General features: G+C 42.6%; 1 protein-coding gene across 1 annotated transcript; it reads right to left on the bottom strand.

Annotated features, from left to right (window-relative positions):
* Positions 1–15,039: 15,039 nt before the first annotated feature.
* Positions 15,040–53,498, bottom strand: GLRX3 (glutaredoxin 3). The gene is made up of 11 exons (XM_075935241.2): positions 53,367–53,498; positions 38,524–38,632; positions 32,993–33,067; positions 32,135–32,336; positions 25,106–25,278; positions 24,952–25,013; positions 19,569–19,626; positions 18,751–18,803; positions 16,838–16,877; positions 16,644–16,736; positions 15,040–15,320 (listed from the first exon to the last, which is right to left on the bottom strand). The coding sequence occupies exons 1-11, from the start codon at positions 53,429–53,431 to the stop codon at positions 15,270–15,272; spliced, it is 981 nt and encodes a 326-aa protein (XP_075791356.2). The 5' UTR covers positions 53,432–53,498; the 3' UTR covers positions 15,040–15,269.
* Positions 53,499–72,089: the final 18,591 nt, after the last annotated feature.

Below are 72,089 nucleotides of genomic sequence, written 5' to 3' on the forward strand. Positions count from 1 at the left end.
TCCACTCAGGACTAAATCGAGAATTGCCTCTCCCCTTGTGGGTTCCTGCACCAGCTGCTCCAAGAAGCAGTCATTTAAGCCATAAGAAATTTTATCTCTGCTTCTCTTCCTGAGGTGACATGTATCCAGTCAATATGAGGGTAATTAAAATCCCCCATTATTATAGAGTTCTTTATTTTGGTAGCCTCTCTAATCTCCCTTAGCATTTAAATGTCAGTATCACTGTCCTGGTCAGGTGGCGGTAATATATCCCTACTGCTAATTTCTTATTATTGGAGCATGGAATTACTATCCATAGTGATTCTATTGAACATGTTGATTCACTTAATATTTTTATTTCGTTTGATTCTACATTATCTTTCACATACAGTGTCACTCCGCCACCCACCCGGCCTGCTCTATCCTTTCTATATATTTTATATCCCGGTATGATTGTGTCCCACAGATTTTCCTCATTCCACCAGGTTTCAGTGATGCCTATTATGTCAATCTCTCATTTAATATGAGGTACTCTAGTTCAGCCATCTTATTAGACTCCTAGCATTTGTGTACAAGCACTTTAAAAATTTGCCACTGCTTATTTGTCTGCCCTTCCCTGATGCATTGGATTCCTTTGTATGCGGTTGTTTGTCTGCTCTGGCCCATGGTTTGCCCTCTCCCCTCCTCTCTTTCTGACTACAGCTTAGAGAATCTCTATCAATGGATTCTCCTCTAAGAGAAGTCTCCCTCCGATTTACGTGCATCTCCGCACCAATCGGCTTTCCCCCATCTCTTAGTTTAAAAACTGCTCTATGGCCTTTTTAATGTTTAGTGCCAGCAGTCTGGTTCCACCCTGGTTTAGGCTCCCCCCCTCCCAAAAGTGTCCCCAGCTCTATAGGCTCCCCCTCTCCCAAAAGTATCGGCTCCCCCTCCCAAAAGTGTCCCCAGTTCCTAATAAATGTAAATCCCTCTTCCCTACACCATCGCCTCATCCACGCATTGAGACTCTGAAGCTCTGCCTGCCTACCTGGCCCTGCGCGTGGAACTGGAAGCATTTCCGAGAATGCCACCATAGAGGTCCTGGATTTCAGTCTCTTTCCTAGCAGCCTAAATTTGGCCTCCAGGACATCTCTCCTACCCTTCCCTATGTCATTGGTACCTACATGTACCACAACCACCAGCTCCTCCCCAGCACTACACATAAGTCTGTCTAGATGCCTCGAGAGATCTGCAACCTTCGCACCAGGCAGGCAAGTGACCATACGGTTCTCCCGGTCATCACAAACCCAACTATCTATGTTTCTAACGATCAAATCACCCACTACTAACACCTGCCTCTTCCTAACTGGCATTCCCTCCCCCTCAGAGGTATCCTCAGTGCGAGAGGATACCGCAGCATCCTCTGGGAGGAGGGTCCCAACTACGGGATGGTTTCCCTCTGCTCCCATTGAATGCTCTGTTCCCTTGAGACTTTCATCCTCCTTAAGAGCACTTGGGCTCTCAGACTTGAGGTGGGACAGTACTACAGTGTCCTGGAAAGTCTCATCAACACAGCTCTCTACCTCCCTTAGCTCCTCCAGTTCAGCCACCCTGGCCTCCAAAGCCCGAATTCGGTCTCTGAGGGTCAGGAGCTTCTTGCAACGGGTGCACACATATGCCACCCACCCACAGGGCAGGTAATCATACATGTTACACTCGACACAATAAACAGGATAGCCCCCACTTTGCTGCTGGGCTTCTGACTCTATTTTTCTAATGAATAAGTTCAGGTATAAACTGGGATTCTTTTTAAACCTCTGGAATATAGATTATTCTAAGAGTTATGTTTTAAAGAAGGTCAGAAGTCAGTAGTGCCCTCTAACCTCCCCCTCTAAACTCCCTCTCCAAACTCTCCTGTTAGCTGTTCCTGTTCACGCTCTCCCTGGTCGCTGAGTCACAGGCTTATAGCACTCTGGTAGCCCCTCCCCCTGACTGAGGCTCAGCCAATTAACAGAGATTTCAAACCTTTTAGAAGCTCCTTCAAACAAACAAACCAAACAAACAAACAAACAAACCAAACACACAAACACAAGCTCAGCACACTGCAAATAACTCCCCCACACACAAACACACACTCCAGACAGCCACTTACCACAAGGGTCCCGTTTTTACTCCTCTTTTACCTGGAGAACTCCCTCTCCAAACTCTCCTGTTAGCTGTTCCTGTTCGCACTCTGGACACTTGTGATACTTGATTGCTCACGGTTGTAAGGAAAAATTTGAAAAACATCTTGGCCACCATGGATGTAGAAGCTTTTTACATCAACATTCCACACGAAGATAGATTATGGGCTATCAGGAACACCATCCCTGATGACACTGCACACCTGGTTACAGAGCTCTGCGACTTCGTTCTCACCCACAACTATATCCCATTCGGAGACAATTTGTATCTTCAAGTCAGCAGCACAGCCATGGGCACCCTCATGGCACCACAATATTTCAACATCTTTATGGCTGACCTTGAACCACGTTTCCTCAGCTCTCGCACACTAGCACCCTTATTCTACTTACACTACATTGATAGCATCTTCATCATATGGACCCACCAGAAAGAGACCCTTGAAGAATTTCACAGGGATTTCAACAACTTCCATCACATCATCAACCTCAGCCTGGATCTGCCCACTTGAGAGATCCACCTACCAACCACTACACGTACCTTCATGCCTCTAGTTTCCATCCAAGACACATTTCTCAATCTGTTGTTTCAGCCAAGCCCTAAAATACAACCCGATTTGTTCCAATCCCACAGACAGAGACAAATACCTACTGGTATTTAACCTGCCCATGTACTGATTAATGGATCTCAAAGTCACCCTGTTGTTTCAGGCCAATTCCACAAGTCAAATACACAGTGAAGGCTTGGAACTTCATTTCATTTACAGGTTTGGGACCCATCATAAAGGTATGAATAAAGACATTACCTGGCAAGCACACTACTTTCCACTTCCTAATAACAAAAAACCAAACGATGGATACTTTTGCACCTTCTCTATCAGCTTCATGTAACATGAATACTCTAATTGACTTTTTTCCCCTTTTTCCCTTCCTTCTCTCCCCCTCCCAGTCCTCTTCCCCTAATATTTATTTTGGTACTAGACCTCTAATACTCCATTCATCTGAAGAAGTGAGTTGTACCCATGAAAGCTCATGATACCATCTACATGTTTTGTTAGTCTTTTTAAAATGCTGCTAGACTATTTGTTTCCTTGAACCAGTACAGCGACCTTGATTGGAGTCTGGAGACTGTCTGAAAAGTGTGAGCAGCTCCATATATCTGAAGTTAACACTGTCAACATCACCCAAGACAGGACTTTGTAAAAGGAATGGGGGAGGGACCAGCCAACCTACACAAAGAAGCTGTTATCTTCCACCTGCTGGGGTTAGTACTGAGGATACCCTCTGCTGACACTCCTGCCTTTGTGAGAGGACAGAGAGAGGATTCCTTCTGCATTTGTGAGGGGGCAGCTCACTCCTGCCACTTTTGGGGTAATCAGGGCTCCCCATTCTGCTGTTCTTGCCTCCACCTTTTCATGGTATGCTTAGAGTACCAGGTTGCCTCTGTCTGATCTTGCATTTACCTAGCTACCAGACACAATAGGAATTTAAGTTCCTACAGAAAGAAAATATAAAGTCTCAAAGTGCTTTCCCGCTAAATGATTGCTGATGGCTTTATACCTCTGACTAAGTAAGGTAAAAGCTTCCTGGCCCCCCTCCCCAAACACTGGGCTACCTGCAAATACAAGAAAGAGATAAGTTTTTGTTTTAGGTAATTGGATGGTGGTAAAATGCAGCAGAAGGAAAAAAATTGGTATGTCCTCAGTTAACACCTCTGCCTCCATTAGGTACAATAAGCAATCTGTTTTCTCATTAGCTGTTACCTTGGCAAAGCAATAGTACTGACAGTAACTCAAGTGATCAAACTGAAAAGTCATCTATCTATCTTCATACAAATCAGACCTGTATTTGTAATACAAACTTTTGGAAATATAAATGTTCCTATTCTGACATCTAGTGTTGCAGAACATTTTTACATGTAAGTTTTTAGTTTTGTGCCTGGCTCAGTTTCTGTGGTATGCAGTACCCTCTTGTGGAAACCCTGCAGCACTGTGCACTGAAAAATACCCAGGCTTTCCAAATGGAGAAAATAAAAAATAGTCTTTCCTTATCTCATAGGCCCAGGTCTTACAAACCACCAAGAAGGCTGCTTATCATTTGATATGTATGCATAATTTCTATTAGGTATGAGGGGCACAATGGGAGAATAGACACCAATGTTCTTGTCTTCCTGGAAATTCAACTAATTTTGTTTCTAGGCAGTGAAAATAAAACAATGATAAACCTAAAGCATGTTCTTAACCTTTCTATATATATATATATATATACACACACACACCATTTAGTTAGCAGGAGACACTCATCACATGATGTAACCAGTAGTTACTTCTAAACATTTAATAGTCTCTCTTTACATGAACATTACTGCTACATTTACACTCTTGTCATAAATCTGCAACTGTCCCTAGCAAGTAGACACTTGCAAAATACTTTTTTGAACCATGCAATGAAACAGTTTAAAAAAAGAAAACCAAATCTGAAGAATTGCTAAAAGTACTAAATTTAATTAATCCTAACAGATTATAATGAAAAGCCACCATTGGCTGTAGTTTAGAATGATGCCACACTCTTCTAAAGAGGAAGACTGCTCTCAACCAATGAGACTCCAGCCTGGCAAAGCAAGGAGAAGGCTTTAGACCTAGTACTCTCTCTTCAGTGGACCGAGGTCAGATATCCTGCTGATTCTGCTAGACCAGTTAGATCATTCTGCAGCTGAAGCTTGGTGTATACTACCAACTTACATTGGTAAAACTAAAAATATCCACACCCCTGAGCAATGCAATCCAGCTCCCTGTGTAGACAGTGCTGTCAACAGGAAGGCTTCTCACTTCAACACAGCTACTGCCTCTCAGGGAGGTAGATTATATGTGTTTGCTGTCTGTGAAATAGAAGCTCTCACATCAGCATAGCTAACTTTTTCATTAAGTACTAGAGTAGCACGTGTCATTGCAGCTGCATCCCGTAGGTCAGGGGTAGGCAACCTACACCACATGTGCCATAAGCGGCACGGGAGTCGATTTTCAAGTCTTCCTTTTTCCCCGCAGCAGGTTAGGCTGCAGCGGGAGGAGGCAGCACTGGGGCTGAGGCTCCTCAGCGGTGCCTCCGGGTCCTGCCTGAAACTACGTGGCTGCAGCAGTGTCGCCTCTGGCCTCCGACCACCCCAGAGACTGAAGGTGCGACTGCCGCAGCCATGTAGTCCTGAGCTGGCTCCAGAGGTTAGAGGCGCAGCCATGCAGTCCCAGGTTGACCCCAGAGGCACCGCTGTGGCTGGGTCTGGCCTGGGACCGCATGGCCACAGGAGTGGTGCCTCTGGCCTCTGGCCCAGGACCATGTGGCTGTGGCAGCAGCACCTCCAGGGACTTCATGGCCATGGCAGTTGCTACAAGGGGGCACAAAGCCAGGTAAGCATCCCACCTCATATGCAGACCCTCACACCCCAATCCCCCTCACTCACTCCCCTGCCCCCCACCAAGACCCCGCACCTCCATCTTGATCTGACACCCTCCCTCCTGGCCAGACTCCCTACCTCCACCTTGCTCCTGCATCTACTGTTGCTCCTGCACCCTCCCCCCTAACCACATACTGCACCATTCTTTGCTCCTGCTCCCTCTACCTGGCCAGACACCCTACTCCCAGCCTGCTTCTGCACTCTCCCTCCCCCTCCTAGATCCTTCACCACCATCCCTATCCCACTTGCTGGCAGACCTGTCTCGCACACTGAACCCCTCATTTTTATCCCTACCCCAGAGCCTAACGAGGTCCATAAAATCCAGTAATGCCAGCATCCCAGAAAAATAAATCTGGCCCATGGGAAACCCTGAACCTCAGTCTCCCTGTCCCTTCGCCTCATCCTGTGAGGCTGGAGCACTCGATGAGTGAGGTGTCTCAGTTACATCAATGAGAGTAGAAATATTTAATAATGGAGTCTTTAATCAAGCAGAAGATGACATAACAGGATTCAATGGGTAGAAGCTGAAACTAGACAAATTCAGACTGGCAATAAGGTATACATTTTTAAGAGAGTAATTAATCTCAGAGCTAAAGGTCATGGAAGATTCTCTATCCCTAATCATTTTAAAATTACAGTTAGATTTTTTTCCTAAAATATGTGTTGTAAAAATCTTAGGAAAGTTTCAGAGATCAGACTAAATAATCACAATGGTCATCTTCTTGCCTTGGAATCTATGAATCACAGTGACGGACTCAGAGTTCCAAGATTTAAGCACCTTCATCCACTCCCAATCCATTGTACAGGTTGGAACCTGCATAAAACCTAGCTGGTTTAAAGTCTGGAATAAGAAGAGAGGGGTGCTGTTCAAAGACTTGGAGAAGCATTTGCAGGAAGTGCAGAAGTCATAATTTCCAGAAGCATGGAAATCTGTCTAAGTTTTAAGATAGAAGACTCATGCAGTTCAGACTGCAGCTCTTGGTCTTTTGAACAAAATGGGCCAACAGACTTGTTCTCTGCACCCTAGCAGTGGTTGCTAGTGAATTCCCAAATTCAATTTGCTTGCTGGGTACCATCCAAAAGCCCTAATGATCCAGGAACCAGACACCTCTTTCATTCTGATCTAACTTGCCTGATTGATTTGTCCAGAACACATAGTCTAACTGTTCCAAATAAGCATTGCATTTTTTGGCAGTAATTCTTTACCTCTGGAATTTCTAATAATGCAGAAATTATCCTGTTTGAAGTGCACCTCTTAATCAAGAATTTTCTCCAAGTAGCAACTCTGTTACACTGCAGCATTCAGGCTAGTAATAATGGTTTCCTCACTTCTATTATATAATCCTTATGGTGCTGCAGAGGTGGCAGGGAGAGAGAGCATTTGCTTTCCAAGGATTATGTTGTTATTGTTATCCCCTTACTCACATAAATAGCATCAGTGAAGTCAATAGGACTACTTGCATGCATATATATAAACACCATGCAAGTCTAGTGTAAATAGGGCAGCATCACCAACTGGCCTGATACAGAGGAACAACGCAGGTGAGGGAATAACTTTTATTGGGCCAAATTCTGTTGGAGAGCTTTTGAGGTGACACAGAGCTCTTCTTCAGGTCTGGGGAATGTATTCAGAACACTCAGAAGCTTGTTTCTCTTAAAAGACAAGTTGGTTCAATAAGCACCAACTCCGTGGGAGCACCTGACAAAAAAAAAAGTGTTTAGCACTAATTGGCAGCCACACTCTCTTCCCTTCACCACCCCTCCTACCCACATGCAGCCCCCGCCGATCAAATCCATGTAATTTCTCTCAGTATCTCTGGCATACTGTGAAACAGCTGAACACTGGGAGGGAGCCAGAGGAGCAGGGATGGGGTGTGCTCTAAGGGAGGGGGAATCAAAAGAGGAAGAGCCCTGGTAGAGTAGGGGACAAGACTGGTGGTGGATTTACACCCCCAACTTAGGAGCTGGTACCTGTGAACTCTAATTCACCCACCTGATCTCTCTAGTATCCCAGGACTGACATGGCTATACCACCACTGCATACATGATTCAGAGGAAGCATTTTCCCCTTTCATCTAAGCCAGTGGTCCCCAACCTTTTGGGGCTGCCAGGCACTTGGGAGTGAGGCCTCTCACGTGCCACGCGCCTGGGGGCGGGGCCACACATGCGCTGCACCCCAGGGGGGGCTGCCCATGTGCCCCACACAGAGGGCCGGCACCGCGCATGTGCCACGCACTGGCATGCGCTGCTCGCCTGGGGCAGGGGCCGATAAAAAGCTCCGTGTAGACAGGACCATTTGTCAGAAAACACCCCTTTTTCGCAGGATCCCTTATTCCTCAATGTTGGAGGAGAAAGAAGAAAGAGCTTAGGATGAGCAGCAGTGGCTCCAGAATTTCCACGAAATTCTGCAAAAAAAATACCTTCCTGGAGCTGTGTGAGTGGCTCGCTCCTGCCAATAGGCGATGGGACACCCATATGCAATTTGCCATCCCCCTCCAGAAGCAGGTTGCTTCACTATCTGGAAGCTCATTATGCTGAACAGCTACCAATCCATCAGGAACCAGGTTGGCATGGGGAAATCAACCATCAGAGCAGTGGTCATGCAGGTATGACTCTCATACTATTGTCCCAGGGGGACAGTGCACTGCTGAAATGGGGTACCCTAGGGAAGGGGGGGCTGGAAGCCCCTCCCTGGAAGTTTTTCCAGTTTCATCTTCACAGAGTCTTGCTTGGTGACGGGGCAAGTTGGGGGTTGCTCCTGGATGGGGGAGGGGCAGGGAAAGAGGAAGGGGTTGGGCTCAGGGACCTTCCAAGGGCCCTGGCAACCTTTTGGTTCTCTGGCAAAGGCCATCAACACTGTCCTGCTGCACAGGGTCATCAACCTGGGTGATGCAGACCCCCTTGTTGCTAGCTTTGCCACCCTGGGTTTCTCCAACTGTGGCACAGGCTACTGACAGCATCCAAATCCACATCCATGCCCCCAACCACCAGGCATCTGAATACATAAACCACATGGGGTACTTTCCAATGGTTCTGCAGGCCCTCATCGACCACTGCAGCCAGTTCACAGACATCAATGTTGGGTAGTCGGGGAAAGTGAACGATGTCCGCATCTCTGAGAACTTCATCCTGTTCCAAAAGCTGCACGCTGGCACTTTTTTCCCCGACCACACTACCAAGGTCAGGGATGTGGCCATGCTGATGTGCATTGTAGGGGATACAGCCTACCCTCGGCTTCCCTGACTGATGAAGCCCTATACCAGACACCTCGACCAAAGCGAGGAACACTTTAATGGTAGGCTCAACAGGGTCCGCATGGTTGCCTCAAAGGGAGATTCCATTGCCTCCTCACCTGGCTGGACCTCAGCAACCCAAACATCCCCAAGTGGTAGCTATGTGCTGTGCTCTCCACAATCTTAGCGAACGTAAGAGTGAGACGTTCCTGCCGAGGGGGCAATGGCAGAGTGGCTCACCAGGGCCTTCAAGCAGGATGCCCTGAGGGAGAATTTTAGCTAGGGCCAGCTGCCAGACTCTCCCCCGGGCTCCCCCCAAGGAGCCTCTGCAGTGGCCCAGTGTGCCTTTCCTCTCCCAGCTCTTCCCTCTCTCTCCCCCCCCCCCCACCCCACAGCCACAAACTACACTGTGTTTTGAAAGAAAAAACTGGTTTTAACTGAGGTAAATGTTACTGGGGACTGGAGAAAGAACTTGGGATGGGGAAACGGAGGTGGAAGGGCGAGGAGGAGGGGGAGGAGAGGCTCAAGGATCAGGCTGGAACTGGCACCTGCCTCCAGTGCTCCAACTCCCTCTTGTGCAGGGCCCTCAGCAGCCGCAAGGGGCTCAGACAGAGCATGGGGGTTGCTCATGGCAGCAGGGACAGCTGTGATGGCTGCTGTTATATAGCATACATTTGTCAGGGCCTGCCATGTACCACAAGCCCTTTCCCCTGTGGCTGCAGCTTTAAGGGCTGGAGAGGAAGGGGAACTATAGTTCTGACCAGTGTGGGCAGAGTGGCCAGCAGGGAACCTGTGAAAAGCCCTGGAGGCCACTTATTTCAAAATAACTCTAGTTATCCCAGCTACACATGCCCTATTTCAAAATAGCTATTTCAAAATAGGCATTATTCCTGGTGAAATGAGGGTTACAGAATTTGGAATAAGACACCCATTATTTCAAAATTATTTTGAAATAACTAGTTGCTGTGTAAACGCTCAGTTATTTCAAAATAATGGTGCTGCATAGACATGCCCTAATGTGGCAGCAATAGTGGAAGCTAAAAGAAGAGGGTTGAGACATTTTTACTGCTCCTCTCATGTGAAAAATAGTTACTGTTAAAATAGCATTACACTACTTTGTACTAGTGAGAGCAAGAAGTGAAGGATGTAATTCAAACTATTATGGTAGTGGGAGGAAATTCCAAGTTAATGGAATAATTACCCACGTCTGATTTGACGTCGTACTCAAATACTCACTGCTTGTAACAAAACAAAAACAAAAAGACACCAGGGCATCTTTGTGGTCATAAATGTTCAAGCCCTCACTTTAGCTCATCAAGACTGTACTTCCAGCAAGTTGACACTGCACAAACACGGAGGTTTTTTTTGCAGCTATGTCTACACAGCAATTAAACACATGCAGCTGGCCAGGGTCAGCTGATTGGATTTTGAGGCTATAAAATTGGTGAATAGATATCCAGTTCCAACTAGAGCCTGAGCTCTGGGCAGTGAGGGAGGATGGTCCCAGATCCTTTTTCTCACTGATTCCAAAAATGTCTACACAGCAATTTTTAGCCCCACAGCCAGAGTCCTGTAAGCTCAAGTCAGCACTCGTCTCTTAATTTAACCTGGTGTAGACGTATCCTACATGTCTTGCCACAATGCTGATGAGGCCGGATTTTGATCAGCACTGGAGGTCTGCCATGATTACGTTAAGTTGGCATTGTCAGTCTTTCATAGCAAATGAGCATTTGCAGAAAGTTAAAACTACTTTATTCATCATCTGCACTGAAAGGCAAATTGAAGCATTTATGAAAACATCATAAAGGAAATATATGTGGTAGACTGCTAACTTCTACAAATATTTACATACGTAGGGATGTTTGGAGACTATCAAATAAGAACCTATGACTCTGACTTGGGAAACAAATGGCATTTTTTCAGTATTTCCTACCCGTTTCTTGTGATTTCACCTCCATCGCCAATGTCTGCTGTGTTCAAATATTTTTAACCAGTAGTATTATTTGTCCTCTTCATTCTGTATAACCCCTAAATGTGTAACAAAAGCACTGTACTCCCACAAAGGAATATTTTAAATTAGAGTCTTTCATGTCATATTTAGAAATAAATGTCAGTTATTGCTGCAAGGCAGAATCAGTGTGCGCAATGCACCCCTCTTCTGAAAGGAGTCCAGAAGATTTTTTTGCTATTTGAATGAAGTTATTTTCATGCACTTTTCAAACAGTTATGTAGTCCCCCCCCCCTCCCCCCGCGCTTTTTTTTTTTTTTTTTTTTTTAAACGCATGGAATTTTAGGCTAACTACACTTGCACAGCATGGCTTCTTACCACACAAAAATGGCACTGTTAGATTTGAAAAATGAGTGTCCAAATTTGATCACCACAGTCTACATCCATGCTGTTACTACTGATGCCAAAGAGGCTTCTACATCGGGGTGGGCAAAAAGGTCTCCGCGGGCCACATCCAGCCCACTAAGCAGGTTTCTCTGGCCAAGTGAGGTCCTGCTGCTCCCCTACCCCCAGGCCAATCAGGGCTTCAAGATATGGGAGCAGGCATGCTTAGAATCAACCCTGGCGGTTGGCTCCAAGCACTGCGCACTTGGAGGGCAGAGAGCAAGAGACTTCATATTCCCCCCGCCCCTGGGCCAATCAGGGACTTGGGGGTGGGGGAGGGAAGCATGCAAAAATCTCCTTCTGCCCTGCCCTGCTGCTCAACTGGCAGGTGACTAAGTGCAGTGCTCCTTTGCAGGGTGGGGACAGACTTTGCATGCTTCTCCCACTTCCAGGCCTTGACTGACCTGGGGGCAGGAGGGGAGCATGCGAAGTCTCCTCCCACTGCCAGGGACATGGGCACCTAGAGGAAATGGCCAGCTGTTTAGAACAGCCAGTCGTTCTCTCCGTGTGGGAGGCAGGGGTAAATACTTCACGCACTCTCCCACCCACAGACCACTCAGGGTCTGTGAGAGGGGGAAGTACAGAAGTGTACTGAGGCCCCGTCCCTTCTGGGGAAGCCCGGGGCCACTTTAAAAATTACTGAAGTGGCCCCAGTCAAAAATTATTCCCCACCCTGTTCTACATCCTCCCATGCCACTGACACTGTAGAACACACCAAACTCCATGACGGCTCAAGCATGGTGATTCTTCAGATAAGGTGAGTACTGTTAATTTTGCTCTTCCAAAACACTATATTGAAGTACAGTTCAAAGAAGGCAACAAGCACTACCAGAATTCAGTTCAAATCCTTAAACTCCATGAATATACTAACATGCCATGAGCAGTGTTTCGTATAAGCTGAGTGCTTGGGCAGCATCCAGCAGAGATTCAAATGCTGCCCAGCTGATTAGCAGAGCTCCCACTGTCAGCAGCATGTGTTTCTATGGGTGGTGCATATTTACAAATACCTCAGTGCACATACAATTTATTCCATACATGGATGGAAAAATCAGAGGGAACAAAGACCATAAGGGGCACAAGAATGAGTCGGCTTGTTAACTATATTTAAAATTATATATCTCCATTGAAAAAAATCCTTCTACCTTCCCTGTATGTTAGATTCCCTCAAAATTGTATCAACATCTTAGAGGCAAAAATACTTATAATTTATATCAATATGCTTTCATTTTAGATATTCAAAATACTGTGTCAATCTATGGGAACACCTGAGGACCTTCATTTCTCCCTCCCATGCCTCATCCTCTGAATTATAAAATCCCCACTGTGGGAACCACCACAAAGACAGTCAACACTTTTCAATGCTTCCATTATAAATAAGATCAGACCATAGCCATATAGTCCTAGAGGGCCTGATTTCATTGCCTTCAAGAGGATTTGGATTGAACCATATACGGATTGTGTGGTTAGAAGAAAAACATACATAAGAGTTACTCCTAGTACTATTTTTTATATGGTTACTCTTCAAAATCTATTTTATCTGCAAAGCTTGCTTTTTGGAATTAACCAACATTCAATGAAAATCATTTTATATCCAAGCAATAAATATAAGAAACAGTAATGATTCGTTAAAATTTGCATTAGTGTTTGGGAGACCCACTGAACTGTATTCATTAGCAATTAACAACGAGGAGTCCTGTGGCACCTTATAGACTAACTGAAGTGTAGGAGCATAAGCTTTCGTGGGCAAAGACCCACTTCGTCAGATGCATGCATCTGACGAAGTGGGTCTTTGCCCACGAAAGCTTATGCTCCTACACTTCAGTTAGTCTATAAGGTGCCACAGGACTCCTCGTCGCTTTTGCAGATTCAGACTAACACGGCTACCCCTCAGATAATTAGCAATTAAGTGATCAATAAGGAAGGAGAATGAATCCAAGTGTGTTTTATCTATGTATTATGTCAACTACCACTGAGTTTTAGTTCCATAATAATTCACTGTATACTAGTAAAAATAACATTTTACAAAATGCTGAAATCTTAATATGAAATTCATTGCATCTGTTAAGTCTTTGCAGACAAGTGGGGAAAGATCTCCAATACTTCATGCAGATAAGGTACGCATTTTAGTTATATTCTGCTGTATTGAATTTTGAAAGAAACACTAATTTTTTAAGTACTGCAGAATACATTGAATTTTCTATTTAATCTTGGTTTATTTAAAGCTTCTAAAACCTAATTTGACCACAGGGGTAGTACATTTTTGGTATAATTTTCTTTAATGAGGAAGGCAATGATTGCTAGCAAGAAATACCTAAGAGATTAATTAAAGCATGTTTTCAGGACAGGGACATAGATTTCCTGTTATGATTAAAACTGATTTTTTTCAATCATAAAAATACGCTTATTTTAAAATTGCCAAAATAATTCCCATACTCTTTATGTCTGTATAAAATTAAATAGCAAATCATTTTTAGGGATTTAATAATGTAAACAAATACTACTTAGATGCTTCAATAAAAAAGTAAACCCATAAATGCTACCAAGTGGTTTAGACTCAAAATGTGCCCCATAGTTTAGGTTGTCAAACTGAATCCAGTCAAGCTTTATAGTGATTGAAACTTGCTACCAGATACCATTTGATTGCCATTCAGTGGCCTAAGTGAAATAAATTGGTGGGATCACTTCAATTCCTAGAAGCCAACACAATATTCACACTGAAACAATGGACAACCTTGTTAAGTTTCATCAAAGTTGATTTGGATATTGAATACTGAACTGATCTGAATACTGAACACTTTTCCTCTTGAGGAAGGGGCCCTTCCAGGTCAGCATGGAGGAACACTGATGAGACAGATATAAGGATTCTTACACTGCTTTTGCTGTATTTTTTTCAGTGGACAGAGGATTTCATTTTCCATTTGTGAGCATTACATGCAGAACTGCAGGTTTAGGGGTAAAACTATGCTGGACATATTCAGGTGAGTTTCCTGGACTTTTTCCCCTGTCCATTCGATTATGAATAAATACAGAAAGTCTTTAAAGAAGGTCTCCAAAGGAGAATTAAAAACAAGAAAATAATAATAATAAAAAAAGAGTCCTCTAAGGACAGAAAGGACTTAAGGGAGAAGAACAATATGAACTGTTGAGAAATATAGGAAGGAAATAGCTATTTTATTTCTAACAGCAGCAACAGTGAGGGTACACCAGAATTGCCTTAACATCAACTTTAGTGGCTTAAATCTCCATCATAATTTAAATGTTTAAAGCAGCAAAAAAACACCAACACAACACACCACCAAACAAAACAAAACCAAGATTAAACAGGCTGAAAAACACCTGAGGTTAGCAAACAATTATTAGAATTCCTTAGATGATGGAGATAAATGTACAGTTGAAGCCAGTGTTCCCTGTAAGGTGTCTGCTTGTGTGGCCGCTCGAGAGAAAAATGCCACCTAGCTGATTAGCAAAGCATCCACAGCTAGTTTTTTTTTTTTATTTCTACTGGGGATGCACACTGGCATATGCCTTGGTGCACATAAATGTTTATTCTGCACATGGATGGAAAAGACTAGAGTGAACATTGGTTGAAGCTCATTAATAACGTCTTAATAGTAGTACTCTGGATAAAAGTTTCAGTAGTTTTTTCTTGCTCACTAGACATTTAAAAAAGTAATTAGATGCATGAAAATAGATACACTGCCTGTCTCAGAGTACATTCTAGTGAGTGTTATATGCCCACAAACTAATTACTGTAAAGGACTAAAATATGTCAGGTAGGCATCTCTGTAAAAGGAATATATATTTACAAAGAGTTCAATGAAAACAAAATGTTTAACATTCCATTTTAATTGAAGATGTTGATGCAGTATTGTATTTTTGGTGAAAAATTACTTTAACATATAGATCTAACATGACTTTATGAAGTATACAGAGCAAGTTAGAAGCTTTTAATTACTTCCACTCCATTAATCCAAGGCTGATTGTTCCAATGTAATCAATAAATGAATTATTTCTTTAAGTATTTCAGTTCCCGTCACTAGCATTTGAGGCTATTTGCATTAGTTTTCTCCCTTCAGAATAGGTAACAATTCTCCATTTTCCTTTAATTCCTGTAAAGAAATAATAAAATAGTAACTCGGGACGTGTATATTTTGCAATTACCTCTGACATCAATTCAACAGGGATGATTATCAGACAAAAATAAACAAACTGTCCACTATTCAGGAGGAGATGGACTAGATAACCCACTAGAGGTCCCTCTCTACCACAAGTAATTAATTTTTTAATTCTGAATTTAAACAAAGTTTTACAGAACACAAGACACCCAACATGCTATATACAGTTTAAAAAAAGAACCATGATCTTTAGAATTTGTTAAAGTGAGAGACAGTGAGATTGATATAAATTATAATTTAGAACTACATGTAGGCCCTATCTGGTTGGTTAAATTTAGTTCAATTATAAATCATTCAGTCTGATTCCGTTAATGTGAAATGTTCTGTTTTTCTTAAATGTATACAGAGACTATCTATAAGCAAAACATTCTTACACATTCATAATCATTTTAGAACATATCTTTAAATTACTATATCATCCATGTGTCAGCAAGCTGCATTACTAACGTGTGCTCTCAGTAACATAGTCCAATACAGCTATTTATTTTTCAAACTAATGGTAAGTATAACATATTACAACTTCTTTACAGTTCAAAATTATATTTATTGATCAATGAACCAGTTAAGTCAAAATTGTGACATACCTAGTAAATAAATTACGTAGATGTTTTTTGAAATCATCTAATTGTATTTAAGTAACTTCAGCTTATTTTTAGAGCTAAATGAAATGTATTGATTATATTTTCCCAAGAGTTACAATGTGTGTGGAATTGGCTATAAAACATTGAGACAAGAATAAACTCAGGAGTATTAGGGGTTTAGAAGACTATGCCTGCTCTGTTACAAAAATCAAAAACCACAGTAACAAATGCAGATCTATTTTTGTTGCTTCAGGGTCTGTTCAAAAAGACTACAATAAACCTTACATTTTTTTCACAAACAAGCCAGTTTGCTAGGAAAAATGTCTCACCACCTTATTTGAGAAGAGCAATGTCAAAAGTAAAACTAAAAAGCAAATGAAACCTGTAAAAATGCACCCACGGGGTAAAAATGGTCTTTACAGTAAAGGCAGCTGACTGCTGTCAAGAAAATCCATTTCATTGCTATATCAGAGCATATGAACATGCTGGAGATTTAAAAGCTCCTTTCAACCATATGTTGTAATGACAGTCACAGTAAAACCAACCAAGTCATTCCATGTCAAAATTTAAGGCCATTACATAAGAGCTCGTGTGTAGGACAGTTAGAAAATATTTTAAAAGCTCACATTAGAAAAGTCAATTTCCATTTTAAACAGGAATCCCTCCCCTGCCTTACCTTGACAATATCCAACCCTCCAACAAGTTCACCTTTAACATACAACTGAGGGTAAGTTGGCCAGTTTGAATACGTTTTTAATCCTTGCCGCACCTAAGGAAAATAATCTTAACTTTAACGTTCTTCACAGCAGCTTTAGTAGTGTAGTAGACATAACAGTGATGTGGGGTGGAGAGGACAAGTCTCCGACTTACCTCTTCATCCTCTAATATGTCAAATGTCTCATAATCAACACTATAAAGAAAGATCAAAATGAGTTTGTTGCAGCATAACCACCATAAAACATAACAAAGGTATTTGTTTTTACACTAGCTAACCACCATCCATAATATAGGATGTTTGCATAAGATCTTTAATTATAGTCTGTAAGCAAGAGGCTGAAGAAAGTCACCTACTTAAATGGAAAACAAATAATGTCTGGTAATTAGACATTAAATACAGCTGTTAATTATTTTTCAAAAACTAATGGCAAGTTTAACACAGTACAACTTCTTTAATGCTCAAGATTATATTTACTGATCAATGAACAAGTTAACCCAAAATTGTGACATACCTGGCAAATAAATTATAGAGATAACTTTCATGAGAGTGCAAGCACTCAGAATTTGAAGCAGCCATGTGTATTGTGGACAAAAGGGAATTCTAAAAGGAGTTTCTAGTCAGAGTGAAAGGATTTTTGTTGTCAACAGAGTACAACAAGAAGGGATGAAAACAGCATTCACAGTGCTTGTTGGTAGTTAGCCTACCTACTACCAAAATGAGTAGTTACTTTTCATTATTTAATCAACAAGTACTGTAACATAGCATATTGCATTTCATTTAGAAGTCAAAAAAATTAAGTTGGGATAGAAGTTCCATTTTTATTACAATCAAGTGCTAGTTGCTTTTCCATCTCCCTCAACAGCGATTATTGAGCTAAATAGCCAGCAATTATAGATTGAATTAACTAGCAATTATTGCATTATGTGATGCTTCACACACACAAGAAGAGTTACATGTCCAGCAATAATAAGGAGGTATAATTCACTAATATGACTATAATGTGAACTTGTTCAACAAAACTTTGAGTTGTGCTTAAATTGCCTCTCACTATTTAGCAATCACTACAGGTTCTCCCCCAGATCTGGGACTCTGGCCTGGTGACATCCATGGTACAGCAGAGCCATGGATGTTACTGGACCAAAGAGCCCTGGAGGCAAGAGCAATGCAGAGGCTGTGGAGCTCTGGCTGAAACAAGTGGCATTGGGGGAGCCCTCCCCGCCCTGGCCAAAGAACCCACAGCGTTAGTGGAGCAAAGTGGCTGGGGAGACCAATCCCCAGCTGGGGAACCCCTGATGTTAGTGGAGCCAGGCAGCAGCTGGGGAATCCCTGCCTGGGGAATCCTCAGCATCAGCTGGGCCACGTGACCAGGAGTCATAGCCTCAGCCAGGGAATCCCCAGTTGCAATGGGGTGGCCAGGTAGCCTCGGCCAAGAACCCCCCCAGTGGCAGCTGGGCTGGGATGACTGGGCAGACTCTTCTAGGGAGCCCCCCAGCCGAAGCGGGGCTGGCAGAGGCGGGCAGCACCAATTCCCAGCAGCAGCAGGGAGGCCCCAGCAGCAGGGCAGGGCGGCCGGGTGGCCCCTGCTAGGGAAGCCGGGGAACACTGTGGCAGCAGCCAAGTGGTCCTCGCTGAGAATCCTGAGAGACCCTCTGGCAGCAGAGGAGAGCCTGTGCCAGAGCCCAGGAGTGGCGCAGCAAGCAGGGGAGCACGGACCTCCTCTGGTCCAGCAAAATCCCTGGTTCAGGACAACTCAGGTCCCAAGGGTGCCAGACCAGGGAGGTCCAAACTGTACTGTCAGATGTTACTCTTATACTAAATGTACTGTGAACTTAGTCACCATGCCAGGCATCTCCCTTTTGCCATTTCTCTTTCCACTAACATCTTTATTTTGAGGACAATAATGAGATGCCTCCTTATAAATACATTTTTAGGTCAGAGTAAAAGCTGTTCTCCTATTAGAATGATGCAATTTATTATTGCTATCTGGTGCTTTTCCACCTTGACAGTTTACTATAAACACTGGACTTTATTCATTAAAACTGTTGGGTTTTAAATACCTACATACCCAGTGCTGTTTAGGATTTCTATAATTTGCTTGCTGAATCCACATTTTGCCATCTAAAAGGATAGAAAGACTTAGATTACAACACTATATTTGTAGTTTTGTGAAATTTTAAATTCTTAAAGCCAAGAAAATTAAACCTTCCAGATATCACAATCCATTCAATTAATTATTTTATTTTTAAGAAATAACCCTTATTGATGTACAGTCTCTGTGCTGCCCTCCTTCCGCAATCATCTTTTAATGTCTACTGGGGGGAGAGAGGGGGTTAGATTTAACTTTGCAGTGCAGTTTGTGTCTCACTTGCAAGCACTTGTAATGTCAATGAAAATACTGAGAATCAGTTCCCTCATTTCCTCTGTTTAATGAGAGCTGGTGCTAGGACAGTTTTCCTTAGTGAAGCCATTTTCCACATTCATCCATTCTGGTCTTGAAAATTGGCTACAGCTAGAATGCAGGTTATGTCTATAGAGTATTCAAAGAAAGCCAAAGCTAAGTAGTAGCCCAAGAGGTATACTCCTTTTGGATCTACACATTTAAAAAAAAAAAAAAAAAAAAACTCACACAGATGTTTAAAAAAAAAGAAAAGAGAAGCTTACTATTCTTTGTGAATTTTCCATTTTACTCAGGACTGTCCATTATGCAAGATAGGCAGCAGCTTTCTGGACTAACTTGGTAATTGGTACCAACCATTAACGCCCTTATTTCTAATACCACCACCACCACCATCACCATTTTAGTAGCCAAAAAGAAAAAAGTCCACTCACCGCATGCAAGAGCATCAAAAGAAATTACAATGACACCATTTTGGAGATCTTTACCTGCTTGTTTCCTTTCATAAACAGCATCACAGAAGCTTTGTTTGTCAGAATCTTAAGTCTAAAATGGGAGAAAGAAATAAATATAAATAAATTCAATTCTCAGCACTGCTTTAAATTATTCTGTTACACGTATGAATTATCTTCCTATCTTTCTTGTAAGATAGTTACTGAAGAAGTAGATCCAAAGTATAGGTTAATAATTAAACTGAGATTTTTTTTATTTCGTTATCTCCATAAGCCATTGTAAACCATATATTACTTTTAAAGCAATTATTTAAATTTATTTTCCCCAGATTAAATTGCAAATACCTAGATGCATAAAACTTAAGGGAAAAATTCCACATTTAATTGGAAATATTTTTAATACAATACCAAGACAGATGAATTGAATCACAGATATCAGAGAAACAAAGCAAATTTTTGCGAGTCAGATGTCTGGGCTCCCTTCCTGGCTGCTGCCCTAGGAGAACTCGGAGGCCTGACCCCCCTCCAGCTCACCTGCTCGGCCCTGCTGCCCCTAGCCCACTCGCAGGGCTTTGCTCCTGGGACTCCTTGCCCCATGCGGGACGGCAGCTGTTCCTGGGGCTCTCTACCCCCAGGTCACTGTCCCTGCAAGCTGCCACAGACCAGACCAGCTCCGCTCCCAGCCACTCTCAACCTCTGTGGCTGGGGCTCTCTGGTTTAGCAACATCTGTGGTCCTGCCACACTATGGATGTTGCTAGGTCAGAGAACCCCGGACGAGAGGACCTGTAGGCCCAATGGAGAAAAGAGACTGTTTTTGCTTTGAAGACTAAGCACAGCAGAAAACAAAACATGAACTGGATAGTAAAAACTAGAATTAATTTCTGAGCTTGCAAGTTGGCATGGAGGAGGAAAACCAGCAATGAACCGCTTGTAGAAATAATTCAATTTAAAACAGTGACTCAGAAGATATAACTCATCACCCAACAGAACCAGTCAGTGTTGCATTAGCTCCTTGGAGCTAATGGTTCATATCTCAACAAAGCAGTTGAGCCCTCCACTCTCAAAATATAAAAAGGTATTTGAGTTTTGGGTTTGTTTGTTTATTTTAAATGAAAATTAAAGGTCTGTTTTCCCTATGCAGATACTTACGAGCCCATAAACAAAGATTTGTCTTGGCATCACTGAAAGATTTCACTGTTTATTACACTTTACATATTTTTATATTTTCTGTAGTCTCCTGAAGTTTATGTTACTGCATATATTCCTATCAATATGTCCAAGTAATTCCACTTGAGACATACACATACAGTAGTACAAAATACAGCCCTGATCCTGTAATCAGATCTGGAGGATAACAGATTGACGTTTATTAGAGAATTTTTAGAGACAAACAATACATAAATTATAGGAGACAGTATTTTGTAACAAGTATGACTGAGAGAGTGGATACATCCGGTAGCCGGTTTGAGTAATGGCGGTAGGGGGGGGATCTAGGCCTTGGGGGCCTGGGTTTACGGCCCATGATGGGGCGTTTGGGCCCCCCGGGGGGGCCCACTAGCGGGGTGCCTTCCTCCTTTGGAGTAATGACCTAGGCCTTTGGTTGAGGAGCTCGTAGAATAGGTTGTTCCCGGGGGAGGAGGCGGCATGTAGCGGGGGGGTTTGGAGTGTGGCTAGTTATAAGCCCGTAGTGAATGGAAAAGCGGGGTGTGGGGCCCCGGATGTAGACGGCCAGTGGGGTGGTTATCTGGTTAGCGGATGGGGGGTTTGGTGACGGCGCTCATTCTGTGGTTGGACCGGTAGTTTAAGTGGGCTGAATTTAGATTTGGCAAGGTGAGCATCGCACCATTAATTGGGTTGTGGGGGCGTTTGCGGAGTCAGTGTGCATGGGAGTGAATGTGGGGACCGTTGGTCGGGGACCAATTAAGTGGGTCGCCCGTTATGGGAGGGCAAGCGTGCCTAGTTTGCGTCTTGGAGTTGAGTGGAGGTTCTAGAGGTCTATGATTTGGGGAGAGGGAGGGGAGATACAATTCATCCATACATACATACTTATACCTACACATTCACACTCGCAGGCACTCATCCATATGCACGGGACAAAAGTTGGACTGAGGAAGGGCCTAGGGGGATAGGATAGGGAGGTTAGTAGGGGCGGGGAGTCTAGTGATTGGGGGGGTACTGACACACTCATACTAATCAATTCTATGCCCCGGGTGCTATCCACGATCTGTTTCTGGTTTCTATATGGAGAATGTGTAGACTTATGTATAGTAGCCCTTCGGCTCCCTGATTTCCGTGTCCCTTGGCTTCCCTTATTGCCGTATCCTGGTCCCTGGTGGTGCTCCCGCCTGGAGGGGGGGTAGTGTACCCCCCTGAGCGAGTAAAGGGTGGATAAGTTGAGTGTGGAAGTTAATGACTGACCAGGCGGGGCAGGATGAGGGCCCAGGATCGGCGCCGAGAGACGAAGCACAAGGGTTAAGAGGTTGGTTGCTAGGGGAGTACTTCCAGAGACAGGAGTGGGTCCCACGGCGTCCTCTTCAACTGCATCCTTGTCCTCTTGGTCAGATCGTGTTACACACCCGGGGGGATATATAAATTCCATCGACTATTCCATTAGCTGATTAATCAATTTAATATCCCTAATACAGATCAGTACTGTGTTAAATAAAATTACTTTTAAAAAGGGAAAGTTTAAAAAAGATTTGATAAGATTTGTTTCTGCTCATTTAAATTAATAGTATTTTTCTGCTGCAAAGTTTCAAAGCTGTATTAAGTCAATGTTCAGTTGTAAACTTTTGAAAGAACCATGAAGTTTTGTTTAGCATTAACTTTTCAGAGTTACAAACTCCATCCCCGAAATGTGTATCTCTCTGAGGTTCTACTGAAGTTTGCATGTTATTTCTCAAGTTTATCAATGCTTCTTTGGGAGCTGGGATCAGACACTTACAGAGCTTTATAGATATCCAGCATCACCAGCCTCAAACTATGAGTAGATGTCTGTGTGTCAATATATACCCCCCAGAGAATCAGTGTAACTTGTTAATTCAGCTGCCTCTTTATCATCTTAAAGGTGTGACCCATACAAGACAAGAAAAATTCCCACTACTATGTAGTTCCTGCTGTAAAACAGGAAGATGCTTCACATATTAGAGCTTATGAAATGTTTAGTTAACCAGGTTTGGCTCAATGGAACAGACAAATTTAAACAGAACATATGCTCAAATAGGAAGATTCCATAGGCCAGACTGGCTTCTAGATATTAGGCCTGCCTTGGGAGATTAAAAACATACATTTCATCACTAAAAGCACATAATGGCAACAAAAGAGAAAGCAGTTGGAACGGAACATTGGTAACGAGCCTAAATAATTATTCTGTATCTAAATCCTGCTGGAAAGGGATAACAAGTGGAGTTCCTCAAGGGTCTGTTTTGGGACCCGTACTGTTCAATATCTTCATCAATGATGTAGATATTGGGATAGAGAGTACGCTTATTAAGTTTGCGGATGATACCAAACTGGGTGGGGTTGCGACTTCTTTGGAGGATAGGGACATAATTCAAAATGACCTTAGCAAGTTAGAGAAATGGTCAGAGGTAAACAGGATGAGGTTTAATAAAGAGAAATGCAAAGTGCTCCACTTAGGAAGGAACAATCAGTTCCATACATACAAGATGGGAAGCGACTGTCTAGGAAGGAGCATGGCAGAAAGGGATCTAGGGGTCATAGTGGACCACAAGTTGAATATGAGTCAACAGTGTGATGCTGTTGCCAAAAAAGCAAATATGATTCTAGGTTGTATCAACAGGTGTGTTGTAAGCAAAACTCGTGAAGTCATTCTGCCGCTCTACTCTGCACTAGTTAGGCCTCAGCTGGAGTACTGTGTCCAGTTCTGGGCGCCACATTTCAAGAAAGATGTGGAGAAATTGGAAAGGGTACAGAGAAGAGCGACAAGAATGATTAAAGGTCTAGAGAACATGACCTATGAAGCCAGGCTTCATGAACTGGGCTTGTTTAGTTTGGAAAAAAGAAGATTAAGGGGGGACATGATAGCGGTTTTCAAATATCTAAAAGGGTGTCACAAGGAGGAAGGAGAAAATTTGTTCCTCTTGGTTTCTGAGGACAGGACAAGGAGTAATGGGCTTAAAGTGCAGCAAGGGAGGTTTAGATTGGACATTAGGAAAAAATTCCTAACTGTCAGGGTGGTCAAATATTGGAATAAATTGCCAAGGGAGGTGGTGGAATCTCCCTCTCTGGAGATATTTAAGAACAGGTTAGACAGACATCTGTCAGGGATGGTGTAGGTGGAGCTTGGTCCTGCCTTGAGGGCGGGGGGCTGGACTCGATGACCTCTTGAGGTCCCTTCCAGTCCTATTATTCTATGATTCTATGATTCTATGTATTGACACCATAGTAAAATCTATACCCAATTTGTTTTTTCAAGTTACTCATAGAACTACTGCATTTTCTAATTTAAGGATTTATCTAAGTTTCCTTTTTAACAACTAATTATTATTCAAGAAAGGAGATGGGAAGAAATCTGTGCGCACTGCTTTAAATGTAATAAAATTTGTTGTCTGAGTAAACCTATCAAAACAGCATACGCCAACATTTACTTATATATACACACACTATCACCGATGTCATCTACAACTGAAGAAGTAACTAAAATATTCAGGACTATGTAGCACTTTAAAGACTAACAAGATGGTTTATTAGATGATGAGCTTTCGTGGGCCAGACCCACTTCCTCAGGTCAAATAATGGAAGAAAATAGTCACAACCATATATACCAAAGGATACAATTTAAAAAAAATGCACACACATGAAAAGGACAAATCACATTACAGAACAGAAGGAGGATGTGGGGGGGGGGGGGGGGGGAGGAAGTTGAATGCCAGTGAGTTAATGATATTAGAGGTGGGGAAGGGGAAATGTCTGTGAGTTAATAGTATTAGAGGTGATAATTGGGGAAGCTATCTTTGTAATGTGTAAGATAGCTGGGGTCTTTGTTAAGTCCCATGTGGAGAGTGTCGAATTTTAGCAAAATATTCAATTACTTCAAATAAAAGACTGCTGCATTATAATAATTTACTTTAAGTGTTCATGTATTTCTGTTAATCAGATATGGATGCTGCCTCTAAACTACAGGTTGGAACGCTCTAGTCTAGCATTTTCTGGTTTGGCAACATTCATGGTATGGCATGATTTTAGTTAGCCAGAGATCCATTTACTATGGGTGTGGCCCATGTAAGAGCCCCTAACAGTGGAAGTGATCATAATGCTGCTACACAACACTGATCTCCGTGGTTCAGCAAATTCTCTGGTTCGGCAATGGTCAGGTCCCAAGGGTGCCAAACTAGAGACATTCAACCTGTATAATGCATTGCTAAAAAAAAATAATAATAATCTAAGACATCAGACCTGTCTTCCAATTTCTGTGTCTTGGGACAAATTGTGTCCAGTTCTCCAGAAGACTCCAGTTCCTGAAAAGACAGATGTTCAAAATTAGAAAGAAACAGTTATATACACATGCTTTTAAAAACATGGAAAATAACAAGATTTCTTAATTTCTAACCTTAACTATATCCAGTCCACCTATAAGCTCTCCAGCTACATATAATTGTGGATAAGTAGGCCAATTAGAATAGGTTTTCAGTCCTTGACGTACTTCTTCATCAGAAAAAATATCAAAACTGCTAAACAGAATGTTATGTTTGTTAAGAATCTCCACCATTTGTCTGCTGAAACCTGGATAAAAAGAGGATATCAATTAGGAGGTGATTAGTTTAAATTATATATATTTTTCAATAAAATGCTCTTATGGCTATATGAAAATGTATCTGGTTAAAAAATGTAGTGCAGATCTTCCAAACAATAACCGTTCCTTATAAGGGTCTAGTATTTCTTTCTATTACTGCAATTACTAAACCTCACTATGTATTTAGACAGGTTTGTATTTTTAAGTATGCCTGCATAAACAGCTGCATTCAGTAACGGTAGCACACTATATTTTGGTAGAACATCTCAAAGAAATCTATTTCCCTAGTCTGATTTGTCTAGCCCTACTCCATCCTTCTGCAACCAAACTAAAAGAAACTCTTTGGCCTGCTCCACATCTTCTGCTCCGTCTTTTCTTTCCCCTCCTCCATACCTTGTGTTTCTGCAGCTCTTCTTGTTTTCTGCCTCTAGCTACTGCCAGTCTCCCCCAACATACTCATTGAAAATGACTAACTAAAAAGCATGGGGATTATTATTCAAGCTTATTGGATGGCAGTAAGTTTTAAAACGGTGGGTTTTTGGGCTCTGTTTCAGCTGCCACTGTTTTGCCTACCACATCACAACTTGAGTCTAAGTATTTATATTTTATTATACTTTTGACACTTTATTAGGTATGATGAAGTCATGTACTTGCTCACTGATACTTTCTCATTAACACATTAAGTACTCAACTTAAGGGTGTAAAAACCTGTATTTTATAAATGTATCATGTAGTCTGTTTTATAAAAGTTTCTTTTCATAATTTAATCATGAAAACAATAATGAATGTTTTCACACACATTAACTTTAAAATATTGTTTGCCAAACATTCTTTATGCATAATAAACCATTCTTAACACTAAAAAGGGAAACAACCTAAATATCATTTTTTTTAAAATTGTCATAACACCATCATTCTAAATTATCAAATCTATAAAGTAGATTTTAAACATTTTCACTATTTAGACTTTCATTTCTTTAATAAATGGAACAAAGGGAATTAATAAAAATAATCACAAACTGCCATGTAAGTATTGTTTGATTTGAACTTGTAAGATCACCTATTCATTTTAAATATGGATTTGCACTACAGTTTTCTGCAGTCTGCATAATCTGCAATTTGTTGAGATGAGATACTGATATGTATATGTATGACATCTAAGTGTTAAGTTCATGTACAGCCTGAAGTAAAAACATGAATTCTGAAATTTCTCATTCATCTGGGAGTTCATTAGTAAACAGCTAAAGGGTGATTGCTGATGGTTATTCTGTTGCCAATATATTAACTTATTTCTACTGAACAAGGCTCAGAAAAAGCTTTATATTAGCTGTAGGCAATTACATGCAGACTAGGAAGATTGATTGGTTGTGTTTCATTTTTAAGAGTTAAAGTAGCAGAATGGAAATGTTATGCTTAGGGATAAAGTACCAATACAGCTTTACTTTCCTAACAAAAGATTAAGCTTGAATTTCTGAAAAAACACCATACATGCATTACATTTTATTCATACTTTAATTCTTTGTACGTATACATCCAGAGAGTCATAAATGCCAGTCTGAAGTTTATATTGTTAATGAAATTAGATAAAATTGTAATACAGTAAACTTCCGATAATCCGGCACCTTTAGGACCCAGGGGGTGCCGGATTATCAGATATGCCGGACTATCAGAAGGGGGGGCTATGAGGGGTCTGGAGTGGGGTGGGAGGAGATGCCACCCCAGGCCCCTCATAGCTCCCGCTTTACGATAGTCCGGCTCTGCCCCAGGCGTCCCTGATTCAGCCGCTGCTGGTCAGTTTCAGCAGCAGCTGAATCGGGGATGCCTGCAATAGAGCAGCTGGGGTGCTGCCGGGTTGGTCCCGCAGCGCTGAGGGGCGGCGCTACGGCACCAACCCAGCAGCATTCCCCAGCTGCTCTTGGGGATTCCTGGGACAGAGCAGCTGGGGTACTGCCTGGTTGGTCCTGTAGCGCTGCCCCTCGGGGCTGCGGGACCAACCCGGCAGCACCCCAGCTGCTCTTGGGGACGCCTGGGGCAGAGCAGCTGGAGTGCTGCCGGGTTGGTCCTGCAGCGCCAAAGGACGGCGCTGCGGGACCAACCCGGCAGGACCCCAGCTGCTCTGCCCCAGGGGTCCCCGATTCAGCTGCTGCTGAAACAGATCAGCGGCTGATTCCAGGAAGCCCCGGGCAGAGTCTGGAAGGGAGTTGGGATGAAGCAGGCGGTTGTCACCTAGGGCAGGGGTCTGGAGTGCAGGGGTTTGGGATGTGACCTGGGGTAGAAGACTATTGTGATCTGGGGCAGGAGACTGGGGTGCCAGACCTGGGAGGGGATATAGGTATAAGAGGGGAACAGAGGGTTTGGATATGTTGGGGGGGGAGGGGCAGAGAGTTGGGGCAGGAAAGGGCTGCGATGCCAGAAGCAGGCTGTGACCAAGAGACATACTTGCCAGCTGCCAAACAAGCTTGCCTGTGCGCAGATTTAAAATGTTTTCCAGCCAGCCAGCCTGCCTGGCACGTGTTTCAGGAATAAGTGAGCCCAGGAGGCGGTGGGTGGGGGTGGTTCTTCTTTGCTGTCTGTTGTTATAACAAGCAGCTCCCATTGGCTGGCTTCCACCAGAAACCAGCCAATGGGAATGTGCTGGGGGCGAGGTGGCTCCTAAAACTCTCCCCCTACACTCCAGTTTTAAAACAGAAATGGAGCCCTGCAGCTGCATTTCTGCATGGCATGCAGGGCAAGTGTGGGGGGGTGGTCCCTGGAGCTCCCTGCTGCCTCTGCAGGCTGGACCCAGTGGCTTGACAGGCCGTATTTTGCCCAGGCCTGAGATAACATGCACAGCAACAAGATACAACAGTCAGGTTATGTCTAGACTATGCTCTATTTTCAAAATAGAACTTTCTAAAGTGAAAGTAGTCTGGACGCAGGGTTTTTTCGGGAAAAAAACCACTTTCAAAAAAACTGCTCTTCCTTAAAAACTGCGGTTTACCTATTTTTTTTTTTTTTTTTAAAAAGGAGTTTTTTCCCAAAAAAAACATGTCCAGACTACTTTCACTTTCAAAAGCTCTGTGCATGTTATCTCAGGGCTGGGCAAAATACGGCCTGCCAAGCCACTGGATGCAGCCCGCAGAGGCAGCAGGGAGCCCTGCTTTTGAAAGTGAGATTGGAAGAAGATATGCAAATCCCCGCAGAATTTGCATATCCTCTTTCGAAAATAGAGCAAAGTTTAGAGGCACCCTCAGTGAACACGTGGCCAACGGAACACTTCTTCCAACATTATACTGACTTGACTCTCTCAAAGTAATATTACAGTGCATGATTGTGTTTAAGAAGAGATTGGTGCATTAGCATAAAAGAGTCAAAACTGTATTTGTAATCTTGATTTAGACTTTTCCCGACTTTTTTGAGCACTTAACCATGCTATCTCTTAATTTTAAACTTGGCTCAGACCCCTCTATGAAATAATGGATTTCTGCTGAACCTCTGTCTCAGACTACATACACCTTCAGTTCACTTCATTATGTTGTTAAAATTAGCCTCGTGCATGTACAGCTGTAGTCTTTACAAGCTCAGCATGCAATTTGAAAAAACTTGAGCCTATCCTCAATGTTTGGATATAAAAGTGTTCTTGTAATTGTTACTAAGTTTCACGAAGTTCTCAAAGCAGAAGGGTCACAGAGAAACTTTATGTAACCTACACTATAGTATTCACGGTCTCCAATACTATAAGTTTTATGACATTTCATTGTCATATTAAGAATATGCGAATAACAAAAATGAAAACGCTAAGGTTTTGTTTTTGTTTTTTAAACACACATGTCCCAATGTATATTCTCCAATTAGGGTGAATTTTTAAAATAATAAAATAAAAATATTTTTTCTTTAAAAATAAACCTAAAGTTAAATTTGAAATTACGACCGCCTACGTTAAGGCTTCCTCCTACTGAACTTGTATGTTTTGAATAGTTTTCACTTTCCATTCCTGCTCTTCCACCTAGGTGTAATCCTGTAGCTTGTATTATTCCTATTTAGTTCTTATTTTTATGGACTTGAAATGTTTCAGATTCTACAGATCCCTTTATACTTTCTCCTCCATCTTTACTGTTTACTCAACTCTTCTCAGTTTGTCTCCTTTTGTGAATATCATGAATATGCTCTTAGTCTGATCACTAAAGATAGCAAATAAGTATGGTCATCACTTGATACCTCATTAGATATTTCTTAAACACTGATCCATTCCCTTATTGCCTTCTGTTTATAGTCAGTGACCTAATTTTCAATCTACATGTTTTTATCCAAACCAATTTATGTTTTAAATTTTAACTTATGAAATTATATCAAAGTCAGATTGGATAAAATATGATTTTAAGTTCACAATACATACAAACATGTACAGTTTATTTAAATAAGGGGTGAACTAAAAAAGAACAATTTAATATTAAATTTAAATTTTATGATAACATAGGTTAAGGCCTGATCTTACCATAATCTATTAATATTTTTTTAATTTAATGTAAATGATTTTAACAGTATGTTTGCTGCCATGTTTTTAAAAAAGTCAAACCACTGAATGGATGGAAGTCGCTGCCTAAATATCTGGAACCAGAGTGGGCTGAAATGCTAAACTGGTTTTTGACAGTGGTAGCCTCTTCTCTCGGTACCTGAAGAATATCTTTCTTTTAGCTTATTGAACTACTTCAGTACAATGACTAGTTCACTCAAAGTTAAGAAATCAACTGAAAGTTCAAATAACAGGACAGTTTGTTTTCCTCCTCTGACCTCATTTTTAGCCTGTAGATCAGAGAGCATAAGACCTATTAGTTGAAAAGCAGTGATAAAAAACAATCAGTACAATATTCTTACTACAGATGCTTCCTTTTTAAAATAAATCATCAAATGCAAAATGTGTTTTGGCAAACTTTTTAATAGATTTTTCTTAAGTATTATCACATAAAGTAATTGTTTTTAACTAAAACAACTTGAAAATGCTGTTGTACATTTTCAATAGACTCTGAATGTCTATCCAAACAGAGTAATGGAAATCAAAAGTAAAAACTATATCTAAGTAAACAATGCTCTCCCTGTAAGCTGTGCACTTGTGCCAGCCACTCAGGAGAGATTCAAATGCTGCCCAGCTGATTAGCCGAGCACCCACAACTAGGTTGTGTGTTTCTATTGGTGGTGCACATTTCTAAATGCCTCAGTGCACATAAATTTGCATTCTGCATATGGCTGGAAAAGATTAGAAGGAACTTTGTTAGTAAATTTTCCACCATTCACCGTTTTCTAACTAGGGATGTAAATAACATTGAAAAACAGTAACTGTGTAATCAGCTAAAATTCTATTGGTTGCACTTTTAAATGTTTAACCAGGAATCCCCACTGCCAGCCCCATACTTGGGGATCCCCAATTTGGCCACGGAACCCTTTAAAACAAAACAAACAAAACCACATCATTAATAATAAAAAAAAACCCTAAGTGCTGATGTGACATGATTTCTGTGGATAACCAGGGAAAACTGGTCAACTAAAACAACCGGGGTGGGGCAAGCTCAAGCAAAACTAAATCAAAAAAAAATGCCGGCCTGCCCCTAAAACTGCAGCAGCCGGCAGCCCCTTGAAAATGGCAGTCCCAGGGGACCGCTCGGCTCGCCCACCCCTAAGACCCTAAAAGGGGGGGGGGGGCCCACAGAGGGTAATCAGGTTCCACAGAAATCTTACTTTCACTTCACGGAACCTCGGGGTTCCGCAGAGCATATTTGGGAAACTGCCCCAGAGAATATGGCTTCCATTTACTAATGAGTCTACCAGACGCAGGTGCCCATCTCTCACTGATACTCATGTCTTATGGCCTCTGTAGTCCCTCGTTAATTTTCTAATTCTATCAAAATAGAGCAGTGATATTTGTCTAACAAGAGTAATACTTTAGAAATTGAAGCTATTGTTCAAAGTTATCTCCTAGATGTTTACTGATACCTTATTCTTAATATTTATTCTATTTTTTACTATAGAACAAAGGTAGACATTAATTTACAGGCTCACCAGTTCTACTGAATATTGGCACCATGTTTTACTTGAGCCTGTTACCTCTCTTAGCTATCACAATTTGTCAACTATAAATGTCAGTAGGTCAGTAAGTTTGTTATCCACAGAAATCATGTCACATCAGCACTTAGGTTTTTTTTTATTATTAATGATGTTCAAAATTTCTCCTCGCAACTTGAGCTGAATGGTTTGGATACAGGAGATGATCTTGTAACTAGAACACTGGATTGACTCAGGAAAACAGGATCCTATTCCAAGCTTTGCTACAGATGCACATGACGATGAGCAAATTGCTTAATCTGTCCCTCTGTTCCTTACCTGTAGCAATAGAATACTACTACTACTACCACCACTATCTGGGACTATAAAAAGAAATTAGTGTTGTGAGGCACTCAGATATTTTAATGCAGTAATCCCTAAACTATAGGGGATTACCCCATGGGGTGGGGGAGAGGCACAGGAGCCCAGGCTAGCACCTTCAAGGGATGAGGACAGAGAGAGCAACCAAACCCTAATCCATCCCCAACTATGCTGCAGCTCCATTACTGGTCCAGACCCACCTCCAACTGCAGTCCTAACCTTGGCCCACTTACCTCAGTCTGCATCTCTCCCCCAAACCTCTCAGAACCACAGTCCCATTACCGCTCCCCCAAGAGGACAGGTACAGGTCAAGAGGGCTACTACATTCAAAAGTTTGGAGACCACTGTTTTAATGATACATGCATAAACAAGACTATAAATAAATCATGTAACCAGTTCTCTACATAAACAAGCACTTTTACATTAAATAAACTTTCAGGAAGTCCTTACCACAATGAGGCTCTTGGGGAGATCCTTTCATAAACAACATGCATGGTGCAGCATTTATCAGTTTCTTTAGACGCACATTCAGGTCCTCCTTTGCATTATCATTAGCACCAGCTGAAATAGTACTGCTAGATGCATGGCGCTGGACTTTTTTGGTCAACTCTGGGGCATGGGCGCCATCTAATCTGTCAATTTTCTGAGAATTCTAAATAAACCAAAAGAGTAGCTCAGTTAAGAAGCATTAACAAAGAGCAATCTTTCAGACTACTAAAAATTAGAAGTTTTATATGTATTACATCACTTCATATTATAGATTTTCAGATAAGCAAACGATGGATTAGCATTACCTCTTTAATCCCAGCAAAATTCTAAAACAAAAACTAGTCTGTTGACCATAACATTGTCTGTATCAAATAAAATTCTTATTACAAAAAAATTAACAAATTATTACAAAAATAAGCACCAAACATGCTATTTCTACTGGTTAATCATCTGTTAATTCTTCACAAGCATTACAATTTACAATTCAAACAGAAAAGCCATGAAACCTCACTAGAACCATGCCTGAAAAGAGTCCTACATCTCTCAGGTACTGTAAAGCAATCTATGAATTCCAAGGCATTTTAAGTAGGTTCTGAAATATTAAAACTAGATTTTCATAATCATTTCCGTAAAATGGACATTCTTGTGTCCTCAGTTCAAAAAAAGCATATGGAGACAGACTGTTAGCAGTTTCTACATTAAGAAAAAGGAGTACTGCCCTTTTTAGTACTGAAAAGTAGAATGAACATTTATTGGTACTGAACTGCTGAACTTGACACAGCTATACATGAAAATAATATGCAATCCATTTTCTCTTACCTTAAAAAACAAGAATGTTGGAACAGAACTAATTTCATATTTTTCAGATACTTCAGGTACAGCTTCAGCTTCCAGCTTAAAAGTCAGAGAAAACATGCTTTTATTTTCATAATTTTCTTTCAAGTTTTGTTTGTGCATGTCAGTGCTTTTTATAATGTTTTTCTCAACATTTTGTGTGTTTAAAAAGGAGTTTGATGCAAAAATGTTAAAGACATTTGCATTTAAATGAGACTCACTGGACTGGCATGTCATACACTGAGCCTGCACAGTGTCAAAACAGGTTCAGGGGATTTTATTTTGTTGCACATTTCAAAAGAAGCCTAGAGGCTGTGAATAAAATTTTTGGTGCACTAGTGACCTAGTAAATTTTCAATCATATGCAGCTACTACTATATTGAAATCCATAAATCACTGACCCCAGTTATGTCATGATTACAGTGCTTATTTTCTGCCCACAGCAATTCTTGCTGTTTGCTCTATTGACTAATTTCAAGAGGCAGTACATCATGACTGACATTTGCAGCCTTCTGCAAATTATGAAGCAAAAAGGAGTATTTCTTCAATAAACTATTGATGTCTGCTAAATTTTACTTTTAACTCTTGCAAAGCTGCTGGACATTAAGTAGAAAGCTTGTCAAACTATTGGTCCAGAAGCTTGGTCATTCTTAAAATATATATTTTGAAATGTTAAAAGACAATTTTTACCAAATATAAATCTTTTTATGAAGCATATGCACTGTGTGCATTCTGTCTCTGCTTCTGACTTTAAAGACACACAAACTTTTGAGGTTGGTTTTGTTTATTGCAATAAATGTTGATTTCCTGTTAATATCCATAGAGCTAAGTGGAAAAAAATCAAAGTAAAAATAAGATGATAAAATAGTGAATATAAATACATTTCAAAAACTAACACACAGAAACATGTGATACCATTTACAGGTGCCCAAAGCCTTGCCAACTCCTCTTTCTCCAAACTGTAGAGTGGGGAACTATCATCAGTAACTAAAAGACCATTTACAGTTGCTGATTTCTTGTTCAGAATATTAACTTGGGATGTTAGATAACAGGTAATTAAATAGTCATGTAACATCATCACATTTTAATAGTTAAATGACTATTTGATAGTCTCTAGGGAATGAGTCAGGAGCCAGTGTGCTCCTGGCCCCATTCCTGGGGAGCCCCAGCCACCCCGCACTGCTGCCAGTGTGGGGCAGCAGCAGCCTCTGACTACAGGGGGAGGGAGGGTGTGCTCCCCACAAAGGCTTCTCCATGAGATGCTAGAGCAACCCCTGTCCATGGCAAGCTCAAGCCTCCCTCCCGCAGACCCAGGCCTGCCACAGAGCAACCTCTGACTGCAGTGAGTCTGAGCCTGCCAAGGACAGAAGCTGCTCCATGGCAGCCTCCTCTGCACCCTCCCACTGCAGGTTCTGTTGGAAGCAGAGGGGGGAGGGGGAGGGGACACATGGACAGCAGACTTAAAAGCTGTCATATCACCATGCACCATGTCATCACCATGCATATCAGCTCCTGCCTGCCACCCCACGCCACTGTCTCTGATAGAGAGGTAGCACTGTGGGGGGTGGGGGTAGCTCCGCAGGTGTCAATATGTGCAGGCAGCTGGCTTAAAACCTGGCTTCCTGTGTGTACCAGCTTCCACCAGCCCACTGCCCACGTTGGTGCCCCTCTATCAGAAGCAGCAGCGCGCGAGTGGGGTGGGGGGGGAGGGCGAAGGGCTCCAATGGATCTGATGCTTGTGGGAAGCCAGCTTAAAAGTCTCCGATACACATGCAGCAACGAAGGAGAGTGTGTAGTCAACAAGATTAACCGAGAAGCCCAGGTTTGTTGGTTAATCGTGTAGTCATCTACAAGATGGCATCCCTAATATTAACGTTTTTAGAAAATGCCACTGCTGGCTAGTCACACCATTTTCTGATCTTTCTATATACATATATATTGCTTTAAACATTTCAGTGTTGTTTGTAAAACTAAGTTTTGATGTGTTACACCCATAAGGCTTTTAGTCTTACCATTTTAGATGCAAGGGAAATAATTTCACACCTCACCACATCTGGTAGGCAAAAACAAAGAAATGCATGTTCCAGAGAGGAATTGAGGGTTTTCTCTCTCAGCTTGAGTCCTATCCAAAGCCCCCTGACATCAATACGAGTCGTCATGGACTTTGGATCAGGCCCCATAGATTTCTCTTGTTCTCAAATTAATTTTTGTCAGGCTTGATCCTTCACTGAAACAAGTAGTCATTATGCACTCAGTGATGCAATCATCATCAAGCAGACATTCAAAATTTCCCTCTCTGAAATATACTTCTCAAGATTTCAGAAAAATATTTGAATGCAGTGGAACTGCAGCTTAACTTTATGAACCACATCTTACAGAATAAGCCATGACTGGAATTCTGCCAGACTATCACAAAGAGATTTTTAAGAAGGTTTTTTTAAATAATCTCCTTTAGGTTCTACCTACAGCTTTTGACTGAATCATAAGGATTGTTTGCTGCACACAACAGATTTTTACAGTACCCCTCTCAACTGGTTTATCCTGAATTTGACCAACCAGTAATAGACTATGTCCCTTAATGTTGAGACTTCTATCCCTAATCAAGCCTCATAATCGAATCTCTACACAAATTAACTGAGAAACGAAATCTGTCATTATATTTTATTTTCTGATCTCCTGCAAATGGCTGAATTATTGTTACATGGAACAGGTTGAACCTCTCTAATCCAGCATCCTCTGGTCCAGCAACAACCATGGTCCAGCATAATTTTACATACCCGGATGCCCATTCAACATGGGTGTGGCCAAGTTTCCTTCATAAAGTTTGTTTTTACAGCCACCAGTCCTAGCTCTCAGTTGTCTGTGTTTTTATTTAGCTCAAATTTAGGGTTAAATTACTACTAGGAGACTAGTAAGGAGTGTGAATGCTAAATTTAGATTAATAGGCTAATCAAATAGTTGATGCTGTTTGCATCATATATTCGATTAGTCTATAAGGAGCCTCGCCTTCCAAATGTAGCAACAGCCCCAGAGCTGCTGCTATACTTCAAAGTTGAAAGCACTGCAGGGAGCACTGGGCCACCAGGGGACTGATTGAGTCCCCTTACTCCCCATGGTGTTTCAAAGTGGCAGTACCACGTGGAGCCAGAGGCCAGCTGGGGACTCCCCTGCTGAGCCCAGCTCTATGCAACATTGCTGCTTTGAAACACAGCATGGAGCTGGAGTCCAGCTGGGGAGTCCCCAGCTGACCCTGGCCTCCACGCGATGCTGCCACTTTGAAATGCTGCAGGGAGCTCCCCAGGAGTCCCCAACTGACCCCAGCTCCACACAGCACTGCTGCTCTGAAGCCTCCCCTCCTTTTCCCCAACTCTTGCTGCCTTTCTGGTAGAGACTAGTCAACTAGTCTTTCACATCCCTAGTAAGCAGTAGGGATGTTAAGAATGTAACCAATTAACCAACAAGTTGATGCTTATGGATTGTTACTGGTTAAACTCTGCTCTGTTCCAGGGGATGGCTTTGCTGTGGGTTCTGCAGTATGAAACTTATGTGAGCTTTATAATGCAGAGCCCACAGTGCATGTAACTGTTAAGACTTTTTTAGAGGTTACACAGTTACCTTATTAAACAACTTAATGACTAACATTATAGTAAAATGTAGAAGTGTTGGTAATTCTGCTAAACAATATTGAATCCTTGTAATTAGGCAAATGTTCTCGTTTGCCACTGCTCAGGTCCCAAGGATGCCGGACAAGAGAGGTTCAAGCTGTGCTGAACTTTTACTCCTTTTTTCTTCTGATGGTTCATTTCCTAGCTACTTTAATGCTTTTGTTGCACTTCAATGAAAAACCATAGTTGGCTGAACTTCATTGAACAACATTTGTTATTGGTCAATGCACCAAAGTTCAGTGTGTTTTAAAATACAGAGAACACTGGTCATATTTTAAACCTCTCGGCTTGGTTAAAATTAAGATTTATTCTGTGATCATCTTTAAAATAAAGTTATGCTTAATCACTGCAGTCATAATTTAAACCGCATTTTAAAATGTGCTAATTGGGGTTTGAAGTTAAACTGGTTGTAAACAATGGATTTTAAAACTGATTATTTCACTTTAAGGCAGCCCATAATTAGGAACCCACATTTCTGATTATGTACTTACAGTTAACTTGGTAGGTTAAAAAATTATTACTGAATGATCTGAAGTTAGATTTCTTGGCTATTCCAGAACATAGGACAAAATTCTATGCTTTTAATTATGAACTCAAGATATGAAATTAGTCCCAGCCAGAAGTCCAAACTACTGAATCAGACTTATTCAGTTCTTTTTATTGCTTTTTTTTTTTTTTTTTTTAAACAGACCCATCTTGTATATTGTAATTAGGATGTATTTACATGACAGGGTTGTAATTTTATTTTGGAGTGCACTGTCCAATGAACATACCACAAAGTGAGCTGAGACTTCAAAAAAAAAATTGGCCTATCATAAACTACAGTACTAGAAAAGCAACAAAAAATACAATATTTTGAAAATTGACATGTTTTAAAATACTCCAATTAAAATAGTTTTGTACATTAATACAATTAAAAACAAATCTATCTTTCTGTTCTACAAAAGGAAATGCCAAACTGTGAGATGAGTCATTAAAAACACACAAAACATAAAGCCTGTAAGAAATCAAATTAAAACACATACACACACAGCTGGTTGTTCCATTACTCCCTGCCCTCAATCACAAAAACGTCTCATTAACAAGAAAAAGTTGTTTTAAAATGAATGGCATGCAGATCTAGTGCAGTAATTTTTTCCATGGTGATTCTATTCCTGGGACATACAGATGATCTCACAAAAATATTGCATCTCAATTATTTACTGCTGTTCAACATCCTATACTTAAAATGATAACATCACACAGACTTAAATTGATCTTTTTGCCAACCCCATGAAGATTATTGTTCACTCTCAGTAATGGTTGGAAAAGCAATTAAATGAATCTAGGGGAAAACCTACTTGTCTAACCAGCAGCATCACTGAAACAGATCCAAGCTCAAGCAAATCTTAAAAGAGCAGGATTGATATCTTCATCTCAGATCTTTAGGATTAGAGATCAGGCTACTACACAACTAATTACCATACTGGCTGTGTGAGTCTTTGCAGGTCACATTAAGTACACAAACTTAAAAACATTTACCAAATGAAGTAACATTCTATTAAATCAAAGTGCCAAAATACTGCATTTTAAATACAATAAGATGTAACTAATTGGAATTTTTAACCAGCAATACACCATGAACTTCATGCACAGTTCAATTTATGCCATTTCTGATACTGACTCTTACGAAGTTGAACTCATTAAGATTCAAATCAGCATGAAAGCTTCAGTTTCCAAACCACAGAAATCATCGGTGGAAAAAAATGTTCCTGATGTTGTATTTTACGCATAAATGGTCCCCTAGTGTTTTATTTTAGTCTTCAATGCTATCTTTAAAATAGTCTTTACTATTTGGCTATGAAGAATTACCTTCACAAATGTAACTTGTGAGTGTTCCTTAGCTAATTCAGCCATGACATCATTCATCTGAATGCACTGAGGAGCCCATGGTGCCCAAAAATGGACAACTACAAGAGACCTATGACAAAACAGAAATATATCTATGTGTTAAGAGAAACAAATAATTTTTCAAAATAATGGGGTATTTTGATGACAACTAGCTGTTAAATTCTAGTGACTTCAAAAGCATGGTCAGTTATAATGGAACAATGAATAATATTACATGAATTAATATAAAGCAAAGAATATAAAAGAAAGTTGTAATTTTTTGGATACAGAAGAAAGGAAAGCAACTGATATAAGATGAACTCTTACCTCAATAACTAAGCTATCCATGCTAAGGTTATTACAACTCACAAGGAAAAAAAAACCACACTAAGCACTGAAAGCATAAGGATGAAAAAAATAGTATTACAAAGAAAAAAGTTACAAAGCCTTGCCAAATTGATAGTGTTTTTAGAAGAATGGTGAGACGTTTGCTGAAAAAACAATACCAATGGTAAGGTATGCAACATAAAAAGGAGAAAGAATAAAAATCACAACAGTTACAAGGAGATTGACATTTTGCTACCAAACCTGATTCTAGCAGAATGCAGCATTATATACAAAGAATGAGCAACAACTGAAGCAGGAAAAAGACCTCAATTACTCACTAGGGGGTCACACACTTTGTTGTCGCTGTTGGCTGAGCTTATTGCACACACCAGGGGCTCCTTGCATCCTTTCATTACCCCCTACAAGCTCTGTGTGCCACCCGCAGATCCTCCTCTATTTCAGGGACTCATTGCAAAACCTCTTCCTCCCCCACCCCACATAATTCCCAAGCCAGGGGCTCTGTTTGTCCTTGCATTTCCCATCCCTCAGCATTCCTGGCCACCATTCTTACTCGCCTCGCCTTTCTTCTTTTCTCTCTCTTTTAGAATGTCAACAATTTAAAAAACTGTATTACAAGGACAAGCAGAGCTAATGGCTTGTCTAGAGATCAACACTTATTCCAGAATGAGCTTGTCTATACATGGAGTTAAAAGTTATTGTGTTAAATATAAAAAGAAAACGCCATCAAGTTGAGGGTTAAGTCTCATAACTTCAGCCAAAAAAGGCACTAATCACTGCAATGACAAAACATTTGGGTTTCACAAATAAACTGGAAAACACATAACACATGTCATTATTTCTGCAGGCTAAGTTCATTGCACACACCAGGAAATCCTTGCATTCCTCTGTTCTACACAAACTGTGCACCATCCTCCCACGTCTCAATTTCAGAGACTCCTAGCAAAGGCCCTCCACATTCCTTCATACAAGGGGCTCTGTGCCTCCCCTTTCCTGCCCATTACAGAGTTCTCTTCATTTTTCCTATGCAAAGGACCTTCCCATGCAAAGGACCCTGAGTACTCTCTCCTTTTCCTCCTCTGACCATAGTAGGCACCACACTCTGTGTGTACTTCTATTAGATCCACTCCACCCTGCCAAGGAATCTCTATGGCTCCCCATTTCCCCTTCCCAATACCAGGGCTCCATTCCCCCACCCTCACCATGGGCTTTGTGTACTAGGGATGTTAAATATCATTTAAATGAATAGTCAATTCATCTCATGAATTCTTATTGGTTACTCAACTATTCTATAGTCCCCAGGGGTGGGGCCAGCAGCCAGTGCGCTGCAGCCCTACCCCGAGGAGACCCCTGCTGCTCCACGCTGCTGCCTCTGTATCAGAGGCAGCATGGGGTGCCAGGCGGGAGCTGGTTTGCAGGGGTAGCCAGTTTAAAAACCAGCTCTCCTCATGAACCAGTTGCCTGTCACTCCATGCTGCTGCCTCGTGGGTCCTGAGCTCCTGGACCCAGCACGAGCTGGAACTGATCCGGGCTGCCTGCCTGGCTCCTAATACCCTTTAAATGCAGAGCCACAACAGGTGTAGGTCCCAGACCTGGAACAAGCTGGGACTGAGCAGAGCTGCTGGCCAGATTGCTAAAAATTTACTGGCGGAGGGGAGGGGAGAGAGAGAATGCATGTAGTCTATAGCATTAACCAATAAAATTTTTGCTCATTGGTTAATACTATCACATCCATATTGTATACACACCTATTTTTCCTGCAACAAGGGTCCCCAACTGCTCCTCCCCATCAGAAGTTCTGTGTGCTACCATACCAGAGTTTACCATTCTCCATCTCATCCATTATAGGGATTCTGCTCTCCCCTCACGCTGCTGCTTCTATCAGAGGCAGCAGTGGCGAGCAGGAGAGGTTGCTGTAGAGGCTGCTCCAGCATTCCACGGAGCCCAAGAGCTTGTAGGTTTTAAAAAAATGGCCAGTTCCATTAATAATGAGAACATTCACAGTTACATCAATCAGGAAGTTTAAAAAGAGAGAGAGAGAGAGAGAGCATAAGAAAAAGTCAAAGTACAGGACTTAGTAGTGATGGGGAACTTGAACTATCCAGACATCTGTTGGGAAAAATAACACAGCAGGGTACAGATTATCCAACAAGTTCTTGGAATGCATTGGAGACAATTTTTTATTTCAGAAGGTGGAGAAAGTACAGGGGAAAGCTGTTCTAGATTTGATTTCAACAGAGAGGAACTGATTGAGAACTTGAAAATGGAAGGCAGGTTGGTGGAAGTGATCATGAAATTATAGAGTTAATGATTCTAGGGAATGGTAGAAGGGAGTAAACAAAAAGAAGAATGTATTTCAAGAATGCAGACTTTAGTAAACTCAGGGAGTTAGTAGGTAAGGTCTCATGGGAAACAAGACTAAGAGGAAAAATAACTGAAGAGAGTTGGCAGTTTTTCAAAGGGACATTAATTATTAAGGGCACGACAGCACATTATTCCAATGCAAAGAAAAGATAGGAAATATGGCAAGAGAACACCATGGCTTAACCAAGAGATCTTGAATGATCTACAAATCAAAAAAGACTCCTAAAAAATGGAAAGCAGGACAAAATAAAAGTTTGTAGTAGGGATGTTAGATATTGAGTAACTGAATAGTCATGTATGCTAAGATTTCATGTGGTTACACAACTACTCAATAGTCCCCTTGGGCAGCAACCAATGCACTCCTGGACCCACTCTTGGGGGACCCACTCTTGGGGAACCCCTTGCAGCCCTGTGCAGTTGCCTCTGTATCAGAGGCAGCAGCACAGGTTTGCAGGGGGAGCCAGTCCCCAAGGGAAGCCAGTATAAAAAACCAGCTCCCCATGCCGACAGGCTGTCGGCCGCCCCATGTTGCTGCCTCTGATACAGCCTAAGCTTACCGGTTAATCATATAATCGACTATACACTGACATCCCTAGTCTACATTAGACCCAGTAGTTCAGCTTAATGTATGCAACTCCAGCCACAAAAAAAACATAAGCCGATCTTGGTGGCATCCCCATATCAGGAGGCCAACAGGAGCAAACACTCCCATCAGCTTCCCTTACTCAATGCAAAAAGAGGCGTACTGGACACCGGCAGGGGTGCTATTCGAGTTCAATTTAATGAATCTTAACTAAACTCATTAAATCAAACTCTGGAAGATCAATTGCGGCAGTAGTGATTTTCCATGTAGTGAAGACAAGCCCTGAGATAAACAGGATGAAGTTCAATAAGGACAAACACAAAGTACTCCACTTAGGAAGGAACAATCAGTTTCACGCATACAAAATGGGAAGTGACTGTCTAGGAAGGAGTACTGCAGAAAGGGATCTAGGAGTCATAGCGGACCATAAGGTAAGTATGAGTCAACAGTGTGACATTGTTGCAAAGAAAAGCAAACATCATTCTGGCATGCATTAACAGGAGTATTGTGAGCAAAACGCATGAAAAAAAAACGAGACGTGGCCTGTGTTCATGAAATCTCTTACCACCATCTACACGATTTGTTAGTCTATAAAGTGCTACCAGACCATTTGTTGTTTTTTTCTGTAACAGACTAACTCGGCTACCCCCTGAAGCTCCAAAACACATGAAGTAATTCTTCAGCTCTACTCTCTGCTGATTAGGATCAACTGGAATACTGTTTTCAGTTCTGTATCCACTTTGAAGGAAAGATGTAGAGAAGTTTGAGAGGGTCCAGAGAAGAGCAACAAAAATGATTAAAGGTCTAGAAAACTTTACCTATGAGCAGGGCTTGACAAATAATGCAATCTACTCGCCTGGAGCGAGTAGATTGCAACCCGGAAGAGCCGGGTTCGGGCGATCTGCGCATGCGCAGATCACCGGACATCGCGGCTTGTGAGCGGGGCTCACTGTGGTTCGGTGAGCCCTGCCTATGAGGGAAGACTAAAATAATTGGGTTTGTTCACTTTACAAAGGGGAGACTGGGAAGGGACATGATAGAAGCTTTCAAGTACCTAAAAGGGCGTTAAAAGGAGGAGGGAGAAAAAAATATTCTCCTTGACATCTAATACTAGGACAAGAAGCAATGGACTTAATTTGCAGCAAGGGAGGTTTTGGTTGGACATTAGAAAAAACTTCCTAACTCTCAGGGTGATTAAGCAGTGGAATAAATTGCCTAGGGAAGTTGTGGAATCTCCATCTCTGGAGATATTTAAGAGCAGGTTAGACAGACATCTATTAGGGATGATCTAGATCGGGCTGGGCATACATTTTTGAAAGGGAGCCACCTCACAAATGTTGGTAATTGGTGACAGGCCGGCTCCGGGCCCCCCCAGAAGGAGTGGGGCCTGAGACAGAAGAGGTGGGGTTGTGTATGTGTGTGTGGGAGTAAGAATTTGAGCGCGAGAGAGACAGGCTTTGTGACACACTGAGTATGTGCAGCACTGTGTGTGTGACAGTAACTTTGTGGCATAGACTGGGATAGTGCGTGTGACAATGACATAGAGAAGCCACACTCTGTGTCTTTAAGGGAAATCTGTCCTGCTCTATTGTCTCCCCGCCCGCACTCCTATGGGTCACGCTTCAGATTGGAGCAGCTATGCTGACTGCATCTCCATCTAGGATTCCTGCCATGCAGAGACAGGTTACAGGGGCAGAGGAACACCATGACTTCAGCTCTCTTCTGCACCTTGCCCCACCCCACCCCCCACATAAACTAGCAGGAGAATCCTTGAAGCAGCTTGGCTACAGGGTGAAGCAAGATGTGTGGGGGAGGGAGAAGCAAATGAACACACACTGCCAGCTGACAACAGCTGCATACCGTCATCTGTAAGTATGCACCTCTGCTAATCAGCTAGGCAGGCTGGAGAGAAATGATTGGTGGGCTGGATCCAGGCCTCAGGGCCTCAGTTTGCTCACCCCGATCTAGATGGTGCTTGGTCCTGCCATGAGGGCAGGGGACTGGACTGGATGACCTCTCGTGGGCCCTTCTAGTTCTAGTGTTCTATGTTTCAGCCATAAACTAATTTCTAACTAATGAAAACTAGAAAGAATCTTTCTCTGTTGGCCCGGTTATTCAATAGCTATCCACAACAGGGTCTCTTATACCTCCTTCCAAAACTCCAAATATAGATCAGAGACCTGCTCCAGTATGGCTATATGTATGCTTTATTGTTAGCTTTCTTAAACTGTTTTCAGCTGAATAAATGAAGAGTTAAGGAGCATTAATATAGCTGGACAGAACAACTACTCAGGGATACAAGTTCCAAATTCTTCAGTGAAGGCTATGTAATGCTATCCAAGATAAAGGGTTTTCCCAATAATACATATTTCTGAGAAATAATACCGTTATCAGAGCCGAAAAAAATTAAGATCTTGAGATATATCTAAACGTTGGAGACCTGCAAATGACAATACACTCTTAACAATACACTGAACGTATAAAAATGACAAGACATACCAACATTATGCCAATGAAAGCTATATAACAATTTATAGTTTTATTCTGTAAGACAAAAAACTAACTCGTTAAGGAATTTTAATGATTACTCTGTCAGCAGAATACATCTTATTGTTTCAAAGTTATATTAATAATGAATATAAAACGGGGACTTTTCAGTTTTGAAAAGAGGAGACTGAGGGGGGATATGATAGAGGTATATAAAATCATGAGTGGTTTGGAGAGGGTGAATAAAGAAAAGTTATTCATTAGTTCCTATAATATAAGGACTAGAGGACACCAAAGAAAATTAATGGGTAGCAGGTTTAAAACTAATAAGCGAAAGTTCTTCTTTACACAGCGCATAGTCAATCTGTAGAACTCCTTGCCAGAGGAAGCTGTCAAGGCTAGAACTATAACAGAGTTTAAAGAGAAGCTAGATAAATTCATGGAGGTTAGGTACATAAAAGGCTATTAGCCAGGGGGTAGGAATGGTGTCCCTGGTCTCTGTTTGTCAGAGGCTGGAGATGGACAGCACAAGACAAATTGCCTGATCATTGTCTTTGGTCCACCCCCTCCAGGGCACTTGGCGCTGGCCACTGTCAGAAGACAGGCTACTGGGCTAGGCAGACCTTTGGTCTGACCAAATACGGCCATTCTTATGTTCTTAAAACATCACATACGCAAATGTTAATATTATACCCCAAACCTGTACTGACTATTATTATTTACATTACCATGGCACCTATGAGCTCTAGTCATAGACCAAGACCTCAATGAACTAGATGCCGTACAAAACACAGAAAAAAATGAAACAATGATGTGGAATGGTCCCTGAGCTACACAGTACACCACTGGAGTCAATGCAGCTCATCAGTTTTAGCACAGGATCAGGGCCCAAATAACATGTAGAAGTACTAATGCTTAAAGCTAAGGAAAGATAGTTTTCCTTTCCAACACCTGCAATTCTCATGCATATATAAACACTGAGAAAATTATAAATCCATAGTCAATATTTCCATGACTTTTACCCCAAAAGAATTACCAAAGATTAAAAATAGGAATATCTTGACTTCAAGTTTCCTTAATACTGCATACAGAAAAAAATTGTTCTGACCCATTACATTTCTAGAATTTGTTTTCCAGAAATTCAATTAACAATGCAGTTGCAAATACAGACTGGAACAACAACAGAGCTATGCTTGTTTGGACTCTATACAAAATCCACATGTGATGGATCTTGATCTACTAAATTGGAGGGGGAAAATGAAGTCCTTCAATTCAATGAGTAAAAAAAATATATTTAAAAAAAATCAAAGAAAAAATTATGTACAGAGCCATATAACTAGATCCTAAACATAATAAGCCCAAAATGCTATTTAATAATTTGATACGCTTTCTTTCCCACTAGTGCAGCACAGCAGAGAATTCATTCTTTCCCGAGCTGCCAAGCAGAATTTCCCACATGTCCAATTTAAATTAATCAGTATTGTAGGGGTACATCTTATCAGATGAGTGTCACCTTGTGAGCAGTACAGGAGTAAGAACCACATGATTGAGTAATTCTAGCTCCTTTGAATGGAACAGTAATTATTTGATAAGATTATCCTCAACCATATTATTCTTAATACTGGAATTTGTTTTAATTTAATGTGGACTTAATGAAAAATTTGTGAAAACAGAATGCTTACCATCCCCTTATTTTTCTGAGAACTATTTTTGCTTTAAACAAAGTTACAGTTAATCTGTCTTTTAGTTACTAAACTTTTTAGAAAACATGTGAGAATGGCAAGATGGAGTAACTGGGGAAATCAAGGGGGTCGACTTCCAGAAAGTGCACCAAAGAAAGAATCTAGATACAAAGTACACAGAGGACTTAAGGCAGTGCATATTTTGACTCTATCACCCAGAGAACAGGGAAACTATTTTCATAACATTTGTCTATTTTATAACTTTTTTTCCCCTTGCTACAGGAAAAAAAAAAGCCTTCAGTGAGTAATGCTTTATGGGGATGACTTTCAATACTATTTTAATATTGCTCTTGGTCATGTTACTAGGGATGTAAAATCCCAATTAATTAGTAGGTTAACGTTAGGGCTAGTTAACTGACTAAAGCGGGATCCAGGCTGGGGACTGCTCCAGAGGGGCCGGGGCTGGCTGCCAGCTCTCAGCCCCATGCTGATATTGGGGCTGTCACCAGCTCCCATAGAAACAGCCTTGATTTAAATCAATCCATCCTGATTAAAACTTTTCCAAAAGTATGTTGTAAAATTTGTGGCTATTCCATAATATAACTTGCCAGTAAATATAAATATGTATAATCAAATTAGAATATTCTAATACTTAATATTCTAATACTTAATTTTATTAGAATATGTATCTTTCAACCTTGTGTGAAATCAACATTTCACAAAACGTGTTATGTTAAATCAGTAACTGCTTAAAAAGCAACTGATTTAGCAGTACAATGCTATGTCAACCGCAGAGACCTTACAGTGCCACAGGTGTACTGATGCAGCTGCACCACTGAAAGATCTCCTGTATAGATGATGTATAAGAATTCTGCTGTAGACCTTAAACTCCACAGAGAGTGGCTAAACACAAAGGAGATGTCCACTCAGTGCTGCTACACCTAATGCCGAAGGAGAAAGAGAGGGAGTGGCAATGGTACCAGTATTACATCCATTACCTCAGTTCCTAGAGCACAGATCAGAATGTGGAAAATTCAAGTTTAATTTCTCATACTGCATGATCTGGAGTAAGAATTTGAACTTGGATCTTCCATATGAGTGCACCAGCTAACGAGCTATTGGGGAAAAAATGAACACAGCTTCCTCGATGGCTGTCCTGCATGCAAGTCAAGCATGCTCTGAGCATGCCTGTCAGATTGGACTTCATAAGTGGAAGAACATCTAGTTTCCAAATATTAAAAAGACTTTGAAGAAAGCTAGACAGATATCAAGATTTAGACAGCTTTCCATATTTGCACCAGCAAAAATAAAGATTCCTAGGGAATTTAGTCACCTACCGGGATAGGCAACACGGGAGTAAGGGTCTAAGGATCTAAATTATGGACTCTGGCACCTAACCTGGCAGTTACGCACATAAGTCCTTCTATGAATCTGGTCCGATGTTTTCTTCAATTTTGTACAGTTACAGACATACTGCAGGGCATCAATCCTGCAAGCTTATTCATGGGCTTTTACTCCACACATATATGAAGATCTGCTCATGAAAGTCATCTTTCAAGTTTGTGCTCTTGAAAAAAAAAATCTGTCAATATAATTATGCTTTCAGAATTGAGTTGAAAGTGTTCATTTAAAACTCAAATTTTAAAGTTTTCACACAGTATGGAGATGAAGAAAACAATCTGTTTGAGGCTAGGAGACACCAATGCAACAGTGCCATCCTGTTCACTGTGTGAGTGAATACTTTCCTATTTTAAAGTTAAATTTTAAAGATCCATTAATTAGGCATATTAAAAGCATTTAATATGGCAACCGTGCAGCCACTAGCTTAGCTCTACTCTGCAGAACCAGCAGTGAAGCCACCTCCCCAGGAGAAGAGCCAACAGCTCCTTCCCGTTGGGCTGCCAAGGAGAAGGCTTTGCTGCCCTGCTGCAACAAAGCCACCTCCCTAGGAGCCGGATGAGTTTGAGTATAACCAATACCATTAACTGATAAGCATCAGCTATTGGTTAAACTGTTAGTTGGTTAAACTCTAACCTTCCTACTATTAACATAATATACAACAGCACTTTCACATTTCTCAAGTCTTCGATCTAAAAATTAGATCATCACTAAAACTTTTACAAAAACAAAAAAAGAGAGAAATGTTTCCATTTTATAAAAAGGAAAATTTGAAATCAGTTGTTTTTAAACACAAGAACATTTCCTTGGAACATCAGCAGTCCAAACTTACAGAGTCTTGCATGGATACAAAAGCTGTATCCACATATAATCTGCAATCTTCAAAAATTGATCTGCAGATATGAATGGCTGAGGACATAAAGCAGATGCCCGCTGATTTGCAGGGCTCTACAAACACTGCAGCACTGGGAACAAGAAAATGAAACTGACCTCACTGATTTTCCTTATCCTATCCAAGAATGTTACCAAAGAAACTCCAAAAAATAGTGTAAACTGGATTTCTAAATTGTTTCAGTGTAGTAATCAAAAGGTATTATTAACATTAACATAAGAAAATAAGATTAAAATATGAATGGTGTTGACAATCCTTTAAATGGAATGCAAGCATTAGAACTAGGGGTGCGAACAGGTAACCAGTTAACTGTTACCCGGAAGAAGCCTGCCACCCACCACAGGCAGCAGGCTGCTCCAGACCAGCTGGGTCCAGAGGCGAGGATGGGAGCAAGCAGCCCCAGGTAGGGCCAAGAACAGTCAGGCTGACTATAGTGGGGGAGCCGCTCCAGTCCAGCCAAGCTGAAGCGCTCCTCCACGAGTTCCTCATTTTAATCATTCAAGTGGTTAACCGTTACTTTTAACAGGTTAACCAATTAAATGTGATTTTACATCCTTAATTATAACCCTTTTACAGATGTGCAAACTAAGGGCTTGTCTACTGATAACATGCTGAAGCAGCTACCTATACTGATAAGAGGGATTCTCCTGTTAGCATAGGTAATCCAGCTCTTTGACAGCTGTCTTCAGAGATTTTGGTAAATGTAACTGTTGTGTGTGGATTTTTCATAACCCTGAGTGACACGGTTATGCTAACCTAGAATAGGCCAAACCCTATGATGTAACTTAAAACGTTCAGCTACATCACAGTAGCACAGAGTAGACAATGACATGCTACACCAGGGGTCGGCAATGTATGGCACAGGTGCCATAAGTAGCACGTGAGCCGATTGAGTGGCACACATAGCCGTAGCTGGCTTGGGGGAAACCTCCAAGGCTGCGCACACAGTGGCTGGGTGCTAACCTGCTGCTGGTGCCCTCTCCCTTCCCCAGCAGCAGGTTGGGCTGACGTACAGTGGCTGGTGGTTCAGAGGTGCCCGAGCTGGCAACAGCTCACACCATAGCATTTCCCAGTTCCAGTGCGGTGTGCACCACCAGGGGCAAATCCCTGCCACAACCCCACACACTGCATGGCTCCCTATTTCCCCTTGCAGGGCTGCCTTTGGCCCATGGGGCCTCAGCTGCGCCACAACCTTCTCCCATGTACAGGTGACTGCTTGTTCTTTCTTACAGCAGCTACCACTGCCAGAGTAGGGAGCACCAAGTGGGTCTGAGGCAGATACAAAATCCAGTGGAGCCACTCCCGGACCTCAGCACCTTGGAGCAGCGGCTTCAGCCCCAGCAGGAGCCACGCAGAGGCCAGCTGGGGCACCGCAGGGCAGGGCACACACAGGATCGGCAGGTGTGCTCCATGTGCTGCCCCTTTCTTTCCACCCAGCCCTCCCCACCTGGCTGGGAGAACGACAGTGAACAGAACCGCTTGCTCTGCTGCTCTCTGCAAGCCGCTTTGGTGAGATTGGGGCTTTCTTCACCTCCCTTCCTCCCCTCCCCCCCCCCCCCCCCCCCGCTTTCCAGGAGGAAGCCAGAGCTGGTGCTGCAGCCTCCGGGATGCATGGGCTACTCACTGCGTGGGGGGGGGGGGGGCTGAGCTCACTCCCCCTCCCCACCCTGCTGGGGGAATGGCAGCCAGTGGCATGCTGTCCAGAAGCTTTCCCCATGCAAAGCCAGGTAAGCATCTTCCCCATCATGCCCAATCCCCCTCATTCACTCTCCTCCCCCTGCGAAGACCCTGAACCCGCAGCTTCACACCCTCCCTTGCTCCTCACCTTCCCTCCTGGCCCAGATACCCTGCTCCCACCCTTCTGCATCCAGCCTTGCTCCTGCACCCTCTCTCCTGGCCACACACTTCACCCTCTCTTGCTCTTGCTCCCTCCCCCTGACCAGACATCCTACTCCCAGTCTGCTTCTGCAACCTACCTCCCATCCAGACTTTGCAACCTCTCCCCCTTCTGCACCCCTCTTCCCTCCCACATCCTACACTCCCATTCCTATCCCACTCACTGGCAGCCCAGTCCCACGCACTGAACCCCTCATTTTTGTCCCCACCCTAGAGCCTAAGGAGATCCACAAAATCTACTAACTCCAGAACCCCAGAAAAAGTAAGTCTGGCCCATGGGAAACCCCAAATCTCAGTCCTCCCTGTCCCTTCCCCTTTCCCTCTGGAGCTGGAGCACCAGAGGAGTGAGATGTCTCAGTGAGTGTTGGGATTTTTTTGGAGGAGTTTTTTTTTGCTTCTCACTCATGTGATCCCTAACTGATTTTTTTGTAGGTCGCTGGCCTATGACCCCAAAAAAGTTTCCCATCTCTACCAAAAAGAAAACACTGAAACCTTTGATGTTGGACATAAATTAATTTTTTTTATTTAAAATGAAGTTTGATAAAACTAACATGAGAAAGTTAAAATGCTTAGTCTGTTTAATAAATTAAACCATTCTCCCTAGCTGCAGCACTAGCAAAATGGCTCAGGGGTAATTATGTAATTAATGGTGAGTTTCCAATAGCAACTGGTGGTCCACGGCAGTGTTCCCTCTAAGCTGCAGAACAGCACAGCTTCAGGGAGCCCTGAACCTCTGACTGGGCGAGGCTGATTAATCACCTATGAAGCTGTGCTGCTCTGCCCCTTTGGGGAAACACTGGTCCACGGAAAGGTCTGCATTGAGCCAGGTGGCCCACAGGGTGTGCAGTGGAGAGAGCCCCTTCTGCTCCCAGAAGAGGAGCATAGGCCAGGATCTGAGGGTTAAATCTTGGTATGCCACTTTGGAAAGGTTGCCAACCTCTGTGCTACATCAATAGGAAAGCATCAGAGGGGTAGCCGTGTTAGTCTGAATCTGCAAAAGCAATGAGGAATCCTGTGGCACCTTATAGACTAACACAGGGGTTCCCGAACTTTTTGACACGGGGACCAGTAAATTCATTCATTCGCATATTCATTAAGCAAATGATGAATATTCAAATAAGTTGTTTCTGGTCCTCCCAAAGCCCCCAGTGCCAGCTTTAGCAAAGCTTTTGATACGGTCACCTACAATATTCTTGCCAGCAGAATAAGGGAATATGGATTGGATAAATGTACTGTAAGATGGATAGAAAGCTAGATCAGGGTTTCCCAAACTTTTTACTTTAGCTGGAACCCGTTTTTGTCAGTACTCTTTTTTGCAGCCCAAAAATATAAATGCATATAAAAAATAGAATGAAAAATGAATAAGTTTTCAGTGTTTCACCCATCCTCCGCCCAGCCTGGGCCAGGGCTTGGGGGACCTGGCGCCACACGGACACTCCAGGAGGTGGGAGCTGGAGCCGATTGGGGGTAGGGTATCTGGCTAGGAGGGAGGGTACAAGGAGGGGTAGGTTTGCCAGGTGTCCAGTTTTGTACCAGACAGTCTTGTATGAGAGGGTTCTGTCCGGGAAACAAATGAGAAAATACCAGATATATAAAACGTCTGGTATTTTCTAATTAGGTAAGTTTTATTATTATTACGTGTATCAGTCCGTAGCTGCGAACTGTCTGGCTGGTAGATGTGCTCATGCTGCGTGAGTGTGTCTACCAGCCTGGCAGTTCACAGCTACTCGAGGGAAGGTATGAGGGGGAGGGCAAAACAGAATTCCCAGGGCCAGACTCACTCATGTACCCGGGTCTGCATATGCCTGGGGTCAGTCCCACTTCCCGCTGGCCGATTCCCTCCCCCGCCTTTTCCTCCCGATCTCCCCTCGCCAGCCCTGCTTCTGGAGGCTGGTTCTCCAATCCTCATCCTCCCAATCTCCCCCAGCCAGCCCTGCTTCCACCGTCCACCCGCCCCTATCTCCACCGGACAGTGCTGCTGCTGCCCTCAACCCTGCTTCTGCTGCCCACCCACCCCGATATCCGCTGGACAGCCCCGCTGCCCCCCACCCTGCTTCCCAGCAGCTGGTTTCCCCCCCACACACACCTCCTCTCAGCCTGCCCTGCCCCGCTCCCCTCCCAGCAGCCACACTGAGGCCCAGTATGTTTTTCCCATGGCACAGTACCGGGCCGCGGCCCATAGTTTGGGAAACGTTGGACTAACAGATTAACCTGTCACTTTCATTCATCAATGAGAGATTCTCACACAGCATAGATAAGCGATCTCTCAAAGACTAAGACTGTGTCTACAATAGCAATTTGATCATTATAGCTGATCATCTAAAGAAGTGGGCTGTGCCCACGAAAGCTCGTTATACCATCTACGTTTTGTTAGTCTTTAAAGTGCTAGCAGACTATTTGTTGTTTTTTAAGTTTATCCTGTACAGACTAACTCGGCTACCCCCCGGAAGACTATAAATTGTGTCACTCAGGAGTGTGGGGGGAAAAAAACAGAGTGACATATCTTAAATTGACAGAAGCACCAGTTTAGATACCACTATGTCGATGGGAGATGCTTGTCAGCATAAAACTGCTACACGGGAGATTTTACAGCAGCGCAGTAGCACCAGCAGAGCTGTGCTGCTGTAAGATGTAGTGCAGACATGGTCTAGGTCAAGACAAGACTTTTTCTGCACTAGGGATTAGGACAGGATGGCTACGTCTCTCAGGGGTGTTTACTTGTCTTCAAACCCCTGAGCGATTTAGCGACACCAAGCGTAAATTACTAGCATAAACCAGGCCTAAAAAGCAGAGCAGGATTAACTAGTCTGTCCAGAGCAATCAAGTAGCCCGCTGGCCAGGCCAGCGCCTGGGTGGATGTCCTACAGGGGCAGGGCAAGGAAGTGGGGTCAAGGGAGGGGGAGTCACCAACGGAGGCAGGGGAAGAGGCGGAATGAACGGGGCCCCACGCGAGCAGGCGGCAGCAGCGGGCGGTTAATGAGCCGCCCCCGCCGAGGGGCACCGGGCCGGGGAGGCTGTGAGCCCGGCGCAGCAGACAGACGCCACCTACAGAGACAACGAGCCTGCCCCCGGCCACAACCCCGCCCCCTCCTCGCCGGGCGCCGACGCCCCAACGACACAGCCGCGGGCCCCGGGGCCTGACGCTGCCGCTCGCCGGGCCGGAGCCAGCCGCACGTACTTGCCCTTCTGCTGCAGCAGCTCCCGGAAGTGTCCGGCGGAGCCCACCTCGGCCAGCGCAGCCATGGCGGGAGCGTGTCTGTCGCCACAGCCAGGAAGCGGGGCACGTGCAACCGGCCCGTGGAGCGATCTGCCCTCCCTGGCAACGAACCCTCTGCGCATGCTCGGCAGAGGGAGCCCGCGTCCTCTGCGCGTGCGTGGAACGTGACGTCCTTCTCTCCCCTTCCCCCATCATCACTCCTTTAGCGCTGAGCTCTACTATGCCGGGAGGGGGAGGCGGGGTTGGCAGCAGGGCTGCGCTGCGGGAGCCACCCCCAGTCCCAATAGCTGCTGCCCGGCCCCTTCCCAGCCTCGGTCAGATGGCCAGGGCCGCGGGGGAGTTGGGGCCCGTGCCGGGGAGGACGGGCACAGCTTGGAGCCAGTCTAGGGGAGAGCAGCGGCCCGAAGGATGCGGCCTAGCGAGCGTGCCGGGGGGGTTACAGCCTGGCTCTGTTTAGTCGGGGGGAGAAGAGCGCGGGAGGGACACCGCTAGCGTCCCGTCAGCGTGGCGGGCGGGGGGAGGCTGGGGCAAGAGGTGACGCTCAGCGCTGTCCCCTTCAGAGGAGGGTTCGGGGCGGTTGCCCCTGCTTGGGTGGGCGGTGACAGGGGGCGGCTGCCTCAACCATCGTGTGGTCCCCTACATTGCGGTTAGCTGCCGCCGTGCTCCACCTGGCTGGGGAATGGCGCGGAACAGGCTGCTGGGTTGCTCTGCTTTCCATGGCTCCTGCCGCTGTGAGGGGGGCGAAGGTTCTGACTCCTGCTGCCGCCCCACACCAAGCGCTCTCCATAATCTCCCTGCTTGTGTCACCTGGAGGGAGGCTTGGAGGAAGGAGTGCAGTGGGGGGAGGCAGAGTAGGTGTGGGACTTGGGCAAAGGCGTGGGGGAGGGAGTTGTCCCTGGTTCTGTGCCTGTCTAGGGATGGCCCTGAGTAGACAGATTCCTGTCAGGAATGGTCTAGTTATTACGTATGCCTGCCTTGAGTGCAGGGCACTGGACTAAATGACCTGTTGATATCCCTTCCAGTCTTACACATCTGAGACCCAGCATTATTCCCCTCCCCTCATTGTCATCGACTTCCCACCTCTCTCCTAAACAAGCAACAGCTCAATGCACCATTTGAAGAAGTAAGACTTGAGCATAGATAGTACATAATATTGATGTTAAAATGCATTTAATTAATTAACAGTGTAACAGCTGAAAATTTCATCAGTTACATGGGGGGTGGCAGTTGGCTCCCCAGGAGCCAGTGTGTGTGGGAAGCTGGTTTTTAAGCTGGCCTCCCGTGTATGCTAGCTTCTGTATACCCCTCCTTCTCTCCCCCCCCCCCCCCACTGCTGCCTCTGATAGGTGGCAGCAGCACCATGGGCAGGCAATCCTCCAGGAGCCGGTGCACACAAGGAGCCATCTCTTAAGTTTGGACTATCAGTTTGGAGTTGGAAAGTCTGTAGAATGATGTTGCTGTTCTCCATGTGTGTAAGGCCATCTCCTGCTATACAAGACTGTATCTCTTGGCAATGTGCAAGAAATAGTGGACAAATTTACAGCAATGGGCTCCCTGACTGGAATGCAGTGACAGATGACACATATACTCCTATTCTGGCAGCAGCCCACTCTGCCACTGAGTACATCATTAGAAAGGGATACTTTCCAAGATTATGCAAGTGCTTTTAATCGATGTGGACAATTCACTGATATGAGGGTAGGTCACTCATGGAAGGTGTGTGATACATCTTTAAGAAATGCAGGACTTTTCCAAAAAGCTGCAAGCAGGAACATTCTTCCACAAACAGCAGATTAACAATGGTGATATTGAAATGCCAGTAGTGATTCTGTGGGGTGCAGCCTACTCTTTGCTCATTGGCTCATGAATACCTGCCACCTCAATAGCACCAGGGAAAGATTGAACTACTAGCTCAGAAGGCACAGAATAACTTGAATGCACTTTTGATAGTTTGAAGTAGAGTTGCCAGATGGTTTAACCAAAAATATCTAACACCCCCATCCCCGCAAAAAAGCCGGGGAAAAAATTCTGTTGAGGGGAAAAAGGGGGGGAGGAGGCCAAAGTTGTTGAGCAAAAAAAAAAAAAAGTCCAAAAGTTAAGAAAAAAATAAAACAGCATTGCCCCTTTCAGTGCATGCACAGTCAGAATAGGGATAAGAACAGAGGAGTGATTGAGCACTAAGACCCAGGGAAGGCATTGCTTCTCCATGGTCTTTAGGCGTTTTGGTGGTGGCCATTTTGTTTTCTTGATCAAGCCAGAATGCAGCTTCTCTGCAGAACCAGGGGGTCCGAGGGCAGGGGCTGGGCCCAGTTGCTAAGCGTGTTATAGGGTTGACAGGTGTCCGGTAATTTCGCCTCCTGGCAAGGAAAAAAACAGAAAATACTGGACAGTTTAGGTGTCCAGTATTTTATGAATTTTTTTACCTGATAAGAGGCGATAATACCAGACTATCCAGGTCAATACTGGACACCTGGCAACCCTAGTTTGAAGGGATGCTGGCAGTGTGATTTCACTAACTAGATTGTCTCCCCAAGATTATAACTGCTTGCTGTATATTGGATAATATACATAAAGTAAAGGGGAAAAGCTGTTACCAGGGCAGAGGGACAAGGTGGACCAGATGTCTGATGAAACTGAACAGCCAGAGCTAAGGGCTGTGGAACTTTGCTGCTGAGGTAGGCTAGAAATGACCATTTCAACAATCAGCCACGGTAGTATTGTCTTTTAAGTATGCTTGAGTTTTTTCCTCCCCCTATGAATTCTTGGGGGTAGCCGTATTAGTCTGTAACTGAAAAAACAACAAATGGTCCTGCAGCACCTTAGACATCTGAAGAAGTGGGTTGTGCCCACAAAAGCTCATGGTACTATCTACATTTTTTGTTAGCCCCTAAGGTGCTGCAGGACTTTTAATGGTTTTTTAATTTTTTCCTATGAATTCTGTAATGCTTGCTGCAAATCAATAAAGATGCCCAGAATATCCCAAAACAGAAATTCATTGTGTCCAAGAAAGCAGGAAAAAATGAAAGAACAAACACACACATACATATTTAAAAAACTTTTACCAACACCATAAAAAAGTGAACCATACTTTAAAATCCTAACTGAAAATGGAAATGAATAGGGAGCAGTGATGGCCATGTCCATAAAACCTACAGTAGCATATTAGATTACATATACACCAACATGTTTTTTTCAGATCCATGTATGTGTAGATCATAGGCATCTGGTAGCCTAGGCAGGGGAAGGCTCTGCCCAGGCATGGTCCCGCCCTCACTTCGCCCCAAGAACATTTCTTGTAGGTGTTCTGGGGTTGGAGTGTTGCTGCCCCTAGTGCCCGCCCTCCCATGCTTTAGGGCCAGGGAGGCTGGAACTGCGTGCCCTCCTTTCACCCCAGTGCTCTGGGCCAGGGAAGCTGGGGTGTGTGCCCCTCTCCCTCCTCAGTGTTCTGGGCCAGGGAGGCTGGGGCACATGTGTGCTCGGCATGCTGCCCTGCCTCCTCTCTGTGGTGATTGCAAGGCCTCAGCAGAAGGGGTGGGACTGTAAGTGGGGTTGGGAGCCTGCCTCCCCAGCCTTAGATGCACTGACCACGCATGGTGTAGGTATTTTTCTTTTTGTTGTACAGCATGGAGTAGTAGGGATAAGGGAGGGACACCATGATGCCATGTGGAATGTTGGGGGATATAAGGAGTGCAACCATGGAGTTCTCCAAGGACTGGAAAGTTTACTGAGTTTGAGGTCTTGGGGAATGCAGGTTAATACTCTTGAGTTTGTTGACTGAGCAAACCAATTATGTCTTGGTTTATTTCCTGTTAGGTCTCAGAACTTTTCCCTCTCCTGCAGCAGCCACTCTCTCCTTTCTTAGTCCTTCCCCATGGTCACATTCAAATGGGCTCTCCCAAATCCTGCACTTATAGTCTGAAGTCCTAAAGAACTGGAGGATCTTGCAGAACGGATCTTCCCTAATCCTCTTATTTACCTTCCTGTGCAGGGTCAAAGGTTGAGCAGGAATACAGAACACCTCACAAGGTCATCATGCCAAAAACTGCTGATTAAAATATATAGAGGCCATTAGATTTACAGTCATAACAATCAATAAAATATAAGTCTCAAAATTCCTGTACATTATTTCCATTAATAGGAAATGCTTATTGACATTTTTGCTTTGCAGTGTCTGGCTACAGTACCATTCTGCAGCTCAAACCGTGATGAATATGGCCCTAGTGGGGAAGAATCAGAGTGTTCTGTTGCATGAAAGCTGTAAATGTTGGGTGCCCCTCCCTGGGTATGGGCATAAAGAAAATGTAATGAATACTGGCACTTTTCACAGGCAATAGTGATTTTGGATTATGTCTCACTCCTGGGGGAACAAAGTTACTGAAGACCCAGCAGCTACTGATGTCCCAAGCTACCTGTGGACATATACTGCTAATCTATTTACTGACTTTGGTGCCAGACAAGTTCATCACAGAGTGGTGTGGGAAAATCTACTATTGCAGTGTAAGAAACAAGGTTGCTTTCCCAAGAAATCTCCAAGAGAGGACTGCAGACTATCTCTATTAACATTTTGTTGTGTTCTCTCAAGAGGATAAAATGGACATGTCTATTTGCATAAACAAAGTATTCCACATGCTCTTACTAAGCCCGAAAAACCACCTAAGTGAATAGCAGGTGCTTACCATTTTGTTCTATCTCTGCCCAAGCGCAGGACACTAGTCTGAATTGTGTCCTAATCCCTAGTGCAGAAAAAGTCTTGTGAGGAAGAAAGATGGTGGGAGGGAATGAGATGAAGTTTCATGAAAATACAACAAAAAACAGGGAATATTGCATATGCACATTTATTCAAGTGCCCTTTCCCCTTCATTAATGGGCTCAACTACACTCACCTGTCAGGACTTCAGCTGTTTTATGGATTTTTGTTAATGTGGGAAAAAAGGTATTTGACTGTGTAGAGTGCTTTGGGACACAATTAAGGCCTGTATAAGAACCAAATACATTGTCCTACAAACAAATCTATTTATTAATGTTAAAATGTCTTTCCCTTTAAATCAAATGGAACCTGACAGCCCCACTCCTATTTTAACTAGTAGTTGGGCCATTTATGGAAACTATGATATGTTTCAAATTACTGGAAATGAATAAGAGTTAGTATTGAGATTATAAATATTATTGTAGTCCAATAAACTCTTGGTGTTTATAATACAATCAAGTCCCTCATTCCCCAGTACAATTGTCATTTGGCTAATGTTCAGTTTACAAATTGAATTTAAACAAATGTGTGGAAGACTTCAACCTGAGATACTGGCTCAAATTAAATTCCTCTCCCCCCAAGATGGAATAGATATTTGAGGGCTAATGTGATCTTAAACCTAAATAAAAATCTCAAAATTAATCTCATACTATTACATTTTAGGAATGAATCTCCACGTACCAGTTGTAGAAAGGTTGTTGCTTTTCAAAATAAATACCCTTCCTAATCTCCTATGTCAACCACAACTGTTTCAGAGAATTTAAAACCTCATTCTTTAATAAGCTTCACAAGACCTTTTCAAGGTTCATTTGGTAGGCAAAAAACAAGAACTGCTGTTAAAAATGTATAGGTCCATTGAGACATGGGAGAACTAAATCTCCCTAACTTAGGCTATATTTCTGGGCATCCCATATGGAGTGTTTGGCAGCATGATCCCAGGGAAACCCAGGATTTCAATGGTTCCAGATTGAACAACAGGCAGCAGGCCAAATTAATCTGGCAAACCTCCCATAGTTCCCAGCTGATCTACTACTCCCCTCAAGTCACACAGAACCGAATTATAGCATCAGTATCAAACTTAGAGATAAAAAAAATTGAAGATGCAAAATATCTTTAAAGGGGTTGTTACTCTGGCCTGTGTTGTTAATTTTTCTCTGAGCATGAATAACTCAGTCTACCAAGTATTGTATATTGAAAACATTTACTACTAATAATATATAGTGCTCTTTGAAGCAATGAAACATATTCGTGACAGACACAGGTTTTATTTTATTATTTTCAAGCACAGAATTCCTCATTAAAATGAACATAATTAGACAGAATCCTAGTTTTATACACCCCTAGGAATCATTTATGTGGGGGCAGGCAAATAGGATGTATTTCTTTTGGCTATTAGGCCTTAAAACCACTTCCCTCACACAACCCCAGACAAAGACATCACAATGGACAGAGGCACATATAATCCTAGTTCACAGAGAAGAAGAAATGAAAATCCTAGGAGAAATGTGTAATGTTATAGTTAACAATAACTCATTGCAGATACAATGTTATATTGTATACAGAAATATTATTTATCAGTACTTATACGATAAAATATGTAAAGTTAAACTATACAGATGTAAGAAGGACTTCTAAGTAACCCTTCCCTCCACTTTTTTTAACTCGTGTTATTTCCTCTTCCAATTCTAGTAAATTATATGCAGTGCTACTAGAAACATGTGAAGTGTCTTATTACAAAACACCATTTATTAAGCATTAACATGGGAAATCATTTATACAAACCTATTAAAACATTATTTTTGTTAATATTTCCACAAACACACAAAAGACATCTTGGCTTTCTGAACTACTGAGGCTATCTAACTATACAAATCTGGATCATGCTTACTACAAAATAATAATCATTTTGCAGTGGGTGAAAAGAGTACACACTTTCAAAGACAAATGAGCACTTCTTTATTTAAAAAATGCTGACTTTTATCATATTGGTAACTTTATTTCCTTGATTAGGAACTTTACTTTACATGATACACGATGAGGAAGTGGTGAGCATGTAAGGAGGCTTTCCCTCTGGCAAGATACTCCAGGCAGAATTGCCACCAGCAGAGTAATGAGGGATTTCCTCATTACTTCCCGAAGAACACTTGATACCCCAAAAGGGACAGAGATGGGTGAGACCAGTATCCCTGCCCATCTCCTCAGTGACTCAAGAATCACGAACAGTACACAGAATGGCACAAAGGGTTTCTTGGCAGGGGTCCCTCCCTCTGTGTGCTGGGGAATGAAGTTGACTAGGGGGGAAAAGGAGAGATGATACTGATGGGAGAGGTTTGTGACATTATGGAGATGATGACAAAGAGGGTAATCATAGAAAACGCATTGTAAATGGACTGGGTGTGGGGTTCATGTGCCTGTCAGAGGGGCTAGGGAAAAGACAGCGGCAACAGTCAAAATTGAGATCAAAGAACACTAGAATTGGAAGGAACATCGAGAGGTCATCGAGTCCAGTCCCGTCCTCATGGCAGGACTAAATACCGGACCATCCCTGATAGATGTCTATCTAACCTGCTCTTAAATATCTCCAGAGATGGAAATTCCACAACCTCCCGAGGCAACTTATTCCAGTGTTTAACCACCCTGACAGTTAGGAGATAACAGCAGAGTAAAGAAATCGGTTGAGAGAGGCTACGGAGGAAGAAGGCCATATTTTGACATGATCTGGAAGTGCAAAGTGAGAGAAAAAGAAGGGTCAAAGAGAGTATTTGGTTGTGGGTTGAAGCATGGGCTTCAGTGACTGAGAGGATGCTTCTCTTGGTGCACATTGACAGAAAAAAAGAGAAGAGTGTGAAGATTTTGGAAGGAAAGACAGGACTTCAGCTTTTGACATATTAGATGAGATCCTGTACATAAGAATGGCTATACTGGGTCAGACCAAATGTCTATCTAGCCCAGTACCCTGTCTTCCAATGGATGCCCCAGTTGGAGTGAACAGAAAAATGATCCCTCTCCTGTCACCGATTTCCAACCTCTGACAAACAAAGAATGGGTACACCATTCCTGCTCATCCTGGCTAATAAGTATTGATGGACCTAACTTCCATGAATGTATATAGTTCTTTTTTGAACCCTGTTCAAGTCCTGGTCTTCACAATATCCTCTGGCAAGGAGTTCCACAGATTAGCTGTGTTTTGCATGAAAAAAAACCTTCCTTTTGTTTGTTTTAAACCTGCTACCTATTAATTTCATTTGATGCCCCCTTGTTCTTATGTTATGGGAACAAGTAAATAATTTTTCCTTGTTCACTTTCTCTATACCTGTCATGATTTTATAGACCTCAATCATGTTCTCCCTTAGTCTCCTCTTTTCTAAGCTGCAAAGTCCCAGTCTTTTTAATTTCTCTTAATATGGCACACATTCCAAACCCCTGATCATTTATGTTGCTCTTTTCTGAACCTTTTCCTGACCTGATTAATGTCAATGGGACTGGGGAGTCAATTCCTATGTCTTCACTGAGGCCTAGATTTCACACAGTTGATGTTTCTGACAAAGCATACAGGATGAGATGTCAGAGAGACAAGTGAAGACACAGGGTTGGGTGGAAGGAGACAAACTAGAAGCAGAGAAGTAGCTTTGTAAATCAATGGCATAAAAATGGGAACTTAAGTCATATGGGTTACGTCTAGACTACAGGCTTTTGTTGACAGATACTGTCGACAAAGCTTCTGTCGAAAAAGAGCATCTAGACTACATCCAGTTCTGTCAACATCCATTTCTGTCAAAGCAAGCCACTTTGTCGACATGAAAGTGTAGACACAAAGGACAGTGTAGAAGCAATAACGCCTTCTGTCCACAGAACTCTGTCGACAAAAAGCATTATTCCTCGTAGAAAGAGGTTTACCGCCGTCGACAAAACTACCGAGTTCTGTCAACGTTATGTTGACATAACTCAGCGGTGGTGTAGACACAGGGATAGTTTTGTCAACAAAAGTCCACTTTTGTAGACAAAACTCTGTAGTCTAGACACACCCATGGGGATTAGATAGATGAGTGAATAAAGTGGGAAAGAATGTGGAGAGATAAGAGGATGTGATAGGATGGATCCCTATGAGATCGTCCTGGAAAGTGGGAGGGCTAAGTAGGAGATCCCACCAAAGAAGAAGGTGCTAAAGGAATGATCAGAGAAGTATGAGAAAAATAGGAGAGGACATAGTCATCAAAGCCAAGATATGACTGATTGTGTGAGAAGCAGAGGAGAAATAAAAAAGGATGGGAATAGAGTAGAAGTTCTGAGGTTTGGCCATGGTGCAGACATATTTAGGGGTAAATTAGATCTAAATAACAACGCACAACAGTCAGAGCCAGAACTGGCATCTGTAAACAAACTTTGCCAGTCTGTGGGAAACTTGGCCCTACCCACGATAAGCGGACATCCTTCTAACTAAAATCATGTGAGACCACAGATGTTTATGGACCAAAGAGTGCTGCATTAGAGAGGTTTAATCTGCCTAAGGATAGTTAAGTCATATATATAGTAGCCCAATGTCTGAGACTTTGTAACAGTGTAACATTGTCGGTTGCCTCTGGGCGGCACTGTTGCTTCTGTAAAGTCTTTCGCCTTTCGCCTTTCGCCTCCCGCCGTGGCGCTCGGCTGACTTCTGCACTGCTCAGCTGGGCTGCCACACAGGAGCAAGCGACACAAACAGCCGTTTGGGTTCTGCGGTCCCCATGCAGACCGCGGAGCCCGAACGGCCATTTGCACTGCTGGCTCCTGTGCGGCGGCCCGGCTAAGCAGTGCAGAAGTCATCCAAGCGCCATGGTGGGAGGCGAAGGGGGCGGGGCAGTGACATACATGGCCAGGGGGTGGGGCCTGGACGAATGGCCATCCCCAACGAAGACAGAGAGGAGGGCGGAGAAGAATGAAGGAGACAGAGAGGAGGTGGTGGAGAGCGGAGAGAGAGTGAGAGGCAGGAGGGGGAGAAGAGAAAGAGAGAGACAGAGAGAAAGGCAGGAGGCAGAGGAGAGCTGAGAGAGGAGGGGAGGCAGTAGGAGGAGGGGAGAGAGAGAGAGACGGAGCAAGAGACCGGAGGCTCAGGAGAAAAGACTGAGATAGAAAGGATATAGGACGTGGAAGAGAGACCCGAAAATCCCGTCTTATGATGGGCTAATTGGCTGGTTCTGGAATAGTTTTCCAAAGCAAGTTGTGAAATTTCCATCACAGAAGGTTTTTAAAAACAGGTTAGACTGGTCTAGAGCTATATCTACGCTCTCAGCTATCTTGCGTGAGAAATATGCAAATGAGGCTAAGTGTGGAATATCGCCGGGCCTCATTTGCATACCTAATGAGCCACCATATTTGCAGAAGAGGCTCTTGCGCCAGAAGGAGCTGTCTACACTGCCCCTTCTTGCACAAGAAAAACCCTCATGCGCAATGCTGCTACACTGATTATTTTCAGGAATAACAGCATTGCGGAAGAGGAGTTTTCTTGCGCAAGAAGGGGCAGAGTAGACAGCCCCTAATGGCGCAAGAGCCTCTTCTGCAAAAATGGTGGCTCATTAGGTATGCAAATGAGGCCCAGCGATATTCCACACTTAGCCTCATTTGCATATTTATCATGCAAGAAGCCACAAGTGTAGATATAACCTAGGTGTATTGGATCTTGCCTTAGCACAGCAGGATACACTAGATGACCTATCCAACTCCCTCCGCGCTACATCTCTATGGTTCTATAAAACACAGGAGGGAAGAATTATAGGAGGAAGTTGAAGGTGGCAAACAGCCTGAGATTGTGAGTATAGGATTCATGACATTTTCAAAAGTAGTGCTTGACCAAAAAAATGGAAGAACTAAGGTCCTGATCCATAGCCCATTCTCATCAATGGACTTAGTATTAGGCTCTAAAAGAAGAGCAAATCTGTAATGACACAGCCATGAAAGTTTCTCACCAAGCATGCAGCAGTGTATAATAGAGAAAGCAGATGGTGTGGATCATTGCAACAGATTTTGTGGTGGAAGGACTTAAGAATAGCATAAAGATTGAAGAACAGGAATTCTGTGATTGAACCAGTGAAGGAGAGGGAGAATAGTTTGAGAAAAAGGAGTCAGAGAAGTCATCAATATTGATGGACTGGAGGCCACATAAAGGTTAAGGTGCAGGGATGTGGACCAGGAAATAAATGTGCAGTGATGAAGAAAATTATGTGAATTGCAAGAGACAGGAAACATGGGGGTGATGCAAAGATCAGAGACAGGGCAATGCTTAATGAAGACAAGTTAAACGTACATTAAAACATACCTCGTGACAAATTCATCAGGCCATTTCTTTAAATTCAAAACAGTGTTGTAAATCCGTCAGTGCACAAAACATCAGAATTTGAAAAAGCAAATGCTTTTGGATACAGTGTATTTTTTTTAAGGGTCAAAATAGTCCTCTGAGACAAAGGTCTTGAGTTTCGAAGCTGTAGAAATAGCTGATAGTCTGTAGGTGGCATCAGCAACCTCTGAAGACTGATGTAAATCTATATCCCTTTGTGAGAGTTTTATTATATTAAAAGCAAAATTTAGAATTAGTGCCTGCCTAAGACTCAGACCAAAATTTCTGACATATTCTTTTTCTACCAAAGGATAACATCTGATAATTAAATAAAAAAGAAAATAAGTCTATAACATAGATATGAAGTAGTCGTCCATACTATTAAGACCACTGAAATAAAATACAGAATAGTTTTGTTAAACACAGATATTGTAACTGAATTTTACTGATGCATTTTTCCCTAATGGCACCTGAGCAGCTGTCTAGTACCATTATCACATGTCCCTGTTATTTCTGTCATTATGTAGCATAAGCTTAAACTCGCAATTATAAGGGGAGAGGAAAGAGTACTTGTTTTTGGTTAAATACACATATCCACTATTGAGAAGAACACATGCTATACTTGAAAGAGTATTAAATTAATTATTTAATTTAAAAAATCAATATTTTTTAAAAATACAGTCATTTAAATGGCCCATATAAATAAAGCATGTACATTTTCCTTTTATTTAAAAAAAAACTTGAGTTAAAAACCTGGGTAAATTTGTTAATAATTAAATAAATCTGAGGGGCTGGGAATGGACTTGGGTTTGATTCATACTCTTAAGGTAACTATGTTTGGACGTTGTACAAACTGCATTGCTCAAATTTAGGGTAATTTTTCTATAATGCAAGTAAAATGCTATTTTTTTTAAAGTCTGTGGAAATTTTTATGATTTATACTCTAGTTCAAAGAACAGAATAGAACACATCTGTTGCCCCAACTAGACCCCTTGTAGAGACCAGTCTCTTGTAAGGTAATTTCCAAAGTAGGATACACAAGGATAACTTGACAGGCCAAATTCTCTCCTTCCACCGAGCTTCTTTAAGCAGAGCAGAGGAGACTAGGAACTAGTTACAGCGCCCTAATTCAGAGAAGCAAAGTGTGTTGTCCTCAGTAAGAGAAAAAACAGCCAGTGGGCTGTTGTAAATTACATAGATGCTAATGGACTCAGTGGATGATAGACATAACTGAACTCCACTCTGCCACTCCCGCTTTCCATCCCTATATTGTCCTTTTCCTCCCCCAACAAATTGCATATTGCAGAGAGTGGAGTGACTAGTGCAGGAGCCATCTCTGTTGGCTGTATGGCAACAAGGAGTTCTACACCACTTGAGCCAGATTCAGACCACCTTTCACTGTCTTAGTGGTTCAAAGGGTCTTGGTGGAGAATCTGGACTTACTTCTTCAGTGTGCTGGCAGGCATTCTGTGAAGGCTCTTGGAGCTGCTGATAGGCCAAAATGGAGCATTCTGTTTCAGAACTGGTTACTGCTTATGCAGAACCTCAAGTATTTTCCAAGGGCTTAGTTTAAAAGAAATGTGGAAATAAGCACCTTTAAACTGGGACCCTTAAACTATTCTTGTTAGACTTAGGAAAGGGATAAAACAAACTAAAATTACCACATAGACCTTGAAGCTTTATGTGTACCTCTTCTGTTTTCTTAACTGTCTTATTTCTTTGGAATGATGAATAGGAAAAATGGAGCCTTTGTGTTGCTGAGGGACTTCTTATGGAGAGTGTAATTAGAAGAAAGAAACTACTTAATCCATCAGCAATTCCTCATAAGCAGAATCCCTGAAGAAGAGAGGGGAAATGGCATCAAGTGATGGAATTAAATAATGTATCCTTTCCTGTGAATAATTTCTAGGTCTTATTTGTTAAAGAGCAGCTCCACTTTTTGAAATGATGAAGGAAAGATTATTTCAATAAGACAATATGGAGGAGTGGACATCCTCTAGATTTACAAGTAAGCTCACTAATATCACATCGGATTTACTACTCATTAGAAGATGCTCTGGATGAAGTGGAAGATGAGGGATTTGACTTTTCCATGATTCCTATTCTATTTGGAGAAAGTCTGTTTCTTAAGAAGGTGTTGATATTGACCCTCTGCATTGCTTGGAAAAGGACTACCTATTATATCTGAATAGAGTAGATATAAACTGTGCATTGCTGGTTTATCTCACCATTAACATGTATAATTTCACAATCTTTCAATTAACAGTATGTGGAAGTTGGAGTTTACTCCTACTTTAGAAAATAGGTGATTATAGACTTAGTTTTGTTTAATGATCGAAACAACCTTGGTCTCATTGTACCTAGATAACTAAACATTTACTGCTAGTGATAAAAATAAGATAATAAAATATACCTTACAAATAAAAACAAGGCAGATGGTAATATATCTTTTATGGTGCCTTCTTTAAGCTGCATATAAACAGAATATACCTTTTTTCCCCACCCCCAAGAAATGTTCTTACCTTATTTTCTACATCTAGAGCATCACTTATAATCCTTTTTATTTGCAGCCCAGAGACTAATGCAGCATCAGTCATACTTCCATGTGGATTTTATTCTTTGATGTTACAGCATTATCAGAACTTGAAGGCACAGAAATTAGACTACAGTTTACATAAAACCACACACACAAAACCTTTTCAAATAACATTTCCAGTGTGACTTAACACCTTCAAAAGCAAGAAAATTTAAACTGAAGCCTGAAACTCCATCCTTAATTCAATGTATTGTTACAAGCTACTGCAGAATTTATTATATAAGATCGTGCAGTATTTGAGGACCCTGCAATCAAATTTCAAGTTCAGCCTTTAATTCCCTTACTTGTATTGGGTTAAGGAATGTTCTTAAAGTTAGGCTCAAGTAAACCACATAGGGCACGTTTACACAGCAAGGCTAAAGCTGAAATAAGCTACATCACTTGCTTAGCTTAAGTCAAAATAGCTTATTTCGGCTTTTGGCACTGTCAACACAGCAGGAAGTCCAAAAAAGAGCACTCTTCCTCTGACTTCCCTTACTCCTCATAAAATGTGGGTTTCAGGAGTCGGAGTAAGAAGTCCTCCAGCTCGACATTTTGATATTATGTTGAAATAACTGTAGTGTAGGCACGGATTATGTTATTTCGGAATAACGTCAGTTATTCTGAAATAACACTGCTGTGTAGACATACCCGTATGTACTTACATTTCTTTTTGTTACAAATAAGAATGATCACACTAGGCTTGTCAAGGTGCATCTACACTGCACCATTATCTTGAAATAAGCTACGCAATTTGAGCTACGCAAATTATGTAGCTTATTTCAAATTAATTTCAAAATAGCTTATTTTGAAATTTGGCACTGTCTGCACAGCACCAAATTTTTGAAATAGAGCGTTATTCCAAAACATCCCTTAATCTCATGAAATGAGGTTTACCGGGACATCGTAATAACGAGCCTCTTATATTTCAAAATAACGGGCTTGCTCAAAAGACATGGAATAGCTATTTTGGGATACTTCTGGTATCCTGAAATAGCTCCACAGTGTAGATGTAGCCTCATAGGGTGGCTGGTCCCAGGAACTGAAGTACAGGTTGGACCTTACTTGTCCAGCACCTCTGGGACCTGACCAATCCTGAATGAGGGAATTTGCTGGACCTGAGGAGGTCCCCTATTACCGGGTCCTCAGCCCTCACTGCCAGGCCTAACCCTCCCCCCTCCACTGCGCTGCCATGTTGCTGTGGCCCCAGTACCCCGCACTGCCGCATCCCCAGCCCTGATACTGCGGCTGCTGCATCCCTGGCCCTGCTACCGAGGCTGCCGAGGTTGCTACATCCTCAGCCCTGCCTCTGCTACCGGGGCTGCCGCATCCCTGGCCCTGATACTGTGGCTGCCATGGCCCCGGCTGTGCTAGCAGGGACACCAGCCCTCTTGCCACTGGGACTTACAGCCAGGACTTCCTGGTCCAGGAACATCCATGGTCCTGGTGGACCATGGAATTGCTGAAAGAGGGAGTCCTGGTTTTTGGATGTCCAACCTGTAGGTTCAGCACTCTTGTGCCAGAACGTGTGCTCCCAGTTGGGCTAGTTAAGGAGCCAGGGCTGCACCTGGGGCTATAAAGGATCAGAGAGAGACCCACAGCTGATCTACACCTGAAACTTAGCTATGTCACTAGGGGCATGTCTACACTAGGAAATTATTTTAAAATAACTCCTGAAAGAACTTTCAAAATAAGCTTATTCCCCACTGAAAGTAGGAGTACAGATTTCAAAATAACCAGCCCGTTATTTCAAAATAACACTCCACTTATTATTTCAAAATAAAGGGGGTTATTTTGAAAAAAAAAAACTCCCCAGTGTAGACCATAGAAGTGTGAAAAAACCCCACCCCTCAGAGACGTAGTTAAGCTGATCTAAGCCCCCATGTAGACAACAGTAGGTTGATGGAAGAAATCTACTTGCTACTATTTAGAGAGTTGGATTTAAGGATGTTAAAATGCAATTATTTGGCTAATTGTATAGTCGATACAATAAGCACCTCTGCAGAGCCACAGCGGAGGTAGCTCCAGAGGAGCTGACTTGAGCCAGGACTGAGCACCTCGGTCTTGGAAGTAATCTCTCCACCAAAGTTGGCATTGATGTGGAAATCCAGCATCTCCTGAGCCTGTGCAAGCTCTTCTTTTGCCCACCAGAGACAAAGGGTCTTTGAGAACTGGGACATCAGTGCCAAGACAAAGCTTCTTGAGTAATGCACAGTGATTGTTCCAACACTTCTGAATGAATGAGAAACCCGGTTAACATATAAGCTACACCTGAAGGCACTTGAACAATATCATCAATGCTCCTTAGAAGAATCCTAAATATCCTTTGGGAGGACAGGCGCGCACAAACCCTAGCATCGTGGAAGAGTTGAACATGACCAGCATTGAAGCCATCATCATCTACCAACAATTTTGCTGGACTGGTCATGTAGTCTGGATGCCTGATCAGCACATCCCAAAATAGATTCTGTTTTCCGAGCTGAAGGAAAGACAGAGGAGCTTTGGGAGCCAGAAGAAGTGATTTAAGGACATGTTGAAGGCAAACATAAAAAAGTGTGGCATCAGTGTCAACACCTGGGAGAACTTTGCCCAGGACCATCCCCAGTGGAGAGCAGTAATCCGTGAGGGGGTGGCACAATCTGAGAGGTCGCACCACAGCACAGACGAGGAGAGACAGAGAAGGAGAAAAGAGCAGCAAAAACTGCCCTGCGTCCCTCCAATAACCACGAGCACCTGCCTCTTCTGACCAGAATCGAGCTGGTCAACCATCAACCGATCCACAAATGGGGTGGTGACAGGAAGACGTCCTATTCATTATCGAGTGACTGCTGAGAGAGACACAATGGAGCTATTTTGGATACCTCTGGTATCCTGAAATGGCTATTCTGTGTTTGAAGAGCAAGCCCGTTACATCGAAATATAATGGGCTCAATATTCCAACATCCCTGTAAACCTCATTGCACAAGGGATAAGGGATGTTTTGGAATAGTGCTTTATTCAAAATAAGCTATTTCAAAATAACATCAAAATAAACTACGCATTTTGTGTAATGCAAATTTTGTAGCTTATTTCTATGTGTAGACCATAATTGGCCTAACTGGGAGAACTGTTGTGGCACAGACGGCTAGGTCTCTTTCGGTGACAGGAGCCAGTCAGCCAGCGTGTGACTGTGCTCAATCCCTCTATTTTGATTTTAATGGGAGCAATTTTGATCTCATGGGTTTTGTTCATTTCCTCTGGGGCACCTGGCATTGACCACTACTGGAAGACAGGATGCTGGGCTGGATTGACCTTTGGCCTGACCCAGTATGGCTATTCTTATGTTCTTATGTATATGAGATGACAAAGCAGATAATTTTTGATGATTTGGATCCATTGCAATTCATTACTATATTCAAATACATAATGTATGTAAGAACATGGAGTTGTTGCCAAGGTTTTTGCTAAAATAACTTGATTTGTATTATGTGGACCATAACACAAAGGCGTGTTAATACTGATATGTACATTAAAATAATACTTTAAAAATGAAAAACGTTGATTAGTTTTATATTTTAATAATGCCTAAAAGGCCAGGCCTACATTATAATCCAACTGTGAAAATGCTCACTGAAACAAAAGCATTTTGAGTTATAGAAATACCAACAGTAAAAGAACAATGGGGTCTGATGCGTCTTCCATTTAAGTCACTGTCAAGACACCCATTAGATTTGTTTCAGTGTTTAGCAGATCAGTTTGAAGTGCTTAAATTCAAAATAACACTATAACTACTCTTTTCAGGAAGAAAAAAAACCAAACATACATACAGTAGAAGATGTAATGTCACCAGATCAGAACTATGATTCTTGGTAAAACACGCAATTTGTAAAAAGCATGCAGTTGAACTCCTGGCAAAGTAAACCTATGGGGTGTGTCTAGACTGGCAAGATTTTGCGCAAAAACTTGCCAGCTGTCTACACTGGCTGCTTGAATTTGCGCAAGAACACTGACTTTGTAATGTACAAAATGTACTTTCACGCTCCAGCTTGGGAAAAAGCCCTCTTGCACAAGAATACTTGCTCAAGGGGGGCAAGGGTAGACAGGGAAGAACTGATTTGTGCAAAAAAGCCCCGATGCCTAAAATGGCGATCGGGGCTTTCTTGCACAAAATCATATCTAGACTGGCCACGGATGCTTTTGCGCAAAAGCACTATCTGTGCAAAAGCATCCGTGCCAATCCAGATGCACTTTTGCGGAAATACTTTTAATGGAAAAACTTTTCTGTTAAAAGTATTTCCGCAAATCATGCCAGTCTAGACGCAGCCATGGGGTGCGTACACACCCCAGGTTCAGAACCACTGGCTTAGAGGATCCACCCTGCTGTAACAACCCTGTGTGTTATAAAATACAAGGCATAAGCTGAAGGGTAAAGTCCTAGGAGACAGAATCAGCTGCTTTCACAGTGATTTCTGACTAGAAAGTTCTTTTGTTCTGTCTCAAGTTCCAAGTTTTATCATTTTATTTTTCTACATCAAGTTTTTTGTCATGCTTAATAACCACATAGGCCTAAACATTTTTCTTTTTTGAGGAATTTTAGTAAGGAGGGAATTGATGTTAATAGATCATACCTCCTGTCCTGGTCTATCCCAGTATGGAAGGCCGGGTGTGTATCCCTTTTCTGAAGAAGGGATAATCAGAAGCCTCTGGCAGGCTGGAAGGAGAAGGGAATGAGAGGTTCCATGATGCAAGTTAACACTGGAGGAGGGAAATGGGACAATAATCAGGAAAAAAAATATAACAACGTGTGTCTCGAATCATGTTGTAGCACCACCAGCTATAGCAACTAGTGTAGACCAGCCCTGCTGAGAGCATGTCCAAGCAACATCGTGGTTAAAATGCTCGTAGCTGCTGGCACTTCAACAGCTGGCTACTACACTGATATGCATGTGCAGAAAGGCGGCTTTGGGCAACACTTGAGTCATTTGCCAAAGCAAGGAAGCATTTCTCGGGTTACTGTAACATGTAGCTGACAGCCGCAGGTAACTATGGAGCTGGGCACGCCAGGGTCCCCGT

The sequence above is a fragment of the Pelodiscus sinensis genome, chromosome 8 (assembly GCF_052426305.1).
Source record: "Pelodiscus sinensis isolate ZL-2025 chromosome 8, ASM5242630v1, whole genome shotgun sequence".
NCBI lineage: Eukaryota > Metazoa > Chordata > Testudines > Trionychidae > Pelodiscus > Pelodiscus sinensis.

Coding starts and splice junctions, on each gene's coding strand:
- GLRX3 (XM_075935241.2), bottom strand. CDS start 53,431: ATGGCTGCGCTGGCCGAGGTGGGCTCCGCCGGACACTTCCGGGAGCTG. Junction 33,068..38,523: donor CACAAGTTACATTTGTGAAG/GTAATTCTTCAT, acceptor CTGACTTTTAAG/CTGGAAGCTGAAGCTGTACC. Junction 16,878..18,750: donor GAAATCCTAAACAGCACTGG/GTATGTAGGTAT, acceptor CTTTCTTTATAG/TGTTGATTATGAGACATTTG.